We start from the raw sequence: 72,089 nt of genomic DNA, 5'->3' as shown, positions 1-72,089 counted from the left end.
TCAGTGAAAGTTAGTTTACTATAAACCTCAAAATGATGTTTATGGTTTTTGTTGGTGATTTTTACATCTACAAAATTGATCTGTTGTTGGTCTCATGTTCAATGGTGTATTTAATGTTTCTGTGAATGCTACTCAGTTTTAGTGCTAATGTGGCTATTTCCTCACTGGTGCAGTCAAAAAGTATAAATGTATCATCAACATGTCTTTGTAGTAGATGATTTTGCTGTTGATATGACTATTAGCTTCAAAAAATGTCTGTTGTAAGTGATTTATGTAAACATCTGCTAACATTCCACCTAGGCTGCTACCCATTCCCAACCCATCTTTCTGTCTGTATATTTCGTTAATAAAACTGAAGTAATTGAATGACAGCACCAAGGCGAGTACCTAAATGAGCTCACAGATCTCTGCCATGCTTCGTTCTTATGTTTGAGTAGATTTTTTTCTGATTATGTTTATGGTGTCATCTACAGGGATGTCAGTATGAAGGTTTACTATGTCAAGTAGTGCAAATCTGGCTGTCGGTGGAATATAAACATGTTTAATTTTTTCAATGAGTTCACATGTGTTCTTAATGGAGAATTCGTTTTGAAAGTTATAGTAGGTATTAAGCAGAACAAGCAGTTTGTTATTTAACTTATATGAAGGGCTTCTCCTAGAGTTCACAGTTGGCCTGATGGGACAGTTTTTCTTATGGGTCTTAGGATGTGACCGGAGCAGAGGTGCAGTGGGGTTAATGTAAATTCAGTCACATACTTCCCAATTAGTTAGGAGGAAGTAACAACTCTTAAGTGTTTTCTTAATTTTAGCCTGAAATTTAGAGGTCGGATTTAAATCTAATTATGTTTTTACTATTGAATAATTGCATGGTTTTGTCAACATAGACTTTTTCATATATTATCAGTGCACAATTACTTATTGAAGCATTATTCTTAACATGTATGAAACTGGCGACATACCGGTAACCTTTTGGAAAGTACCTTATACAATGCAAAAGAAGATAATTGTGAGAACAATCGCACGAACAACTTAACTGCCCAATTATCAGTTTGGCTTCAGTAAGGTAAAGGCACCAGAGGGGCTGTTATGAGCTGGCGCTTGACTTTAAAGAAATCCAGACATGTTCACAGGATTTATTAACCTGCAAAAAGCTTTCGACATTGTAGAATGGCGCAAAGAGTTCAAATTTCTTAGGAAAAAGGGGTTAGCAATAGTGAACGATGGGTAATGTACAAAATGAGGGAAAAAGTAAGAACGAAACACAAAGAGCGAAGTACTCGGATTGTAACCGGTATAAGGAGTACTGCAATATTCCGCTCCTTTTGTTCACTCTATCAATGACCGCAATAATAATTCAAAATTGAAGGTGAAACGATGTCGATGACACGATTAGCTGATAACATTGCTGTTAAATGAAGTCTCTACAAACACCTGGCATGCGACTTTCAAGTAAAACGTCTATCCTGTACGGGAATGTAAATAGTGAAAGTACGAGCACAGGTTGATGACGCATAGGTCACGACGTATGGAAGTTTGGGTCTGGTCGTGAGCCGTGCACGGAAAGCCTAATGGTAAGACGGCCGCTCGCAATAAGCAGGAAATTCGAGTTCAAGTCCCGATGTGGGACAAATTTTTATTGTCGTCATTTAGTTCTACAGCTGATAGGTGCCCATATACGCACTGCAAATACATTTAATATACAACGTGAATAGTCGATTTGTAGCCACTTTCTCGAATGACTATAGAAATTCTGATGAGTGTTATCGATCCCTCTCGTGTTATTCGACCTTATGTCTTCCAAAGCTCTTTTAAAATGTGTTTCTATTACTGGACTCCCTACCTGTTCTATATCAACTCCTCTTTCTTCTTCTTTCAAGTCATCAGACAAGTCTTCTCCATCACAGAGGCCTTCAGTATACTCTCTCCACCAATCCTATGAATTTAAAAGTGAAAATCAAATTGCCCTCTTAACCTTACCAACATTGCTTTTAATTTCACCTAAGCTTTTCTTGACTTTTCTACATGCTGTCAGTTCTTCACGTCTTCCCCACAGCCATTTCGCCTTAGCTTTCCTGCACTTCCTATTTACTTCATTCCTAACTGACTAGTATTCATGTATTCCTGAATTTCACCGAACGTCCTCGTACTTCCTACTGCCATTCACAATGACACAAAAACACACACACACACAAAAAGAAAAAAGGATTAGCTTCCGAAATTGAGCAATTTGGTCGACCTCTGGTCCTTATGAAATGAGTTAAATGCCTGACATTGATTGATAGAGTTGTTGGATGTCGTCTTGACGGGTATCGGGCCAAATGCTGTCCAATTAGAGCGGTGGATCGTCAAAGTCATTATCTGGTTGGAGCTCCCTACCATAATAAAACGTTTTCATTTATTGAAACATCCGGTGGCCTTTTTGGCGAAGCACGAAGAGAAGTTGTAGAAACTCGCCCTATGAAGGTGGGCATTATCTTGCTGAACTGTAAACTCAGGACAGCTTTCCATAAAAGTCAACGAAACTGGATGTACAATATCGTCAACGTGCCGCTGTGCTGGTAAGGGTGCCGTGATTGACGACCCAAGAAAAGACATGACACCCTAAACCACCACTCCTGGTTGTCGGGCCGTATGGTACGACTCCAGACACATTTTCGCTTGGCAGCTGGGCTCCGTTCGAAGCAGGACTCATCACAGAAGAAATTCTACTGCAATCAATTAGCTTCCAGGCCGAAGACGTGCCTGGACACGGCCCAGTCATCTATTGGATGCCAATCTGATTTTCGCCTGGTGTACGGCTCGACAAATAGGAGTGATGTTTTGGGGTTCTAACTCTTCTCATAGCAGAACTTCTTTGATTGTCGTGTCACGCACATCCAGAACTTAACACTGCCTTCTCACAAATGGCTAGTCGTATGCATCCTAATTACTGTGACGACGTCACTGGTATGGCAGATATAAAACTAACCTCGGAACTTTTTGGACTGACCGCGTAGGCACAGCTCACGAACGGCGTGTGTGGTCGGTGACGTTCATCGATAAGCGGGTACGAGTGATGGGCCACTGACGTGCTGAGCGACACTGTCACCTTGACGGGCAGCACACTGACAGCCTCATCCTTAATCTGGAACAAGATTGACGTAGAAAACGGCAGTCGCACCTAGCTCTGCGTAAATCACAGAATTCGGGGAACATGAAATGCCCAGTCCTTCCACGGCAGCACTTGCACACAGACATTTATTTTCCGATCTGATCTCTGCGAAGGGTTAGTACCTTGGGGATCTACGGGATGTGAGTGTGGGATGATATCCGTACGTCTGGGGGCATTCACTGATTAATATAGTATTATCTGGGAATTTCACTGTCTAACAGTGGCTGGATAGTATAGTTGCTGCTAGATTATGCTTTTTCGTTACAAGAGTGAAGCCATTTGTTAGTACTTTAGTAGTCTCCGTTGATACTGGGCACAATTGCGCGGTATCGATCCTGTAATATGCCAAAGCCCCCAATCAGAGAGCTTAAATTCGATGTAATATCGGCCTCTCAGTATAGTTGGTTTGCAGATTCCGTATGCGCGTATTGACAGCTTCTCTGCTTTACTGTTGCTGGCCTGGATGAGTTTAACTGGTATTGGGAGACGTATTTTCCGACGCACATCGCTTCGCAGAAACCGTATTGGATGCGAATACAGGTCTCGAACTTGTCATTGGCTCTTGTACAACATAGCGCTGGAAAGTTGTTTGGAAATATTAAAAATGCAACAGTTACGACACCAAGGAGTATTATGTCAAGGGTAGGAGGATATTTACAACCACTAAAGCCTCTGTTCTTTAAGGAAATGAACTCCCATGAACGAAACAGCTTTAAAAGTCTAATTACTTTACAAATAACTTAATGTACAATATTTGACTTCAAGAATGTAAGCTACAAAAAATTTAGGAAAGGTTTCAAATTATCCTTAAAGTTTATTGTAAGTCTCTAAGTGCTCTCATTACTGAACATTGAAAGAATATATTCTTGGTAAGTTGCGCTTCATTTTAAGCACAAAATAGTTTTTTACGCATCTAAATGTTTCTGATACCATATCATCTGAACTATGGGTCGGACAATGATATAATTTTGCAGATACATTCCAGATAGATAAAAGTGTGTTTCAAATAGTAGTAGTAGTAGATTTTGAAGTTTTGTTAAGCACGATTTTAAACAGTAGCTCGTTTCTTATACTTGTAATTGTTTATGACTAGTATCTCCTGAAGTATGTGGTGTAGGTATTTTCGTTGATATGTATGTATTCTGTGCGCAAAGTGTTGCAGACAGAGTCGGTAGTAAAAAAGTAATAAATTAAAACGTTATACGTGGTACTCAGCTTTACTGCATGAACAGTGATAATATAGTAAGCGATGAACATTTTTCCTTTCGTCTACTGACGGGAGGGGGGCCGGAGTGGGCGTGAGTTAGCGAGAAAAAAGTTTCTGAAAGTATTCAGATTATGTATAAAGTTTCTTGCAAGTCGCTAAATATTTCATTCTGAAATACTGGATGAAAAATTTCCAGGTATTGGCGCGTAGTCAGTTACGCCGCCTCAGTACAAATACTGAATTTCTAACTGTTATACATTGTGTTAAACTTTTAACATAAGAGTGTACTCTTAAGAATATTAGATTGTGACAGCATTTAAATTTCTGAATTCCATCACTTCTCTCGTGTTACTGACACGGGCACTGTTGCGACATGCTCAGTTGCTAGGAAACCATCAAACTTTGCAGAAATATAAAAATAATCGTCAGTATGCGTCTTCGACGTCGAACAAGACAGTAATGTTTTATGTAAGCAATTCTTCATATTCACACGGTGAAATATAAGCTTACTGAGTGCAAGCTGGTGCGCTAATGATGTGTGTACGGAACCAGTGGACAGAATATAATTGTGCGCAGGGAAGGGTACAGAATGGACCATCGAATGTTGTTGAAACACTGAATGAGAACCTTCTCGTTCACGTGGCCATAGCGAAAAAGGCAAGAAAATCTTCATCTATGAATTAACAAGGACTGATATTGAGATGGATTATTAGTAAATCCAAGGAGGTCACATCAAAAAGCAAATAAATTATCTTTCGACTCCAGACCTATCCAAAAATCATTTCTGAATATCCTTTTACTGCCCACATACCACTACTGACTCAAGCAGAAGTAGATTATGGATCTCGTCATTTATGATTTGAGTTACGAGTCTGGCTTCATACGGTTAGGGGTGTAAACGTATTGTAGAGTGAAGGACGTTACCTAAATGCCAGCATTGCTTGACAGTATACTCGACAAATGTCACGTGCACAAATTCCAGGCGATATTGTATACGAATTGGGTTGTGGGTTTATGAGTATTGAACGCAGTCTGAATAGAAGCAGCTACATCACGGAGGATGAACATAAAATTCTACCCCTCCTCGAATCTCTTGGGGATGCCATATTTCAGAAGGACATTCTCTGACTTCATGTGACCAGCAATATGTGAGCTTGTGGGTGTTCAGTAGTGTCATTCGCATAATATAAGTAAGTACTTAACAATGAAGAGTAACGAGAAAGGACGCTTATTTTGGCATACTGAAATAAGTTAAAATGAGCCACAGTGTTGCGGATATAACTAACGATTAGACAAGTGGCCTGTATTATGTCGCACATTTTGAAAAGTTTTCAGGGCTCTGTGAGCCTTTCTTTCCATTCTTCAATTTAGTACCCGAAAACAAAGCGAATGACTGGCGTCATGGGTAACGCAGTGAACACGTATTAGAGAGGAGAGAAAGTCACCGTTGAACTCGTTTTCTTTAGACTAATTGTGACTGCGAGAGTTCTGTGGTTGACTGCTTTTCCTTCTAGGAAAATATCTGAAGATGTGTATCTCACCATAATTTGTTATTTTTAAGTACTTCCACTGTCTTTTAATTCCTATGTTTTTGGTATTATCTCCATAAATTTTAGCTTGTTCTGTATCTCTTCAGTTTCGTAATTTTATATTATGATAAAGTAAACTGTGTCTGAGTCACATGGTATGTTTAATTCAGCTAACTGGTTTTCGCACATAATAGCAGTAATCTTCAGATCCACACTACTATTACGGAGAAGCGAAAGTTGTCTGCAGGCAATGACGACTCATTCCTCCCGCTACTGTCAAGCTGCGCTTCGCAGAAATAGTTGCGTGGATCTGAAGTTTATCCAAGTAAAATATACCAACTCACCCAGACAGTCTTCCTTCATTGTAATTACATTGGCTATGGCTTCGAATATTTAATGTGTCTTACTTCAGTCCGGACTTACTTTGTAATCCATTGCAATGTTTTTTACTCGTATTTATACGAGGTCATTTTGAGAGATATAAGACACTTTTGACTATGTGGATCCTTTCAGCCATTGTATTTTTCGATAAAGTAATTGACCTACATATTAAAATAGTTTGTGTTAGGAACCTCTACTTAAACGAAACATAGAAGTCTTTTAAACCGTCGAATAAAGACATCTCACACGTTGGTAAAAGTTTTGCGCAACATGTACAAACAAATTAAAAAATGCAAGACGTCATTAACTCCAACGTAAGTGTGCATCAGGGCAAGTTTTCTACTTATCTCAACACACCTTCTTTTTATCAGTAAATGAATACATTTTCGCTGTAGGAATTGTGAGCACTATACATCAGAAACCCAGGAAAAACTTTTCATACCATAAAAAATATTACGTAATCATGTTTTTCGAAACACATGCGCTTCTAAATTTTTCCAACAATAACCTCGAGCGGGCTAACCTCGGCCTTCGAGCTGAAACAGTTCGCATAGTTTTGTAGACTGAAGCAAGGTTCCTGCTCAGTACTAGAAGGCAGTGTTTGTGTTAGGACTGGGCAGGACAGCACGTCATTGGCAATGCTGTTGTGCTCACTGAGTCGTTTATAAACAGAGGTGCAGAGGCGGCTATGATATTCTCAAGTGTACATCAGGTCTTTTAATTAAATCTTACTTATAAAGAGAAATTAATTAACTTGCTTGCCCATTGACTTTCACACAGATGAGACAGGTACTGCATTTAAAACTCTCTATTGATTTTTTGCCTAGTTTGCATGCCTTTCAAAAATTTTTACCTATCTAATACAAACAATCAGTGAAAAAATATGATCAGAGATGAATATGTTTTATTCGTGGCTGCTGTAAGGAGAGAACAGGTCAGGTACAGGATGAGTTGTCGGTCGGAGGTTTCCGTTTCTCCGATTCTCAGAGAACGTCAGGTAAAATCGGAGAAAGCAGCTACAACTCGCTATGAAGACTCCGTCTCTCGTGGCAGCTAAAATACTCACAGTCGTCGTAAGATTTTCTGCAAACACTTTCAGAATGATACGGTTGAACAACAGTGGCAGTATGATATTTTCTGACTATCAGACTGGTCGTTTAGGGAACATCTTTAACACACAAACTGACGGCGAAATATTGCGCGTCGTTCGGATCGTGATAGTAGCAGATTCGCCCAGTATTGTTAATTTGCGAAGAAATCACTATGCGTTGTATTGCTAAACACATTAATCGTTTCATGAAGATCCGGGGATCCAACATCGAATAAAAGTTCGTAAACGATACTTACCTTCTTTCCCACAAATTAATTTTTTTTTTTTTATTCTTGATATTTATGATTACAAATTGTATCTCCTTTGCGCTTCAAAATTACTTCTATATGCAAACTTATCTGACCTCAAAAAAAAAAAAAAAAAAAAAAAAAAAAAAAAAAAAAAAAAAAAAAAAAAAAACAATGTCCAATCAGCATTCCTTATCTCCAACAATTATAAAAACCATAGATGCTCCTTTTTTTTCACAGCAAGGAGCGTTGTCGTTACAGCAAAGAGCGTTGTCGTCACCAATCACGGTAATGAATCATCGCTGGCACTCGCAGCCGGAATATTACAATAAGAATTCATTAGGTAGGGGCAAATTAACTTCTTCCCCAGACGTCATACACGGTACGGGACTACAAGTCCCACCGCCACACCCTCACCCGCCCATGTTAGGCAAAATTTTTCTGCCTGACTCATGTAGTACTATCACCGTCAGAGGGTGGTACGGGACTACAAGTCCCACCGCCACACCTCCAAATTGAATTGCAGTGACGCAGTCACTGCCCTGTGGAAAATTACTGCCTCACCAACACAGTTAGACCGCAATAGACCGGTGATGCTGTATTGTAACATATCACCCCGGACTACAAGTCCTTTAAAAAAAAAAAAAAAAAAAAAAAAAAAAAAAAAAAAAAAAAAAAAAAAAAAAAAAACCTTCTTCCCTAGCTTCCCTGATCAAAATGTACTTATCGGTACAGAGAGAGCTTTAGTAATTGGGCTCAACACAATTAGCTTCATACGAGTTTCGCTATCTCTCAAGCTACACCTGTGCTTCAAATTATTTATTACACCGCACTGAACACTAATCTCCACCAATTGCTGCAGTTCCTCCATGTAATAGCAAAATGTGCAATAGAAAGGACACTTAAAAGTCCTTTAAGCCTCCTTCCCCGTTATTACAGCTCGTATACACGATTACATGCGTTCACAAGCACAGAACATTTACACGGAAGCATCGTAGTGAATTCGCTGGGAAACCACAATGAGTTCTGAAGGATCGAGGAGAACTTGCAAAAAGAATCCAGATGCGTCAATAGAGCAATATGTTACCTAAAATGCATACAGATTCCGAAAATTGCATTCTTACGAGAAGTAATGACACAGCACGATAGCAAAAGATGCTTGAACTATGTACACTACTGGCCATTAAAATTGCTACACCAAGAAGAAATGCAGATGATAAAAGGGTATTCATTGGAGAAATATATTATACTAGCACTGACATGTGATTACATTTTCACGCAATTTGGATGCATAGCTCCTGAGAAATCAGTACCCAGAACAACCACCTCTGGCCATAATAACGGCCGTGACATGCCTGGGCATTGTGTCAAACACAGCTCGGATGTAGTGTTCAGGTACAGCTGCCCATGCAGCTTTAACACGATACCACAGTTCATCAAGAATAGCGACTGGCGTATTGTGACGAGCCGTTGCTCGGCCACCATTGACCAGACGTTTTTAATTGGTGAGAGATCTAGAGAATGTGGTAGCCAGGGCAGCAGTCGAACATTTTCTGTATCCAGAAAGGCCTGTACAGGACCTGCAACATGCGGTCGTGCATTATCCTGCTGAAATGTAGGGTTTTGCAGGGATCGAATGAAGGGTAGAGTCACGGGTTGTAACACATCTGAAATGTAACGTCCACCGTTCAAAGTGCCGTCAGTGGAACAAGAAGTGACCGAGACGTGTAACCAATGGCACCCCATACCATCATGCCGGGTGATACGCAAGTATGGCGATGACGAATACACGCTTCACCACGATATCGCCAAACGCGGATGCGACCATTATGATGCTGTAAACAGAACCTAGATTCATCCGAAAAAATTAAGTTTTGCCATTCGTGCACCCAGGATCGTCGTTGAGTACACCATCACAGGCGCTCCTGTCCGTGGTGCAGCGTCAAGGGTAACCGCAGCCATGGTCTCCGAGCTGATAGTCGATGCTGCTGCGAACGTCGTCGAACTGTTCGTGCAGATGGTTGTTGTCTTGCAAACGTCCCCATCTGCTGACTCAGGGATCGAGACATAGCTGCACGATCCGTTACAGCCATGCGGATAAGATGCCTGTCAACTCGACTGATAGTGATACGAGGCCGTTGGGATCCAGCTCGGCGTTCCGTATTACCCTCCTGAACCCACCGATTCCATATTCTGCAAATAGTCATTGGATCTCGACCAACGCGAGCAGCAATGTTGCAATACGACAAACCGCAATCGTGATAGGCTACAATCAGACCTTATCAAAGTCGGAAACGCGATGGTACGCATTTCTCCTACTTATACGAGGTGTTCACAGCAACGTTTTACCAGGCAATGCCGGTCAACTGCTGTTTGTGTATGAGAAATCGGTTGGAAACTTTCCTCATGTCAGCACGTTGTAGGTGTTGCCTGCAGTGCCAACCTTGTGTGAATGCTCTGAAAAGCTAATCATTTGCATATCACAGCATCTTCTTCCTGTCGGTTAAATTTCACGTCTGTAACACGTCATCTTCGTGGTGTAGCAATTTTAATGGCCAGTAGTGTATTTAGAAATAAATAAGGTTTTTGCGTAAAGTATATATCAATGCGAAAAAAGCAAATATAAAATAATATTTCATCATGTAGATGGAATCTAGAACTAAATCAATAGTATTGCAAGTTTGTTAATAAAGGGAAGCCATCCTGCTGTGTTTGCTTTCCACGACAGTAATTAACATAAAAGCATTTTATTTTAAATCATATGCGTGTTTTGGCCTCAGGAAGTTGTTAGGCTTTTCGTGTATGAAGTTAAAAAGAATGACAGTTTTACTTCGCATATATGAACTGGATTATCTGCTTGTCATTATCGATGTCTCTGCGTGAATTTCCTCGCTATATAATGTCGCTATATAATGTCAATATATATCTTACTATTGCATATGTAGACTACATTAGCGTGTCCATAAAACGAGGAGTATGCATTTATTTGCATATTTCTCGCTCTTTTGTTACATGAAAATACAGATTCATGTTCTGGTTCATTACGATTCACAAACTCTAAGAGGGCGTGAGGCGTGAAGTCTGTCACCAAATTTCATCTGTACTGCAAACTCTCTTAGTGTCATCTATCTTTTACATATCAGCACAGATTTATTCCAGTCAGTCTTTAAACACAATTATGGATCACACTTTCGTTTCACGCTGTCGCCAGAGTCGGCATGGATACCGCTCCATATATCATGTACCATATGCATGTTGGGCGTATCTGTTTTCATAACGTTCTGGTTTAAACATCTCTGAATTACAATACGACGCAGGCAATTAACTGATCCGTACAGTCAATTTTATTTTTTCAAAATTACTGCTGCTTCAGATATTTCATATTAATTTCCAGCCTCGCCACTGGAAACTCACTCTATTACTCATACGGCACATTCTGTGAAGTGACACTGTACATTTCACACCTGCTGGACACAGACCATGAAAACATGCAGAATCACATGTTTTGCATGGCATCACGTGAAATTGATGATTTTAATAGAAATGTAAATGTAAAATGAAATATGCTGTAACACGGTGTGAGGCTGAAAGCTGGCTGTTGTAGGTAGGCTATTTTAAATGATGTTGTCTGCACCAGGGTTGCAGTTCAAACACTTCAACAGTACTTTAATTTGAGTAACCTACTGTTTATGGCCAGCTCATGTCTCATCTATCACGCTTTATGCGCAGATAAAAGGTTAGCTACATACTACACTCAGTTGACGTCGTGTAATATGATTGTTCGAGTGCAGTAACCTAACACTAAAGCAATTAAATTGGAATTGTTAACGTGTGGCAAATAAATAGTTAACAGTCACTGAATAAAGGTCTCCAAGTACTGTCCTTGAAAAAAGTCAGTGCACCATTCGGAAATAATGCAGTTCACTGTCTGATCCTATTGTGACAGCAAGCGTTATTGTAGTTCCAAAATGTTCCTTTTAACAGTAAACTCTTCCGGGCTAAGTTGTCGTGGTCGATCTGTAGAACTTCTTCTCCCTGACGTTTCGTTCTCAACTGCGGAGAACATCTTCCGAGGTGAGTCGACGACTGGCTGCTAGGAGCTGGGGCCGCCGCTTATATAGAGATCGTAGGGGGCGCCACCACACGTCACATGGCGTCGATGTGCAGCTATCTCTGGCTATCGTCTGTTCTCTCGATTGCAGGCAATCGATTGTCACGTGATTGATGCAACGTCGACCGCCATATCTTATCCAATTTTAATCCTTCTTCTTTACGATTAAAATTGTATTGATGTTTGTGGATTTCAATTGCCTCTCTATACATACGTGTATAATAGTGCGACGTCCTCGCTAGCACGCTTGTTTCACCAAATTTTATGTCGTGATCTCCATCCCTAAAAACATGTTCCGCTACTGCCGATTTGTCGATATGTCCCAAGCGACAGTTTCTTTTGTGCTCCGTCAACCGTGTATTGATGCTTCTTTTGGTAGTTCCTATGTAAACCCTGCCGCAACTACACGGAATTTTATATACCCCTGGGGTGGCTAGGGGGTGACGAGCATCTTTTGTTGATCTTAGGCATTCACTAATTTTCTTAGTAGGCCTAAAAATGGTCTCTACCTGAAACTTGGCTAGTACTTTTCCAATGCGATCCGTGATATTATGGATGAACGGAAGAAATACTTTTCCAGCTGATGGTTGTTGCTGTCTCCCATTTTTAGGCATTTTTCTATTTGGGTGAAGTGCTCGATTAATCTCGTTTTTTGTATAACCATTTTTTCGCAAAGGCCATTCGTAAATGATTTAGTTCTTCTTGTAAGTAGCCTGGTTCACAAATATTATTGGCCCTATCCACTAGTGTTTTTATGACCCCCCTCTTTTGCCTAGGGTGGTGGTTTGAGTTCTTATGGAGGTAGCGATCGGTATGTGTACCTTTCCTGTAGACCTCATGGCCTAGGGTCCCATCCGCCCGTTTGATAACTGATACATCCAAGAAGTTAAGTTGTCCATTCTTCTCCTTCTCCATAGTAAATTTAATCTTTGGGTTGATGCTATTTAAGTGTACCAGAAAATCATTCAAGTCTTCTTCCTCACGATTCCATATTACAAAGGTATCATCCACATACCGATACCACTTCGAGGGGCTTTTTTTGGCCGACTGCAATGCTTGATGTTCAAAATATTCCATGAATAAATTCGCAATTGCGGGACTTAGGGGGCTTCCCATGGCTACCCCATCGATCTGTTCATAAAATTCACCATTATACTGAATTATACTGAATTCACCATTATACTGAATTTTATGAACAGATCGATGGGGTAGCCATGGGAAGCCCCCTAAGTCCCGCAATTGCGAATTTATTCATGGAATATTTTGAACATCAAGCATTGCAGTCGGCCAAAAAAAGCCCCTCGAAGTGGTATCGGTATGTGGATGATACCTTTGTAATATGGAATCGTGAGGAAGAAGACTTGAATGATTTTCTGGTACACTTAAATAGCATCAACCCAAAGATTAAATTTACTATGGAGAAGGAGAAGAATGGACAACTTAACTTCTTGGATGTATCAGTTATCAAACGGGCGGATGGGACCCTAGGCCATGAGGTCTACAGGAAAGGTACACATACCGATCGCTACCTCCATAAGAACTCAAACCACCACCCTAGGCAAAAGAGGGGGGTCATAAAAACACTAGTGGATAGGGCCAATAATATTTGTGAACCAGGCTACTTACAAGAAGAACTAAATGATTTACGAATGGCCTTTGCGAAAAATGGTTATACAAAAAACGAGATTAATCGAGCACTTCACCCAAATAGAAAAATGCCTAAAAATGGGAGACAGCAACAACCATCAGCTGGAAAAGTATTTCTTCCGTTCATCCATAATATCACGGATCGCATTGGAAAAGTACTAGCCAAGTTTCAGGTAGAGACCATTTTTAGGCCTACTAAGAAAATTAGTGAATGCCTAAGATCAACAAAAGATGCTCGTCACCCCCTAGCCACCCCAGGGGTATATAAAATTCCGTGTAGTTGCGGCAGGGTTTACATAGGAACTACCAAAAGAAGCATCAATACACGGTTGACGGAGCACAAAAGAAACTGTCGCTTGGGACATATCGACAAATCGGCAGTAGCGGAACATGTTTTTAAGGATGGAGATCACGACATAAAATTTGGTGAAACAAGCGTGCTAGCGAGGACGTCGCACTATTATACACGTATGTATAGAGAGGCAATTGAAATCCACAAACATCAATACAATTTTAATCGTAAAGAAGAAGGATTAAAATTGGATAAGATATGGCGGTCGACGTTGCATCAATCACGTGACAATCGATTGCCTGCAATCGAGAGAACAGACGATAGCCAGAGATAGCTGCACATCGACGCCATGTGACGTGTGGTGGCGCCCCCTACGATCTCTATATAAGCGGCGGCCCCAGCTCCTAGCAGCCAGTCGTCGACTCACCTCGGAAGATGTTCTCCGCAGTTGAGAACGAAACGTCAGGGAGAAGAAGTTCTACAGATCGACCACGGCAACTTAGCCCGGAAGAGTTTACTGATAAAGACGCCGGCCGTGAAAGCCTACATGGAATGTTCCTTTTAAGTTTGCAATAATTAAAACTCCATTTACTTGTTGTTGTTTGGAATAGTTTTACAATTAAAAATGTACACTCCGGTTTAACTGAAGAGTGGAGAGAAATTCTTCTTAATGTGAACTTTTAGATACAACAATAATTGTTGTTAAACTGTGCTGTCTAATTTGAGAAAATATTGATTCTCCTTCAGTCAGATTTAGTTGAAAATACTAATTATTCCGAACCTAAATGGATGTGAATATTACTACCACGTTTCCAAAGTTAGCTGTGTAAATGCTACAATTTTTTATCTGTCTTTCTTCTCTACTATATACAGAAGTTAGTAATTGGGAATATGTTTGCATGTGAATAATTATAACGAAGTTTGAAATTACTGGTATTTGTAATTAGTACGTTTTTTGGGTACATTAACTACATTTATGATTTCTAATCAGGCAAAACAGAGATTAGTTGCCTAAGCATGAATTAATATTCGAGTTTTAGGTACTGTTCTCTTGTCATAGAAATGATACTAATGAAGATATTTGCAAAAAATAAATGAAACATTTGGGGGAACTGAAACATAGCAAGAGGAAAGAATCCACCTGATTTGTTACAACGGATATAAAGTTGCCATATATTACATGCACCCTATGGGAGCAAAAACAGGAGAACATTGAGAAAAACTGACGTCACATATGCTGGATAGTTATAACGTATCGAATACTGTCAGCATGAGAACGACGTTCCAAGTCAGCTATTATACGAAGATTTTTCAGCGCGGCTGATGGAACATTGTTTTATCCATCACAACAGTGGTTTATCTTGTAGCCTGTAGATCAACATACTGGATCGGGGAGAGGGGTGAGGGTTACCAGTCACTGGTTCGGCGGTTCCTTCAAATAACCCATGGAGCTTGTTTTGAGGCGGTTGGTCGCACTGACTGTACTGTTCCACTTCACTGTTTCTTCAGAACTGATCTGATAGCCGTAGTATAACTGGATCAGTCATCGAAATGTTGTGGAAAAAAAAAGAAATTGCAGCTCAAATGGATGCCTGTAAAGATATCTTCAATGTGTAAATCACTGAAGTTATTGTAAGTGACATACGAGTACATTCAAAGCGTGATAATGAGCCCCGAATGCTTTATCTTTGGTACATTAACAACAGTGGCTGAAAACTGATGCCGTAATTTGAAAGATATATTTATTACTTTAAAATAACGTCCGTCGACATGACATTGCAGTTAGAAAACCAAAAAATAATAGCTAAACTGTCGTAAGAAAAAGAAACACGTTGAATATACTAGTCAGACTGTGCCCACAATAAGCCCACAAGTTGTACCTTTAAGAAGTGTCACTTGGAGGTAAACAAGGACGTGTTTTAACAAACACTCTATGTGAGGATACTATGGATAAGTGTTGCAACAATCATGCTACCTGCTGGTAACTCAGGGAGAAACCGCATCGTGCTTAATAAAAATGAACATATGTAAGTCATAAATATTGAATTAGCAGACAGAAGGGTGAGGCAAAGCTATTCCGCACCGTTATGTTCTCCTTGAAAAGATAGTAATTTACGTGAACTATGGAACTTAGGCAATAAAGCTTGAAAAACTGACTTCGCTGAATAACTTTGCGGCGTCCTGTGGACTGTCAACTACTTCAGCAACATTGCGTACTCTTTTACGCTGCGGAATGAACAATTTATGACGGCATGTTTTAGACTCTCCCTGCGTAATTAATGACATTATAGTTTGCGGGTATACAATCGGATGTCAGTGTGAAACGCGCATGCTATTTAGATTATCGACTAAGTTGCCATTATCATGTTTACTGAAGAGACCAGAACCCTGCAGAGTACGGAGCCCTCTAACGAACGATTCCTAACTTTGTGATGCTGATAATGCAAATGCCAAGTTACAGCAGCCAACTTGTACATATTCCTTATATACACTGCCTCGTAAAAAAAAAGAATATGGCATACCCAGAAGGGCAGTAGGAAAAGAAATGAAACTTTATTGGATCAGAAGGTAACTGACGTTATTTCAATGACGAAAAAATCGAGTCAAATTAACGAAGAATTTGGCACTGTGAGCCACTCAATATGACGCTGCACCCGCTCCGGCTTGAATGTCTGTGTTTTGGTGGAATATGGGACCAGTGTTGGCAAGCGGAGCAGTTTCTTTTTTTATGAATAGCGGAATCTCTTACCAAAACTGAAACAGTGTGATGGTTAGACAATTTACATATTCTACGAGTACGAATACAACTCGATTTTTCAGTAAAAAAAAGGAAAACAAGTACCCGAAGTATCAGTATGCGTCATTACTTTTGCCTGAGTCACCATGAAAATTCTTTAAGTGAGTAGATCACGAGGTTGGAAACTTCCCAAACTATTAGCCAATGACCTTGTTATTGAATCAACACGAACCAAAGCAATGGTAAAGCATGCTGGACCAGGTTTCACTTGACTTCTGTTAACGCAAAATCAAATCGACCACGACGAAGTACACTTTGTCCATTCAACACATCAATTAATTTGGTGTCATACATGTTCATGTTATACTTGGTTTCCACATCCAACACTCTAATAATTATAATACACTTCTGGTTTAACGTAAGGAACATTCTATAACGCCAATATACACCAGGACTCCGGCTATGCCACTCTAAATTGTATACTTTGAGATGAAATTCTCGAGCCATTTGTGATGAAATACACTCATATTATGAGATGAAATACTCATATTAAATCTATGCCAAGCTTATTTGAGGTTCCAGTGGCACCTCCTGGGATACAACACACCGATCTTGTGAAAGGCCGAGATGCTTATGCGTAGTGCATATGACACAGGTATATTCGATTAGGGACGGTGTCTTAAAGCTGTTGTATGCTTCCCAAAGAGAATACGGCCCATAACGGTTGTAAACGGCCATTGTTATCATAGATACTGGTACTGAGATTGATTTTACTTTCTGGATGTTACCACACATATTGTATCCGGGACGTATCAGGGGGAACTGCTGACCACAGGGGTCTCGAAGTCAGTGCGTATACACTAGTGCCATGTGTGAACGAGCATTGTCTTTTTGGAAAATGTTACTACGTTGCTGTCGCATTAGAGGTAACACTTGAGGACGCAGAGTGTCAGTGACGTACCGTTGTGTTTTCGGCCTTCCCTCAGTGACTACCAGCCGTTACATCAAGTCATACCCGATTGCTCCAACACCACAACTCCAGCAATAATACTGCTGTGCCTCTACAAAGAACTGGAAGAATGGAACCTATTCCCAGATCGCCGCCATTCTCACCGACGATTGTCATTCGCGGTACTGTAGATCCGTGCTTCATAGCTGAACACAATGCGACGTCATTAATCAGCAGTCCATGCTTCCTGGTCACGGCACCGTTCCAAACGCAACTGTCTGTTGTGAAGTTCATGGCACCTTGATCGTAGGATGGTAATTCCTTAGTCCATCTGCTGCTGATGTGTGTAAATAGTGCAGAATAACATAGAATTTTGCAGGGATATCGTTACTTGTTCTGAGATGGAGAGTGGAAACGTGACGGGGCTACGACGTACTTGGTACACAATACGGCGTTCCTCCCTTATCGCGGCCAGATGTGGTCGAACACAACCTTGACAACGAGCTTAGCAGCGCTCAAGTTCTCATACATTCCGACATCGGGGCGCTGTCACAGCCGAATACCCCAAAAATCTGCATATTGCACTATTCGACCAAATGTCCAAATGGAGACTCACAATAAATCCCCTTACAGTCTCTGCCAGGTGCTGATGACGCTGTCTCACGTGAGTACGCGGTATCTCAATGTGCTTCACAGTGGTCATTCAACACCTGACGATGCTCACCCCCCCCCACCCCCACCCTTAATATAGCTTTCCAGGCGTGGCAACAGTAATGAACACGAACGACGGCCATACTACTTCCTGGAAGATTAAAACTGTGTGCCGGATCGAGACTCGACATGGGGACCTTTGCCTTTCGTGGAGAAGTATCCTACCGACTAAGCTATCAAAGCACGACGGACGACGCGTCCTCACAGCTTTACTTCTGCCATTACTACAGCTCCTACCAATTAAACTTCACAAAAGCTCTCTTGAGCAACTTGCAGGACTAGTACTTCTCGAAGAATGGATATTGTGGAGACGTGTCTTAGCGACAGCCTGTGGGATATTTCTAGAATGAGATTTTCACTGTGCAGGGAGTGTGCGCTGATATGAAACTTCATGTGAAACGCTGAGACACCTGTAATAATTCACATTTACGTCGTGGTGTGTGTGCTTTGTTTTGTCAGGCAGTCTATGTGATTGCCCCGGGTCTTCTTTGGTTTATTCCGCAGCCGCTTTAATACGTGCAGTAAAGTGGCAGTTTACACGAAACAACAATCTCGGGAAACATGAAACACTGTCGTCAAGTGTTTAGGAGAACGACGTAAGTTTTCATAGAAACAATAAAAGAGAATCACATTTTTGATGCTAATGGTTTCATTTTTTCTCAGAGTATTATGCTTTAATATTTATGTCTTTTTCATGGGACTGAATCGATCGTGGAAACATTTACTTCACGTTTAAGTTCATACCTCAAAAACATGGTGTTTGGAGGGTTCCATAGGTATTGAGGCGATGAATGTCGTTGCACGTGTCTTTTCTCTTTGACATGAGAGAACAAAAGACATCGTTAGGCAATAAAACAAATGAATACGGACCATATATTACCTGTCATTGCAATGATGAATAATGATTTTATGTTTCCGATGGTTTTTCCATATTTCATCGACACTAGAGGTTAACGACAGTACAGTTATTTTAAACTTAGCGTAGATTGCACGTACGTCGTCTTAATGAACAAATTTATCTGAGATATGTGTTCACTGTGAACTTTTATGAGTACATTACAACTTCCTTACACAAAGAAATACACTCCTGGAAATGGAAAAAAGAACACATTGACACCGGTGTGTCAGACCCACCATACTTGCTCTGGACACTGCGAGAGGGCTATACAAGCAGTGATCACACGCACGACACAGCGGACACACCAGGAACCGCGGTGTTGGCCGTCGAATGGCGCTAGCTGCGCAGCATTTGTGCACCGCCGCCGTCAGTGTCAGCCAGTTTGCCGTGGCATACGGAGCTCCATCGCAGTCTTTAACACTGGTAGCATGCCGCGACAGCGTGGACGTGAACCGTATGTGCAGTTGACGGACTTTGAGCGAGGGCGTATAGTGGGCATGCGGGAGGCCGGGTGGACGTACCGCCGAATTGCTCAACACGTGGGGCGTGAGGTCTCCACAGTACATCGATGTTGTCGCCAGTGGTCGGCGGAAGGTGCACGTGCCCGTCGACCTGGGACCGGACCGCAGCGACGCACGGATGCACGCCAAGACCGTAGGATCCTACGCAGTGCCGTAGGGGACCGCACCGCCACTTCCCAGCAAATTAGGGACACTGTTGCTCCTGGGGTATCGGCGAGGACCATTCGCAACCGTCTCCATGAAGCTGGGCTATGGTCCCGCGGGCCGTCCCGTTAGGCCGTCTTCCGCTCACGCCCCAACATCGTGCAGCCCGCCTCCAGTGGTGTCGCGACAGGCGTGAATGGAGGGACGAATGGAGACGTGTCGTCTTCAGCGATGAGAGTCGCTTCTGCCTTGGTGCCAATGATGGTCGTATGCGTGTTTGGCGCCGTTAAGGTGAGCGCCACAATCAGGACTGCATACGACCGAGGCACACAGGGCCAACACCCGGCATCATGGTGTGGGGAGCGATCTCCTACACTGGCCGTACACCACTGGTGATCGTCGAGGGGACACTGAATAGTGCACGGTACATCCAAACCGTCATCGAACCCATCGTTCTACCATTCCTAGACCGGCAAGGGAACTTGCTGTTCCTACAGGACAATGCACGTCCGCATGTATCCCGTGCCACCCAACGTGCTCTAGAAGGTGTAAGTCAACTACCCTGGCCAGCAAGATCTCCGGATCTGTCCCCCATTGAGAATGTTTGGGACTGGATGAAGCGTCGTCTCACGCGGTCTGCACGTCCAGCACGAACGCTGGTCCAACTGAGGAGCCAGGTGGAAATGGCATGGCAAGCCGTTCCACAGGACTACATCCAGCATCTTTACGATCGTCTCCATGGGAGAATAGCAGCCTGCATTGCTGCGAAAGGTGGATATACACTGTACTAGTGCCGACATTGTGCATGCTCTGTTGCCTGTGACTATGTGCCTGTGGTTCTGTCAGTGTGAACATGTGATGTATCTGACCCCAGGAATGTGTCAATAAAGTTTCCCCTTCCTGGGACAATGAATTCACGGTGTTCTTATTTCAATATCCAGGAGTGTAGTTTGTAGATTCCTCTCCTTTGAAATAGAAAAGGGCAGGAAGATAAGTACTTCAGATTAGAATTTCTGTTTAAAGTCTCCGTAATTTAGTGGATAACTGTTTGAGTTGCCAACACAGCCAACGATAATACGTAATATGGAACTTAGCTGAATTCACCAGATCTCTGGATTGTGTGCAAGAACTGAAATACGAAATAATTTTATTCACACCATATTAATAGCTTTTCATTTAAAGGAACATCGAAGTTATTCACGAAAATATTCTGGGTGGTTATAGCTAAAGTGCAGCTACTCACATAGGTCCAGCGTTGTCTGTACTTATCTCATGGCAGCGATATGTAGTAGATATTCTAATGCACTAATGCACTACCGCTTTACACTCGAGACAAATAGTTCTAGTTTTGTTCATCACCTGCAAATCTGGCGCTGTGAACGTAAGAAACGCGATAAAAACGTTTCCACATGTAATGGGTTAGGTACGGAATGTCGACAGAAAACGTCAAACAAGTGAGATGGGCCTAATGGTGATTTTACTACAGTAATGGCCATAAAAATTGCTACACCAAGAATAAATGCAGATGATAAACGGGTATTCATTGGACAAATATATTATACTAGAACTGACATGTGATTACATTTTCACGCAGTTTGGATGCATAGATCCTGAGAAATCAGTACCCAGAACAACCACCTCTGGCCGTAATAACGGCCTTGATACGCCTGGACATTGAGTCAAACAGAGCATGGATGGCGTGTACAGGTACAGCTGACAATGCAGCTTCAACAGGATACCACAGTTCATCAAGAGTAGTGACTGGCCCTGATACGCCTGGACATTGAGTCAAACAGAGCATGGATGGCGTGTACAGGTACAGCTGCCAATGCAGCTTCAACAAGATACCACAGTTCATCAAGAGTAGTGACTGGCGTATTGTGACGAGCCAGCTGCTCGACCACCATTGACCAGACGTTTTCATTTGGTGAGAGATCTGGAGAATGTTCTGGCCGGGGCAGCAGTCGAACATTTTCTGTAACCAGAAAGGCCCGTACAGCACCTGCAACATGCGATCGTGCATTATCCTGCTGAAATGTAGGGTTTCGGAGGGATCGAATGAAGGGTAGAGTCACGGGTCGTAACACATCTGAAATGTAACGTCCACTGTTCAAAGTGCCGTCAGTGCGAACAAGAGGTGACCGAGACGTGTAGCCAATGGCACCCCATACCATCATGCCGGGTGATACGCCAGTATGGCGATGACGAATACATGCTTCACCACGATATCGCCAAAAGCGGATGCGACCATTATGATGCTGTAAACAGAACCTAGATTCATCCGAAAAAATTACGTTTTGCCATTCGTGCACCCAGGATCGTCGTTGAGTTCACCATCACAGGCGCTCCTGTCCGTGGTGCAGCGTCAAGGGTAACCGCAGCCATGGTCTCCGAGCTGATAGTCGATGCTGCTGCGAACGTCGTCGAACTGTTCGTGCAGATGGTTGTTGTCTTGCAAACGTCCTCATCTATTGACTCAGGGATCGAGGCTGTACGATCCGTTACAGCCATGTGGATAAGACGCCTGTCATCTCGACTGCTAGTGATACGATGCCGCTTGGATCCAGCACAGCGTTCCGTATTACCCTCGTGAACCCACCGATTCCGTATTCTGCTAACAGTCATTGGATCACGACCAACCCGAACAGCAAAGTCGCGATGCCATAAACCGCAATTGCGACAGGCTACGATCCGACCTTTATTAAAGTCGGAAACGTGATGGTACGCACTTCTCCTCCTTACACGAGGCATCACAACAACGTTTCACCAGGCAACGCTGGTCAACTGCTGTTCGTGTGTGTGATCGGTTGGAAACATTCCTCATGTCATCACGTTGTAGATGTCGCCATCGGTGCCAACCTTGTGTGAATACTCTGAAAGGGCATATCACACCGTCTTCTTCCTGTCGGTTAAATTTCACGTCTGTAGCACATCATCTTCGTGGTGTAGCAATTTTAATGGCCAGTAGTGTATTATCTACCACTTACACAGTTTGTTCAACATGAATACTATAGACGATGAGATACTGTACAGCGCCAGATCTGCAGGTGGTGGCCAAAACTGGAATTATTTTTTTTCCAGCGTAAATCGATTTCACATTACCGCATTACCATATCTAACAAGTTCCGCCACCATACGATAATTACAGCCCATAAGGGACCTCCGTCAGTAGTCGCACTTTAATTATAGCCTTCTGGTATCTTGATGAACTATTTTAAAACCAGAGATATCAATTCTCACCTCACTTCTCACGTTTTTTTGTGCTCAGAATATAAATACTTCTTCCACTGGACTTCGGGACATCCATGTAGATATGTTAAGAGGTAAAATTCTTTTGCAGAGACTTTATAAAATCTTAATAATACAATGGCTGACTTTTATCTTCACAATAAATTTTATGTTGCAATGTACACCTCCAAAGAAGTCATGTCTCCGCAATATCCTTTCTTTCAGGAGTGCTAGCTCTGCAAGGTTCGCAGGAGGGCTTCTGTGAAGTTTGGAAGGTAGGAGACGAGGTACTGGCAGAAGTAAAGCAGTGAGGACGGGGCGTGAGTCGTGCTTGGGTAGTTAAGTTGGTAGAGCAACTGCCCGCGAAAGGCGAAGGTCCCGAGTTCGAGTCTCGGTCCGGCACATAGTTATAATCTGCCAGGAAGTTTCAGTTCTTCAGTGGTTCAACACAGAAACGTGTATCACAAGACCTTTTATTGTGTAGGTGTCAGCATGATTTGTTCTTCTGTATTCCAAGGCAACTGCCTTTTCTCTCTCCTTTCGTTCGCCGACCACATTTACTTCCAGAACAACAACAACAACGGCCAGCGGGTAGTCTGCTTGCGCATTGCAGGGACATTTCCTTCGGAGACGTTTCAAGCGTCGAGATTCGCAAGTACACCGCATGTCTTAGAAACTTTATTGCCGACATAGAACAATATGCCCGTTGACACGCTACCAGAGGCGTCAGCCTCGTTCTCAAGTAGCACTCGCATTGTCTACTGTACCGCTGAAGTAGCAGGGATTATGTTGCATCTGCAAGTCAATCGCTCGCCATGTGCTCCGCGATCTCATTCTACCTGCTCCCTGTTTAAGATATTGGTCGACCACTAGGGGGCAGGCTTCGCTGTTACTCGAGGAGAACAGCACTGGTTGTTCCAACGAGCGACTGAAGTGACTCCACTACACTATGGCCAACAGTTTCCTTGCAAGTTCTCGCGACAGCTACGACGCAGATTATGCTCACTCTCTGGGCTTTACACCGTCCGCATCCATCTCTCGTCGATCCAAGCCAGCGGCTCACTCCTTCCGTGCTCACCGGCTCCGACCAGTTCAAGCCGGCCTATGGACCCTACATACACCACCGCGGCACTGCTCCCGAAGACGATATTCAGCAGTCACACCAAGTCACGGTATAGCTCCCTCAGCGCCTTCGTTTTCTCCAACACGGACCTCGATGCCACTAGATTGGTACTGTTTCTGTGAAATTTAGACGGCGAACTTGTATTTAGTAGTGACTGGCGCGATCAGCATCACAAAAGACTCTTGACCGTCTTGTATCAGAAAAGCATGGTCTCTCTGTTGTCTATCGGAGTCAACATTATTTTGACCTTCGCTTTTATGTGTTGTGGTAATATAGAATACTTATGCGCTACTTGTGATTCATCAATTATTTATTTCTATGCATACTGTACATGACTTAAGTCTAGACATATCCATTGTAGCCAAAGAAACAAGAGACCACTTTCTTGGAAGTGCTTCGTAAACAAAGGCAACGGCTTTGCCGCAGTGGATACACCGCTTCCCGTGAGATCACGAAGTTAAGTGCTGTCGGGCGTGGTAAGCAACTGGAATGGGTGACCATCCAGGCCGCCATGCACTGTTGCTATTTTTCGGGGTGCACTCAGCCTGGTGATGCAAATTGAAGAGCTACTCGACCGAACAGTAGCGGCTTCGGTCAAGAATACCATCATAATGACCGGGAGAGCGGTGTGCTGACCCCACGCCCCTCCTATCCGCATCCTGCACTGAGGATGACACGGCGGTCGGATGGTTCCGGTAAGCCATTTGTGACCTGAAGACGGTGTGCTTCGTTAGCAAATCACTATAGCCGGTTTTGGTTAATCCCAGAGTGTTGATTTCTGCTTAGTTTCCGCCCCGTGCGAATGTAACCTTGTTTTGTCTCCTGTTACGACGCTGCACAAGTATTTGCATTTCCTTACTTTGTTTAGCATGCGCTTATCTAACCGAAAGGGCGTGTTGGTGCTTTTCTGTCAATATGTGTTCCCAGTTCAACAGTTATCATCAGTCGAAATGCAGTCTTCGGTGCGCCAGTAGTTAACTGTCTCAGCGTGAGTCTCATGCCGATGCTATTGTTATGTTGCGTTTAGCATCGACGTTTTTAACAACAATACCTGATGCTGATAGAATTTATCGAAATTAATCGCTGGCGGAAATACGATCCAGGCGAAACTTTGCAGACGAATTGTAAGCCGTCTTTTCGATGCTGATCCCGAAAAATCGCTTTTTGAAAATCATAATAAACAATTGTGGAAACTTTCATGTGGATCTTCCATTGCTTCATACCACTGTTCCTTCACACACATACCGTAAACAAACTAGTTACACTATTTCTGAGCCATCTTTCTTTTAACAAAAGCAAATGATGGATTTTGAACCAATAATAGTGCCACATTTCAATACCGTCTTCTAGCCGTCGTGTCTAGAAGGAGACGTACCATATTTGAAGGCCGAACAATTTGTTCTTATTTCTTTTTGTCATCAGTCTTTTGACTGGTTTAATGCGGCCCACCAGGAATTCCTCTCCCGTGCCAACCTTTCCACCACGAAGCAGCACTTGCAGCTCAAATACTCAGTTATTTGCTCAATGTATTCCAATATCTATCTTCCTCTACAGTTTTTATCCTCCACAGCTCCCTCTAGTATCATGCAAGTTATCGCCCGATATCTTAACAGATGTTCTGTCATCCTATCCCTTTTCTTGTCAGTGTCTTCCATACATTCTTTTCCTCGCCGACTACACAGGGAACCTCCTCATTCATTAGCTCACCAGTTCTCCTAATTTTCAACATTCTTCTGCAGCACCTCATCTCGAATGCATTGGTTCTCTTCTCTTCCAGTTTTACCAGGGTCCATGTTTCACTACCATACAGTACTGTGCTCCAAACGTATATTCTCAAAAATCTGTTTCTCAAATTAAGGCCTATGTTTGACAGCAGTAGACTTTTCTTGACCAGCTATTTATGTTTTCCTTGCTCCATCCATCACGGGGCATTTTGTTACCTAGCTAGCAAAACTCCTTAACTTCGTCTAATTAGTGATTAGAAATCCTGATGTTAAGTTCCTCGCTGTTCTTATTGCCACTCATTGTCATTACTTAAGTGTTTATTCGTTTACTCACAATCTATATTCTGTACCTATTAGACTGTTCATTGCATGCAACAGATCCTGTAAATTTTCACTGAGAATAGCAATGTCATCAGCGAATCTTATCACTCACAGCCTTTCACCGTGAATTTTTAACCCACTCTTGAATCTTGCTTTTATTTCCTTCATAGATTCTCTGATACATGTACTGAACAGCAGGAACGAAGTATTACATCTGTGTGTTAAACCCTTTTTACTCTGAGTCTGAAGAAAGAATTTTACCGTGGTCTGGAAGAACTACGGTATTGTGAATACAGATAACATAGCACAATGACAAGCCTAGAGAGAGTGTATCAGATCGAAAGCCTAGATGTAGCAATAGCAGGATCCAAACAACGATAAGTACAACGAGGGGGGCTTGGTCCGCACATAGTGCTGAGGCGGCGATAGCAAATATGAACAGCGACACATAGTGGCTATCGCTTAGGTCCATGAATTCTGGTGGGCTTTCAGGTTCGTCAGTCTGGGACACCAGATCCCTCCTCCCAGGTAATGGTCGGTTGGGCCTGAAGTGCCCTGGACGACGTTTCGTAAGGTGGACTGGTAGCACACTTTGTGTCCCAGCAGAGGAGACCACCTTCTGAGGAAGAGAACATGGGGCAGTGGGCAAGGCATAGGGAAATGACAATATGGGAGACGACTGTCGAGGAGTGGGATCCTGTGGTGAGGTCTCCATACCTGCATCCACAGGAACTGCTGATGGTGTCCTGGAGTGGAAATTCTGCCAATGTGGTTGAAGGGTTTACGAGGATGGGAACTCCAAATGCGAAAGACGCACGAATGGTTGTCCAAGTAGTAGGTGGGGATAGAACTAGTTGTGCTGACATTCCGAATCCTTGAGATTATCAACGCTCATAAGGCACCACCCACAAGTGTCCACCACTGAAGCCAGCCTTCACGAAAGTTTAGCTCCATATCAACGTGCCTAGACCGCTGGTCCTGCGGGGGGGATACAGAATGTCTGATCCAGGGTTCTGAGAGCTGTGGTGCCAGGAGATTGAGGAGAGTAAGTGGCTGTCGCCAATGAAGGTGCTCTGTTGGGCTGCAGTGATCGATAGGGGTGGTCCTGTAGTTGCTGAGGAACATTGTAAATGCCACTGTGGTGGTGGACACGACCACAGCTTCCAACATTCATTGTTTAAACTGTCGAATCAGCCACTCTGCTTCGACGTTACAGGGTGGGGGAAGAGTGGACTAAACATATGTTAATGGCATTGGCCCTGCAGAGCCGTTTAAAGGCCGTCACCGTGGAGTCGGGACTATTGCCTGACATGAGGGTGTGGAGAAGCCCTTCGATAGCGAAAATCTGGATAAGCGAATTCGGTGTGGCAGCTGCCCTAGCGAACGCCGTGCTAACCACATGGAATAAGCCTATATGAGAATGCGGCACGCAGAGGCCAGAAAGGGACAGCAAAGTCTAGATGAATGTGGTCCCTGGGGCGATGGGGAGTGGGCAGCCTGAATTTGGCACAAGCAAATAAGGTTGTACTTCATGGCTTCCATGTCTTTGTTCAATCCCAAATAGTAAGCATGTGGTTCACGCATAGCACCGTGGCGGCGACAGCAGCGCTCGCTGATTTGTGGAGCGGCTGCCGAGACCATTTCTAAGACAAAACACAAGTCGGATTTGGCCTTAAATTTTGGCTGTTGTTTATACTGATGGATTTCTATTTCTTTCTCCATCCCGATTATTCCGAAAATGCTGTATGTTGGCACCCTAGCGTATCTTATGGACATAGGGAGAAAGTTATGTTAGATGTTACGAAAGCTCTATGTGTAAGTGTACATAATTTTTCATCTCCAGTACATCAAATATCTCTCAATGTCGGGTCGATACAATAGGCACCATCGCAGACGAAACTTTTTGATTGCAGTCGCAAAACAGTTCTATGTTGCTGTAGAGCTCTAGAAAATATGAAAAACCCTGGTACGGTTGCTAACCCCTTGTTTTCTGGAAAAGTAAAAGCAGTACTCCATAATTCAGATGACTACCCCATCACTGTGCACGCCATTCCAAGTGAACGAGTCAATTATTCCTTCAACGAAAGAAGTATCACCGTTGGTTGAAATGCTCTACCCACAGTGTCCCATATGGCACGTGATATGTGTTTCAGAGACTTACCAATCGTTCTTAGCATATTAACTTGTGATTGCATACTTATTAAGTAGCACTTTCGTCTTTACTCGACAAATATTCATATGTCTTCGGTGTTGTACATATCACTACTCACGTGTTTTAGAGTAAATAAACAGGCACGCCACAAAGTGATTAAACAAATATTTAGGGAGAACGGTTTCGCATTCAGGAATATCTCTAACGCAACACGGCGACCTCTTACAAATTCTCTGACAGCAGAAAAAAAGCCAAGTTTCGATACCTTGCTAATTTCATGCAGTGGCAGATATTTTGGCGGCGGGGTAGTTACTTCCACGAACGTAATATCAACGTTAAACAAAAAGAAGGAACACTATGTCCACGATCTCATGCAATGTGCAAGTAAATGCCGGGAAATAAATTATTGTCGCCATTTTTGCTGCTCGCTTCTGTGGTCAACGCAAAAATGGAAATAAAGTATCGAGCGCCAGACACGTCATCTGCAGCGAACAGCTATAGGCAAAATCTGGGCGTGTATCAGTTTCCCACCTGTGTCGGGCGCTGAAATATTCGAGCGCAGTCCTCTTTCGCTTTGCTGTAACGTACCGACCCATACAGCTACGAGCATTATAGTGTGTCTGATTTCTGTTACGTGAATCTTCGGCTTCTGTGTTAATAGAATCGACATTAATTAAACACTTACTTCTTTTGAGTAATTACTAAATTATTTTAAATGCTATGAATGTAAGAATTATACTGTATTATAGCAATCAAACTGTTGTTTACGTATTCAGTTGCAAAGTACAGCGTCAAGAAGTGTTCCTTATTTACATACAGGGTAGCCAGAAACATTTGTTTTGTAAATGAAACCGCCTGATCTTGTTATATGGCATCATCAGTGGGATCTATAAGGATACAGTTTTGTTAGTTTTAGATTATGAAACAGTTCACGTCGCGATTTTTTTGTAAAAAAGTAATTACTTACGTTTTTCTGATCTGCGTTTTCTCACATCTGGTCTGAAAATCGCACTAGCACTTTTAGTACTGATATATAGGCACAACTTTGCGTTCTGACCACCTCCACACCGTTCAGCATGTTTCTCATTCTTTCCTGTGGTGTACTATTTTTTTTTTTTTTTTTTGAACTCTATATAACTATTTCGCCGGACATTGCTTTTCAAAACTTAATTATTGCGACTCAGTTACGTGTTTCCTCCTCTTTGGCATGTTTACCTACTTGTTGCCAACCTAACAAAGCACGAAGTATATGTTCAAAACTAACTTCTATTCATGATATTTATACCGTTTGTGTGTGTCTGAGAGACAGATAGATAGATAGATAGAGGGAGAGAGAGAAAGAGAGCGAGAGAGAGAGAGAGCCGCCGAGTGTTTATTTCTTTTTTTTTGGGGGGGGGGGGGGGAGGGGGTGTTTGGTGGTTTCAATTTTATGGTGTTGTACTAGCTGTTAGCGAGTAGTTGAAAACTTTGGTAACAGCTGATTTGACTTTTCCTTTCAGTATGCTGTGGAGGGGTTCCTGGATAAGTGAGTAAAAGATGTTGGGTGGTATTATTATTACATTGGACACTATTATCATATTAATCCTCTTTGGGAGCGTTATTCTATTATTTTAAGTATAAGTGTAAATAATGAATTACTTGGCATGTGTACTTGGTAATTCAACAGGCTTTTTCTTTCTACTTTGGTTTTCAGTATGTGGTAATTTTCTTGCAGTGTTAGGAGGTGTTTTTTGTTGTTGATCCTAATTATTTTCATATCATCTTCTCTAGAGATTGGTTGGTGGTCATGTTCTCTTAGATGTTCTGCAAATGTGGAGTGTTTTGTCTACATGACCTCAAGGAAGTATTATAGGCCCGATACTGCTCTTAATCTATATAAAATGATAAAGAGACGAACGGACAAGCCCATCTGTTATTGCTTACCGTCTAGTAAACTTATCAAATCAGAAGAAAATGCAATATGATTTAGACATGATATCTGTACAGTGTGGAAATGGGAATTGACTCTAAATACGGAAAGGTGTGAGGTCATCTATATGAGTAGAAAAAGGAATTCCTCAATTTTCGGTAACATAATTAATCACCCAAGTATAAAGGTTGTCAGTACAGCTAAAGACATTGGATTTACAGTTACGAACACCACTAGAACGGACTAGAACATATGTACTGTTGTGGCGAAGTCAAACCAAAGACCGCGGTATATTGGTAGAACACTCAAAAGACGCCTACACTGCGCTTGTCCGACCTCCGCTAGAGTATAGCTGTGCGGTATGGGACGATTAACACACAGAACTGACGGAGAACAAAGTGAATGTCAAAAGAAAGGCAGCTCGTTTTCTATTACGAGAGTGTTATGCATAAGCTATTTGGGGTGACAATCATTAAAACAGAAGCGTTTTTCGTTGCGGCAAGATTTTTTCGCAATATTTCGATCTCCCACGTTCTCTTCTGAACACCAAAATAGTTTACTGAAGCCAACATACACTGGAAGAAATGATCATCAGATAAGAGAAATCACAGCTTGTCCTGAACGATATAAGTATTCATTTCTCCCACACACTGTTCGTGAGTGGAACGGTCGAGAATATTCTGAAACTGGCTGGATGAACTCTCTGCCTGGCACTTAAGCGACAACTGCACAGTAGTCATGTAGATGTAGGTGCAGGTGTAGAGATAGAGAGAGATATTCGGTAACAAAATGAATACTTCGATAGATAGACGAAAAAATTTTACATACATATAGGAATATAGCAAAGCATGATAGAGCAGCGAAATAACCTGGAAGTACAGGGAAGTTGAGGTGAAATGGCTGCAGCAAAAATACGAAAATATCGAAAACAAAATGGCCACTGGACAGAATCAGCATACAGAAAAGTGAAAACAACATTCGGTGAAATTAAAAGCAAGGGTATCAACATAAATGGGGCAACGCAGAGGAGAGACTTGGTTACAGAGAGAGTGAAGGGGAGCAGATAAATGGAAACGGTGTACTGAAGGCCACTACAAGGACGACTCCTCAGATGACGTGACATTCAAAGAACAGTTAGAAGACATAGGTGATCTAGTTTAAGAGCCACAGGGGATCCCGTGTTAGCATCAGAGTTTAATGCAGCTTTGAGAAACATGGAATCACATTAGGCAGGAGAGATAGTTCCCCGAAATTGGGAAGTTGCAGGTTGATGTGTAGAATCTATGAGACTGGAGACATTGGAAATAATGCCCACCACATAATAGCAAGGATAGCAAGAGCAGATAAGTGCACGAATTATAACGAAATCAACTTAAAATCTGACGCATTTAAGTGGCTAGCAAGAATAATATACAGAAGAATGGAAAAGAAAATCAAGAAGCTGTTAAATGACGATGAGATCCATTTTCGGAAAGGTAAATGCGCGAGAGAGGCTCTTCTGGCCTTGCACTTAATACGAGTGAAGCAAGAAATATAAAAGCACTTTCAGCGGATTTGTCGAACTACAAAAAGGGTTAGAAAACGCAAAATGGTCCAAGATATTCGAAACGCTGGGAACAATAGGAGTAAGCTACAGGGAAAGACGGACGATATATGTAATATTCAAGAATTTAGAGGGAACAAATAGAACAGAAGACCAGGAAAGAAGTGCTCGGATTATAAGGGGTGCCTGTCAGAGATAGTCTTTCGCCTCTTCGTTCAATCTATACATCTAAGAAGCAATGACGAAGTAAAGGAAATGCTTAGGAGTGGGATTAAAATTCGGAGTGAAATAATGTCAATGATCAGATTCACTGACGACATTGCTATCGTCAATGAATTTGAACACTTGCTTGTTTGAGTGGAATGAACAGTCTAACATGTACACAGTATGTGTTGAGAGTAAATCGAAGGAAGACGAAAGTAACGAGGTATGGTGTCACCGCCAGACACCACACTTGCTAGGTGGTAGCTTTAAATCGGCCGCGGTCCATTAGTACATGTGGAACCCGCGTGTTGCCACTGTCAGTGATCGCAGACCGAGCGCCACCACACGGCAGGTCTCGAGAGACTTACTAGCACTCGCCCCAGTTGTACGGACGACTTTGCTAGCGACTACACTGACTAAGCCTTTCTCTCATTTGCGGAGAGATAGTTAGAGTAGCCTTCAGCTAAGTCCATGGCTACAACCTAGCAAGGCGCCATTAGCATTATATTGCATTTATCTAGAGAGAGTCTCACTTGGATCATCAAGAACGCTGTATACAAATGATGGATTAAAGTTAAGTATTCCAGAAGCTACGTATCCTGTTTCAGACCTAACGCCCGCCTGTGTGAGTTAGCGCGTGCATATTGGCCGCCTCTTTCAATTAGTGTGCGTAGTGTTGGCAAGTCTGCCGACACTACACGAGGAGTAGCAGAATGGGTCAATGTGTTAGTAGTCTGCTTTAAGCAAGTAAGGAACGAAAAGTTTACGAAAGGTTTGAAATTACGCTTAAAGTTTCTTAGAAGTCACAAAGTGCTCTCATTTTGAAATACAAGATGAAAAAGAAATGGGTAATCTGAGCTGCAGTTTAAACAAAAGCTAATTTATCACGCATTTCTGTGTTTATGGCCGAGTATTCCTATCATCTGATCTATGGCGTACAATGATATAATTTTGCAGGTAAATTCAGTGATGTATTTGGATACCGTGTATAAACTATGTTGTGAATACGGATAGTTCTAAACGAGTAATGAATTAAAGCTTCATGCCTACCTGAAGCTGGCGTTTTGCTAAGTGAAAAGCGGAAATGTAGTAAGTGATGATATTTTTTTTTCCTTTCATCATTTTGTGAGGGGGGCGGCGGTGTGAACTAGAGAAAGTCTGAAGTCACGTGTTTGCTGGAAATCGCTATGTTCGTTCATTCTAAAATAATGGATTAATAAATTCCACGCATCTGCGCGCTTTAACTTAAGCTGCCTCAAGACAAGCACACAGTTTCTAACTGCAATAATTGTCATTTGCGTTCAACTTTTAACACAATATTATACCTCTTCATGAGTAGATTATGACAGCATTAGAATTATAAAATTCGGTCAATAATTATGTGAAATATTGAAAATTATGTCTTTATTACTCATGGAAGACGTTCAACAGGAAGTCTAAAAATGGGATCGGCTACTGTGCCCCAGGTCGAAGTATTGTTGTTTAGTAATATAGATTTCCTATTTCAGACAATCATAGTATCTAAGAAAATTAGTGTAAAGTGTGTGCAGTGAACTACATCCAAATCTAGATTAATACACCCTGAGCCAATGTACTGTACAGTATATGGCGGAAGGTACCCGTTACCAACACTAAAAATTGGGGAGGGGCGAGTAGGGCTCGTAAATTGAGGGTTCAGTACGAAATTACGTATGATTAGACAATGTCGATCGTTTTTACATGTTACCGACATTGGTTCTGGCAAAGTATCCGTCCCAGGGATTCCAAATTTATCAAGGATGTTTTAATTTCAATAATATAAATGTGACAAAGTTATGCGCGAGGCAGACGACCGTCATTATAATAATCAGTAGATCTCCATTCGGGCTGACTGGGTCGCAACGGTAAAAGAAAAACATCAGGCAGAGTATGAATTTATTGTTCATATGACGCTTTTATGTATTTATCCATCTTCATATATCCAGGGGCGATTACTGCACGTAGATATGGCGTTCCAAGTTCTATGTGAAACAAACATTTGTAGACCAGTCTGCGAATGTTTGTTTCACATACAACTTGAAACGCCATATCTGAGTAAACTATTCGCTCTTGGATATCTGATGATGTATAAACTCTAAAACGCGTCGTATGAACGATAAAGTCATTCCTTGCTTGATTGAATTTTACCGTTGCGACCCAGTCAGTGTGAAACGAAATCTACCGATAGTTTTAACCTTTCAAGTCCGACGAAGGATAAACTACAAAAGAAATATTTTCTTCGTATGACGTAATTATAAATTAGCAATTTTCGAATATTTTCCATTGGTTGTATTGTGAAACGTTCCTTTTTGCCAAATATCATGATTCCAGGCCAACGAGAAGTACCTTACAGGTTTTAATGTGTGAATTTAAGAGAAGAGACCATAGACTTCAATATGTGACACAAATTTCGACGTGATGTCGACCCGGAAGTTAGAGAAAGAGTTTTTAAAAGTCAGACAGACAGAAAAACAGACGGATAAAAAATCGGTCGCATAAGGGTTTCGTTTTTACAAACTCTGCCACGGAATCCTAAAAATTTTATTTCCTATTCCATTCGTATATTGAGCAAGCGAAAAATACTGTCAACATGCTTCAGAACGCGTGTTATTATGCTTTTCTTCTGATTTGTACACGAGATACATTGGTGACAGCGAAACCGACAACTAGTCTTTTTCGACTAGTGGTTCTTTACATTTACCCGTCAAGATTTGTCGAGACCTACGTCGTTCTCCTTCCAACAATTTCTACTTAGGTTTCCGGAGTATTTCTGCAATACTTTCACGTGGGCTACACCAAAATATTACTGTTCTAGTAGCCCGTCTCTGAATTCATAAGTGAGTTTCAGTTAGATAAAGTAGTCTCTAAGCCTAGGAATAAATGACCTTAGCAATTTGGTCCCATAGGATCTTATTACAAATTTCAGTATTCTGAATTCGATCTCATGGTTACCTGACAGCCACTGAAACAATTTTCAACAGTTGGTTTCACTGGAAAATTGTATCAGATGTCCTTTAAAGATACACCGCATTTTCCAAAAAATCTTCAAACAAATCTGCCTTCTGTTCGCCTTTCTTATAGCTGCTTTTATGTGCTCTTTCTATTTCCCTTCGTTCACCATTTGTTATAAGCTTTACCTCACATTTAACAGAATTTAGAGTCGCCTAATTGTTCAGTATTGTCAAACGATAATACTTGACTGTATAGAGAAGCGTCGTCAGCGAAAATATCTTTCTCCCCTTGCATTTATTTTATCGTTTCCTTAGCCTTCCTTCCTCCTCACGAAGCAGTGCTGTGCTGTTTCGCAGCCAATGTGATAGCTAACAACTGTATCGACCAAGGATGCGTTCCAAGTGACTGCTAAGCGCGCTCGTTGCACCTTTATGACCGTCTATTAGGCTTAATAACAGCGAGGTAAACACCACCTATCGACGGGCGTTTTGTTTTACCTGTGCTGTTATGATTTACAAATCGCACCAATTCGACAGCGCCAAATTCTCAACTCGCTACACATAATCGAAGTCAAGATACTCCTGCTTAGCAGAGCAGGGTGTTTGGAAATGGGTGTAGCCTTACTGCGTAAATGATCTCGCACACAACTAGAAAACCCAAACCGAAACACAAACTCGGATTCCATCGAACCCCCATAAATTTTCCGCAACTGTGTTAGGAAGTTGCAGTGTTTGTGTAACCATAAATGTTACCTAGAATACTCAGCCTTTTCAAGAGTATTTTTCTTTAAGATGCCAATTTCTGGTTAGTGGCTTCAGAAAAAAGAAAAAAAAGAAATCGCAATCATGCGCTTGCAGCCGGCGAGATATATAACGTTGATTGGTAACGTGACAACATGTTATATGGCCTCCTAATACTGGCTAAAAATAATTTGATGCCGCAGGAACTACACACCATATTAGGGATTCGGGCTGAAAAGTAATGCCTCCAACTTTTTTATGTGAAAACTCTTAAGGCTCTCCAAATAAGACAAACGTTTCTAGAATGAAATTTTTGCTGTGCAGCGGAGTGTGCACTGATATGAAACTTCCTGTCAGATTAGAACTGTGTACCGGACCGACACTCGAATAAGGGACCGTTGCCTTTTGATATCTGAGCAGTTATCGTCTTTACAGCACGCAGCTGTTCAGCACGTCGCCAGGTGCAGGAATTGGTGCAATCAGTCTGAAAATGACCTAATGTATGTGCTGAAAGCAGCGGTCATTTAAATAAATTTTATTTTGCAATCTTGACTGTTTTTTCATAAGTAAATAACTTAAGAACCGTTATAACCAGTCACACTCTCAAGTTATCAGCATTTTTAGAAGAATGTTTGACAGTTTCTCGAAAATTCCATAGAAATTTAAGAAGTGACATATTCTCCAACGGGATACAGTAATTTATGGCATCGGGGACACCTAATAACTACTCTTTCACATTACCAATTTGGGCAGTTTATTACCGTCATCAGAATTCATTTATCCACTAACAGCACATGTATGAAGATTCAAGTTTCGCACTTTGAACGCCATGAAGTGGATAAAATATGTTAATGAATTATACTTCGTGCCGTCACATAGTAACAGAGATTCACAATATTTCTGTGTGTGGTTTCCATAAGACTTGCGGAAGACAGACATGAGGAATTTGGGGTAGAGATGAAAACTAAGGTCATTGGTGAAGCGGGACAGATAACACCTTAGAATGCATTCACTTAGATATTTGGACAACATGGTTGTGGAGTAACAGCGATTGATATACAATTAACTTAGTATTAAGAAAACAGTCTTAATCGCGTTAAGACTGTTTTCTTAATATTAAATGCATTCACTTACGTTTTATAAATCTGTATGCAATGTTTGATGGTAATTCATTAAAAGTAGAGTCACGAGAAGCGGCGCGTTGCGTCACGGTATCGTTTATTCTACGCGAGAGCTTTAGAGAGATTCCCGACAAACCCCAGTGGCAGACATTGCAAAAGAGACAGTTTTCATCATATCGAGGTTTACTATTGAAATTTCTAGAGACCTATTCGGAAAGAGTTGGTCAACGTATTATTTCCTCCCACAGACGTCTCACGAAGTGACCACGACGAAAAATTAGAAGTGATACAGAAGTTTGCTGACAGTAATTCTTCCAATGCGCCATTCCACGTGTGGAACAAGGAAAGCGGCATCAGTTAGTCGAACCAGAAGTATTCTCCACCAGAGTGCTGATGCAGATGTGTGGAGTATTATTTATCTATTATGAATTGCATAACATTCTATCAATGTAATTCTGCTTGCTTGAAAACACTTATCCTGTTAATAAATTCCTTCATAAAATATGCCCATTCCAGCATAAGGCACACTCCACCAAAATTCCGCACTACATCTTTCAACACAGTGTTTCTAGCATTATATCCATCTGCCTCAATGTGCATAGTAAATCTCCAGCAGTTGCATCAGTTTGCTTCCTCCCTCTCAACATTCACAACACACCCATCCCAAATAAAACTCCAGCTATCATCCTAGTATAAACCTTCTTGGACTCAGCGGAAACCCTGGATCCAATCCCATCCTCTTCACCATATCCTACCCCTCAATTCACCTCAGTGTCTTGCACCAAGTGGGATGTCTGCCACGAATCTGTAGAGACTTATACCAGAAGCCAACCAAAAAGTTAGACATAATACAGAATCATATCTCTGTCAAACCTATTCTAACCGCTCTGCCCTCCTTTCATAGGTTCTACTTCTCCATTGCGAATTCCGTCGCTTTACTGCTTGTTCCTTCAATCATGGGACTAGGATAGACTCATGCACTCAATGGAGTTTCTGAGTCATACCAGAAACTTAGCGCCAGAAAAGTTCAGAACTGGCACTAAACGAAAGCTAGACATAACATCACTCTCCACATTAACACCTGCAAGTACTGGAACACTTTTCACCGATTCACAGGCAGCTCCTATACTCTTCATTACTCATTCCCACCCAATGACCAACCTCTGCTTGACGACCTGATGAAAGCTGACCATGTTTCATGTCAACCACTCCATATTCCTTACCATCTATGAATTTACTACCACCAATGTCTTACCATTTTCCACCAGCTTCCATTTCATGTTCCTACACTCTTGAGATAAACACATCCAACACAGCATATGACACTAGGAAGTATTATACACTTTATAAATTATAGAGCACAACAATCAGTCGTCCTTTTTTGCAGGTTTTATTTGGCAAATCCAGATTTCGGCTAGTGCCTAGCTATTATCAATGAACCATTTTCTAGTCTGTTGTTCGGACGTCAGTCGCAGTGCTTTGAATATTCGAAGAACTGTGGCTGGCGCCGGAACACCAGGGAACGGACATACATCAAGACTAGAAACTAGCTCATTGATGGCTAGACACTAGCTGAAATCTCGATTTGCCAAATAAAACCTGCAAAAATAGGACGACTGATTGTTGTGCTCTATAATTTATAAATATAATACTTCCTAGTGTCATATGCTGTGTTGGATATGTTTATCTCAAGAGTGTAGGAACATGAAATGGAAGTTGGTAGAAAATGGTAAGACATTGGTGGTAGTAAATTCATAGATGGTAAGGAATATGGAGTGGTTGACATGAAACATGGTCAGCTTTCATCAAGTCGTCAAGCAGAGGTTGGTCATGGGGTGGGAATGAGTAATGAAGAGTATAGGAGCTGCCTGTGAATCGGTGAAAAGTGTTCCAGTACTTGCAGGTGTTAATGTGGAGTGTGATGTTATGTCTAGCTTTCGTTTAGTGCCAGTCCTGAACTTTTCTGGCGCTAAGTTTCTGGTATGACTCAAACTCCATTGAGTGCATGAGTCTATCCATGAATGACTGATTGCTGCGCTCTATGATTTATAAATCATGTCATAGTCGCTGAGTCCACCCACTTTCCTAATGGAAGGTAACCTGATTAAAGAGTATTGTACAGGATACGTAATACAATACCTGATGATGACTGTAGCATTACAAACACCTAAGGGAGGGTGCCTATTACTTCCTAGCAATCCTTGCATTCTTTTACAACCAATAACTCCACAGGCTTTTAGCCTGAGCTGTAGAAAATCTCCTTCTCATCAAACTTCTTCCTATCGACCCATCAATCTCACTTCAGGGTATAGCAAAGTCTTCAAATCCAACCTCTCTCAGTGCGATCAATAAGTACCTCAAGTAGTTGCTGAACCACAGTGGCTTCCATTCCTACTTCTTCTTTTATGACCAACTCTTGTCCCTTACACATCTCTATCCTATCAACTTAACAACAGGAGTAGACAATTTTTATATCCCTCCAGCTGCAGAGAGCCTTCTCCCATTTATGGCATTCTGTCCTTGAATCCACACTTCAAAGGTAAGCGCTTTCAATTAACTTAATCTGAGCAACTGGTTCCTTTCTGTTTAACCTTCTACCCTTTGTCAATACAGTAACATTTCCCGTCTCTTCCATCCTTTCTCAGTATGCCTCAAAGCTCTGTCCTCTCTCTTCTCCTTTTATCCTCTGCACTGCCAATATCCCAAAATCACTCCTCAAGTCCTCCTCCTCCAGTATGCTGATGATTCTGCATTTCTAACCCTCCACCTACCACACCAGAAACCGCACCATACCTCCTTCTTAACCAGTTGTATTCGTAGGTTAACAGAGTCCCCCGAAGATAAAACCCTTCAAAACATAGGTACGACGAATCTTTAGTACCTTCAGTATTTGTGCCTTTAACTTTACCCTGAACTACCATCTATCCACTTAACTAATACAGTAAAATGTATTGGAGTTATTCTCCACCAGCAGCTGGCATGAAGATCTCATTTACGTACAACCCAATAAAAAAATGGTTCAAATGGCTCTAAGCACTATGGGATTTAACATCTGAGGCCATCAGTCCCCTAGACTTAGAACTACTTAAACGTAAGCAACCTAAGAACATCAAACACATCCATGCCCAAGGCAAGATTCGAACCTGCGACCTTAGTAGCAGCGCGGTTCCAGACTGAAGCGCTAATCATCTGAAAAACCTCCACTACACTCCCGAGCCAATCGTTCATCCACACTACCCTAAAGGTGTGAGCCCCTCCACGCTAGCACAAGCATGGTGACCAACTCAAAAGGTCTACTGTCACCTCTGCATTGTTAGTGTTTAGAATCGAGGAGATCGCAGGAGCGAGGAACTGCGATGTTATCCGTACGTCTGGGTAGGGTTACCCATTAATAAGGGCGCATCTGGGTGATAGAAGGGGTCAAAAAAGCTCGACAGAGTCAAGCTTGAAAGTAGAGCGGATTTAAGGGCAGACGGGAAAAAGTGCCAAGGCAAGTGCCAAGGGAAAAAGACCTCTGCGACAGTGTCAGGTTGGGTAGTAAGGGCAGTAGCAGTTTCTTACTATTTGCGACAGATCGTGCAAGGTATGGTTATGTTAGCGGTGGGGTATCATGCATCAGTACCATAGAGGCAATGCCAGACTGTCATGGAATGATCAGTCCTGTCGAGGAGGTGAGTGCTGCTGCTGCTGGGCCGACGATGTCTCCTGGGCCAGCTGCTGCTGCTGCTGCTGCTGCTGCTGCTGCTGCTCCTGTAACATAGATATGTCGTTTTAGGTTTGTCAGTTCGATGGTCCTCGAAGGAACTGGCTGTGTGATATGTGTTGGGAGTTTGCTTGTGTGTCGTGTGTGGCTTCCCTGCGATTGCCAGTTCTCATGGCAGAGGCTCAGCTAATCAGTGGTTGAAGTGCAGGGGCTCGCCTCATTGTGTCGTTTGCGTAGTTACAAAGTTACCGTAGATGGCTAGTCCCTAAGGAGTGTCTTTGGGCGCTTGTGTTTCCATCTATGGTTGTGATCGTAGTTGCCCAGGTGTAGGATTTGAGGATTGTTCGAGTGACTTGATTTCTTGTACAGTCGTGTGGCGAGTTTTTTGAAGAACTCCTGGAGAGTCTCCAGTCGATATTCTCGGTGAAGGTCCGCTGTCCGTGCGTATCGGGGAGCATTGCTTACGATACGTAATACCTTGTTCTGTATTTTCTGGAGGCGGTCCAGATGTGTGGACGCTGCATATCCCCAGACAGGAGCTGCGTATGTCACCAGCGGTCTAATCAGTGTCATGTATAATGTCCTAGACACACTCCTATTCAGTGTACTGTTCCTGATGAGCAAAGGATAAAGTTGTTTGAGCCTCGCGTTTGCCCTCTTGGTCATGTATTGTATGTGGTCCCCCCCATGTGAGCTTCTGGTCTAGCCAAACACCGAGGTATCTGACTTTCGCAGCGAAGCGTATTGGGGTTGCGTGTAGTGTTATTGGTTTGCAATTTTGGTGTTTGCGTAGTAATTTCGGCCAGAGAGTGAAAAGAACTGCCTCGCACTCATCGACGTTTACTTTAATACGCCACTTCTCCAACCAAGGCTCGACAGTTCTGAGTGCTGTCTGTAGACTGTTATTAATGTTTGACGGTTTTCAATCTTGCGCAAGGATGGCCGTGTCATCCCCGTAGATGGCAACCCTCGTGTTTTGTGTCGTTGGAATATCATTAATGTAGAGATTAAACAAGAGGGGCCCTAGGATGCTTCCTTGGGGTACCCCTGCTTGGATAATATGTTGTGTCGATTGTTTACCCTGAATGTCAGTGTTGAAACTTCTATTTGTGAGGTATGAATGTGTGAGACTTACGAGTCCGTCGGGGAACCCAGCGTCCGTGAGTTTGCGGATGAGGCCATTGTGCCATAGACGATCGAAAGCTTTCTCGATGTCAAGGAACACTGACCGAGTTGCATTGTTCGTGTTGTAGCCGTGTGTTATGTATTCTACGACTCTCAGTAGTTGTTGTGTTGTCGAATGGTGGTTCCTGAAACCGAATTGCTCCGGGCGCAGAGTGTCATTGTCAAAGCAAAACCGAGTGAATCGTTTTAGATACATCTTCTCAACGACCTTACTGAGCGCGCTCAGCAGGCTGATGGGTCGGTAATTTTGTGGGGGGAGTGGTCTTTCCCTGGCTTCCTGAACATCAGGACTTTGGCCGCCTTCCAACAAGCAGCGAAGTGTTGGTGTTTGAGGATGGCATTCGTAAGGTAGGTGAGATATTCTATGGCTTTCACCGTGAGCTCCTGGAGAACGGGGTTCTGAATGCCATCGAGACCAGGGGCTTTCCTAGGTGTGCAGCGCATAATAGCCCATGTGATTTCGTTTGTTGTTGTACGTCTGATTTCTGTGCGAGCTAGCTGGGCTACAAGCTGTGTAACCATCTGGTCAGTTTCAAGTGTGAACGCTGGGTCAGAAGGAGCCATGTTCGGTGTGAAAGACGCTGCTAGTGTGGTGACCATGAGTTCCGCCTTCTCCTCCGCGAGTTTTTGATCCCACTGTGCGTTCTTATATGTACGTATTTTTTCCCCGTATGATTCCCTGGAGCCTGTTAACGTACCGTTTGTACAACGGGTGCCGGGTCCTCTGCCAATATCTCCTGAGACGGCTTCTCAATGAGATAGTGTTCAGAAACTCCTGAGGCAGCGCCGCTGAATGATGTTTTGGTGGTCGAATTGGTATGGCGTCAGCCAGCATCGATTTGTTCCATTTGTGTAATCTCGTGAGTTTCAGGAATACCACTATCAAGCGTTTCCTTGAACAGCGTCCATCCCTTACGCTAATATATATATATATATATATATATATATATATATATATATATATATATATATACTCTTCACAAGTCCTTGAGCATTAGGCAGCCCATCTTGCTTTCTGCATCCATTTTACTTCGCCTTCTCACCCACATTGCTTATCTCCACATATCCTACACTATCCATAAACCAGATTCAAACAGTTCCAATGTTTTCCCTCTGAAGACAAATCCTAGCACACTGCCGCATCTATACCAACACATCCCACTGTCCCTAAGCCTATACATACTCCACACTCTACTCCAATGCAACTACAAATGCCTTCCCATCGCAGGCAATGAAAGACGCCTGGGTATCTTCCATTCTATCAGCTGCAACTGCCTCCCTGCTTAATGCACTCCACATCAGGGTTCCTCCTACCTTCTTTATTCTCCATCTTTCCCCATCCCTTCCCCTCGTTCTATTAGGCCTTTCTCATATACCAAACTGCTCTCCATGTTGAAAGGTATGTGCTAAGGCCTGATCAGGGCAGATCCAGAAAATAAAGTCGGTAGTTGCCAATCGCAAGGTGGGATGAGTATAATATCTTTGACTAGGAGGATCTTTGATGGTTAAGAGAGCTGGGCATGCGCAGTAAAAGACTCGGGATTCGCAGCGAGGTGCCCGGCGGAAGTAGACGTGTGCAGACAGCTTTAAGGTAGGACTAGCGCTGCGCAATTTACACTGAGCGAAGTATAGCACGTAAATGCGAGAAGATATATAATGATATCAAAATGGTTTTTGTTAGGCCGGCCGAAGTGGCCGCGCGGTTCTGGCGCTGCAGTCTGGAACCGCGAGACCGCTACGGTCGCAGGTTCGAATCCTAATTCGGGCATGGATGTGTGTGATGTCCTTAGGTTAGTTAGGTGTAACTAGTTCTAAGTTGTAGGGGACTAATGACCTCAGCAGTTGAGTCCCATAGTGCTCAGAGCCATTTGAACCATTTTTTTTGTTAGATAATGTTCAGAGTTAGGATTTGTTTGTCCAAGGTCTGACGCAGTAAGCGTCTTGTAAAATTTTTTGTGAGAGTGATTCGTGCTACAAAAATTTTGGAAAAGGTAATTCTGTGTATGATTTAAAATTTTAACAATATATATATTGAGATCAACACTGTGTTTAAATCTCATAGCCTGAATCATAATCCACATCCTTTGCTTGTATTGAATATGAAAATGAGTAGTAAAGTTACCCACCAATGAAAGAACGTAAAGAAAATGAGGCCTCTATGCAATATATATGTGCAGTCCATGGTTTGAAATCGATTTTGGTATAACTAAAGTTATCAGAGCAAAGTTATTTCAGATAACTAATCTATGCCATTGGCATAACTGGCATTATTCAAGGCAAGATATAATTTTATTAATTAAACATCAGGGCCACAAGTTATATTTTCAGTACCATCTTAATACCATTGCACAAACGGCATAAGTTACTTAAACTTGATGTTGTTGTTGTTGTGGTCTTCAGTCCTGAGACTGGTTTGATGCAGCTCTCCATGCTACTCTATCCTGTGCAAGCTTCTTCATCTCCCAGTACCTACCACAACCTACATCCTACATCCTTTGAATCTGCTTAGTGTATTCATCTCTTGGTCTCCCTCTACGATTTTTACCCTCCACGCTGACCTCTAATACTAAATTGGTGATCCCTTGATGCCTCAGAACATGTCCTACCAACCGATCCCTTCTTCTGGTCAAGTTGTGCCACAAACTTCTCTTCTCCCCAATCCTATTCAATACTTCCTCATTAGTTATGTGATCTACCCATCTAATCTTCAGCATTCTTCTGTAGCACCACATTTCGAAAGCTTCTATTCTCTTCTTGTCCAAACTGGTTATCGTCCATGTTTCACTTCCATACATGGCTACACTCCATACAAATACTTTCAGAAATGACTTCCTGACACTTAAATCTACACTCGATGTTAACAAATTTCTCTTCTTCAGAAACGCTTTCCTTGCCATTGCCAGTCTACATTTTATATCCTCTCTACTTCGACCATCGTTTCATTACTGGCAAAATGAAGGAGTGCAAGAAACAAGTTCGCAGATGCAGTCAGATGTAGGTTTTTTGAATAGTTAATTTGGAACAATTTTATCTTTGATACTTTTACTAATTAAAAAGGAAACAATTTTGGTTAGATACTTTCCCTAGGAGACTTCCTCTTTGTTTTCGAGCATTCCTTCCGCAACCACTGTTTCAGCTGTGTGCTGCATTGCTAATTGCGTAATGTTGCGTTTGCTGCTACGCTTGTGAATATTTATATTTAGATCTGCTTCTGCTTATACTGATTTTGTGTGTCTGTTCTAAATATTTCAGTTTTTGTGTACAAAATATCGTCTTGTGAATTAAGACTATTTTGAATTTATTGTCCGCCATATTGTCTCCCTCAAGATGTCCAAAGCAAATCGGCAGGGTGATAAAGTACAATTACGCAGTTCCTCAAAATCACGTAAGCAACAATAACCGGACAATGACCTAGTTTTGTCATCCACTCCTCCTACTTCACAAACTGATCAGGAATTTGACAACAATGCTGCGGCAAGTAACGACGCCATACAGTCACAAAATTCTGCATCGGTTCCTCTTCTGCCTTCGGATTGTCAGAACGTAGTAAGTCAATTAGAAACAGTTTCCCATGACTCGTTCATATTAATTCAACCTTCACAAAGCCATATGTTTGATTCCGGTAACCAATTTCTCTTGCTATATTCTTCCACAGATAAAACAATTTCTCTATCTCAGAAATCTCAAACAGATTTTAGCAGCCCTCCCCAGCGGTATGAGTTGCAACACCCAAATTCCGATGCGACATCCCCACCTCTAGTTGAAGATAAATTAGATTGTTTCCTTCGACTACTGAGCAAACGTGACGCAAAGCGCGATGAGCACAATGCAGACCGTGACAAAAGATTAACAGAACGATTAGACGCTTTGTGTGCTGACAACATTAAGCGGTACGAACAGAACGCAAATCGTGATGAATACCTTAGCGGTAACATTGAGAAATTAACCCAATCTACCGACACATTTAAGGAAGTAACTCACAATAAATTACAGGATATTGAAACGCACAAGCGCAACGTTTCTGACCTTGGGGACGGAATCAATGCAGAACTTCCACCTGAGTCTATTGGAAAGTTGCAACAAACTTCCGCTGCCCATTCAGAGCACATACAGGCCTTAGAATCATGTACCGAATCCCTGACATCTGACGTCACTCAACTTAAAACAAAGGTCAGTGAACAGAGTGAGCAATTCCACTCACAAGTAGAAAACATAGCGGAAGGAGTAGCCGCTTTAGAGACTCATGTAAAAAATGAAATAGATCAGACAACTCCAGTTCCCTTTTCAGAGACAACTGAATACCAAGCTCTGGCTAAATTTAAAAGTAAACAAATCAGTATTAATGAACAACAAAAACGAGAACTCGGGTTTGTATGTCCAAGGTTTGATGCAGTAAGCGTTAAGTAACATTTTTTGTAAGAGTGATTTGTGCTACAAAAATGTTGGAAATGGTAGTTTTGTGTAAGATTTAAAATTTTGACAATATACACTCCTGGAAATGGAAAAAAGAACACATTGACACCGGTGTGTCAGACCCACCATACTTGCTCCGGACACTGCGAGAGGGCTGTACAAGCAATGATCACACGCACGGCACAGCGGACACACCAGGAACCGCGGTGTTGGCCGTCGAATGGCGCTAGCTGCGCAGCATTTGTGCACCGCCGCCGTCAGTGTCAGCCAGTTTGCCGTGGCATACGGAGCTCCATCGCAGTCTTTAACACTGGTAGCATGCCGCGACAGCGTGGACGTGAACCGTATGTGCAGTTGACGGACTTTGAGCGAGGGCGTATAGTGGGCATGCGGGAGGCCGGGTGGACGTACCGCCGAATTGCTCAACACGTGGGGCGTGAGGTCTCCACAGTACATCGATGTTGTCGCCAGTGGTCGGCGGAAGGTGCACGTGCCCGTCGACCTGGGACCGGACCGCAGCGACGCACGGATGCACGCCAAGACCGTAGGATCCTACGCAGTGCCGTAGGGGACCGCACCGCCACTTCCCAGCAAATTAGGGACACTGTTGCTCCTGGGGTATCGGCGAGGATCATTCGCAACCGTCTCCATGAAGCTGGGCTACGGTCCCACACACCGTTAGGCCGTCTTCCGCTCACGCCCCAACATCGTGCAGCCCGCCTCCAGTGGTGTCGCGACAGGCGTGAATGGAGGGACGAATGGAGACGTGTCGTCTTCAGCGATGAGAGTCGCTTCTGCCTTGGTGCCAATGATGGTCGTATGCGTGTTTGGCGCCGTGCAGGTGAGCGCCACAATCAGGACTGCATACGACCGAGGCACACAGGGCCAACACCCGGCATCATGGTGTGGGGAGCCATCTCCTACACTGGCCGTACACCACTGGTGATCGTCGAGGGGACACTGAATAGTGCACGGTACATCCAAACCGTATCGAACCCATCGTTCTACCATTCCTAGACCGGCAAGGGAACTTGCTGTTCCAACAGGACAATGCACGTCCGCATGTATCCCGTGCCACCCAACGTGCTCTAGAAGGTGTAAGTCAACTACCCTGGCCAGCAAGATCTCCGGATCTGTCCCCCATTGAGCATGTTTGGGACTGGATGAAGCGTCGTCTCACGCGGTCTGCACGTCCAGCACGAACGCTGGTCCAACTGAGGCGCCAGGTGGAAATGGCATGGCAAGCCGTTCCACAGGACTACATCCAGCATCTCTACGATCGTCTCCATGGGAGAATAGCAGCCTGCATTGCTGTGAAAGGTGGATATACACTGTACTAGTGCCGACATTGTGCATGCTCTGTTGCCTGTGTCTATGTGCCTGTGGTTCTGTCAGTGTGATCATGTGATGTATCTGACCCCAGGAATGTGTCAATAAAGTTTCCCCTTCCTGGGACAATGAATTCACGGTGTTCTTATTTCAATTTCCAGGAGTGTATATACAGGGTGAGTCACCTAACGTTACCGCTGGATATATTTCGTAAACCACATCAAATACTGACGAACCGATTCCACAGAGCGAACGTGAGGAGAGGGGCTAGTGTAATTGTTTAATACAAACCATATAAAATGCACGGAAGTATGTTTTTTTAACACAAACCTACGTTATTTTAAATGGAACCACGTTAGTTTTGTTAGCATGTCTGAACATATAAACAAATACGTAATCAGTGCCGTTTGTTGCATTGTAAAATGTTGATTATATCCGGAGATATTGTAACCTAATGTTGACGCTTGAAACCTCCGATGTTCAGTTGCGTGTTGTAACAAACACGGGCCACGGTCGGCGAGCAGCATCTGCAGGGACATGTTTACGATGACCACCGTGTTTACGAGTGTGGCTGTAGTGCACTGTTGTGGTTTGATCTAGCTGTCGCAGTGTCCGCATGTAGCGCTTGCTGCTATTGTTATTCTGCATTCGCCTCCGCACGCAGACCAACAGTTCAAATGGCTCTGAGCACTATGGGACTTAACATCTGTGGTCATCAGTCCCCTAGAACTTAGAACTAATTAAACCTAACTAACCTAAGGACATCACACACATCCATGCCCGAGGCAGGATTCGAACCAGCGACCGTTGCGGTCACGCGGTTCCAGACTGAAGCGCCTAGAACGGCACGGCCACACCGGCCGGCAGCAGACCAACTGTAGTACGCCGTGTTACCAGACGTCTGTGATAGTGCAGTGTTGTAGGAACTGCGACTAGGTGTATTCGAACTCTGAAAAGGCGGAGATGATACTCATCTATGGCGAGTGTCGACGAAATGCAGCTGAAGCCTGCAGGGTGTATGCAGAACGGTACCCGGACAGAGAGCATCCAACGTGCCGCACATTGCAAAACATCTACCGCCAACTGTATGCAATAGGTATGGTCGTAGCACGCAAACGGGTCCGTAACAGGCCCATCACAGGAGAAGCGGGTGCAGTTGGTGTGTTAGCTGCTGTTGCCATGAACCAACACGTGAGTACACGGGACATTGCGAGCGCCGGTGGACTGAGTCAAAGTAGTGTCATGCGCATACTGCATCGTCACCGCTTTCACTCGTTTCATGTGTCGCTACATCAGCAATTACATGATGATGACTTTAATCATCGAGTGCAATTCTGTCAATGGGCATTAACAGAGATGCGTTGCAGTTCTACCTGTTTACCGATGAAGCGGGTTTCACAAACCACGGGGCAGTGAATCCACGGAACATACATTACTGGTCCGTGGACAATCCTCGCTGGCTCAGACAGGTAGAGCGACAGCGACCGTGGACTGTAAATGTATGGTGCGGAATCAATGGCGACCACCTCATTGGTCCTCACTTCATTGCAGGGGCCCAAACAGCTGCAACATACATCGCGTTCCTACAAAATGATCTGCCAACGTTGCTCGAAAATGTCCCACTGGAAACGCGTCGACGTATGTGGTATCAGCATGATGGTGCACCTGCACATTCCGCAATTAACACTAGGCTGACCCTTGACAGGATGTTCGACGGGCGTTTCATAGGACGTGGAGGACGCATAAATTGGCCAGCCCGTTCTCCTGATCTTACACCTCTGGACTCCTTTCTGTGGGGTACGTTAAAGGAGAATGTGTACCGTGATGTGCCTACAACCCCAGAGGATATGAAACAACGTATTGTGGAAGCCTGCGGCGACATTACACCAGATGTACTGCGGCGTGTACAACAGTCATTACGCCGGAGATTGCAATTGTGTGCAGCAAATGGGACACACTATATTTCACTCCGTAATTGAAAACGGAAACCACGTGTGTACGTGTACCTCACCCCTCATGGTAATGTACATGTGCGTCAGTGAAAAAGACCGATAAAAAGGTGTTAGCATGTGGACGTAATGTGCTGTTCCAGTCTCTTCTGTACCTAAGATCCATCACCGTTCCCTTTGGATCCCTACGTAATTCGGTGCTCTCCGATGCACACGATCGAACAGCGGAGGAGTGGTACTCAAGCGTCAACTTTAGGTTACAATATCTCCGGATGTAATTAACATTTTACAATGCAACAAACGGCACTGATTACGTAATTGTTTATATGTTAAGATGTGCTAACAAAACTTGCGGGGTTCCATTTAAAAAAACGTAGGTTTTTTTTAAAAAAACATACTTACGTGCATTTTTTTATGATTTGTATTAACCAATTACACTAGCCCCTCTCCTCACGTTCGGTCTGTGGAATCGATTCGTCAGTATTTGATGTGGTTTACGAAATATATCCAGCGGTAATGTTAGGTGACTCACCCTGTATGTATATATTGAGATCAACATCGTGTTTAAATCTAACAGCCTGAATCATAGTCCACATCCTTTGCTTGTATTGAATATGAAAATCAGTAGTAAAGTAAAGTTACCAACCAATGAAAGAACATAAAGAAAGTGAGGCCTCTGTGCAATATATGTGTGCAGTTCATGGTTTGAAATCGATTTTGGTAAAACTAAAGTTATCAGAGAAAAGTTATTTCAAATAACTAATTTATGCCATTTGCACAACTGGCATTCAGGTCAAGATATAATTTCATTAATTAAACATCAGGGCCACTGTGAAATTTTCAGCACCATCTTAATGCCATTGCACAATCGGAATTAGTCTCTTAAACGTGATTGCTGAGTCAAATATATGAGCGAGAAACAAATTCGCAGGTGCTGTCAGATGCAGGTTTGTTAAATAATTAATTTGGAACAATTTTATCTTTGATGCTTTCAATAATGAAAAAGGAAAAAAATTTGGTTAGATACTTTCAGTGTGCCTCTTCCCACTATCCACTCCAGCATGTACTGTATCTCTGCAGGTAACATCCAGAGGCCCCTGTATTTACATCCATACATTTTAACCCTAGAAACTATCCAACATTTCCGCTCCCCGGAACAATTTTTCCCTAGAGAAAGTCCTTATTCTTTTTAGTGGAAGTGCAGTGATCCTTTCTACTGGACGTCCCCATCGTTATCAACATGTTTTAAATATATCTTTTTTCCCATTTATTTTTACCTTTCCGTTATTCAGATTGTAATAAAAAAAATCAGGAGTATAAATTTTATGTAGTGTCATCAAACTTAAGTCTTGTTATAGATTTTAAAATGGTTTGTAAATTTCTATCTTTGTATCATGTTTTTAACGTCTTAACGTACATTATAAATTTCTTGGCAAACCAGCGGCATCTTATAACATTGAAAGCCCACCACCCATCCATAGGAGGGCAAGCGGAATGAAATAAAAGAACACAAACGAATGAAAAGAAATATGTTTTCAGAACCCTTTCACAAGCGCATTTTTTGTAGCAACTCAGCGAAGATAATTATTTTGCTGTCCTATTAAAATTGTGACCTACTGACTATATTTGATTTTTGATTAATTTATTTTTGTGATATACTACCAAAATCCATGGTGGTACATTTACTACATGGCTCCTTTGAAAGGTAGTAAAACTATGGTGGTAAATGGCATTATCATTTCCCTTTTGTGAGCCATTATGTGTAGGTAAAAAAATAATGAACACTGTTTTCTGTTTTTATTTTAGGTTTATTTTACTTTATTTAAAATAATTGTTACTGATATTAAAGTTTACTTACCAGAAAGTGAGATCAATCCTTGAAACTTTATCACACAATAAAGGTATGATTTGATGCAGGTCACAATAATATATATTGGAGAAGCGAAGCAATGTGTTCCAACAACAATAGTGATCTCAAAACAAACAGAAACTGATTGTTGTGACAATTTTCGTATACCTGGTGCAGTATACCACCACAAGATGTCAAGCATAGCCGGCGGTGGTAAGACGTATTTACAAAAGCTTTGAAATACCCCTAAGTTGGTGGGAAATATACTTCCCAAGGACCACAAATGACAGATTAATTTTGTGATAAGTATACTTCCCAAGCCCCTTCCAGAAACTACTTTGGTGATAACCACACTTCCCAATAACCATTAAATCACAGTTGTTTTGTGATCTATATACTTCCCACAGTCCTGAAGGCTATATTTCACAATGAACAGATGGTACAGCGCACTGCCACTAGATGCCAGGAATACGCTGTGAAGGAATACATTTAGTGGGAAGTAGATCGCCCACGGCCCGTGGAAGGGTTACAAAGTTCAGAGTGAATAAGTTGAAATTGTGTAGATCGGTTGTTAGTAGATTAATCACTTCTGAAGGAGTCAACAAATTACCAAAACCAGAAACGTGAAATTGTAATTGTTAGGCGATCTTGACGTATTTAATTTTTATAGAGACTTGGAAAATTTTGCAGCAGTATTACAAGTGCAACGCTGTTATGAGAAGCGTAGCATATTACAGTGACTCAGCAAGCGGTGACTGAAGCATCAGTCTATACTTCCCATCTGATAGCGTTTCAGTGATCATCGCAGCGTTAGCGACCCGCAATATCGCCAGTGCTCTGGGTCAATATATTCGACATGCAGCCCACGATACCATTCGGCAAGCTTAGTACTCAGAACACGCAGCACACAGTTCAAATGTTTATTTTAAGCTAAGCTTCTACCGCCGGCTATTGGCACGGACCCCGGCGTGTTTGGTTATCCGCCACCTGCGCCGAAAGGGTCGTTACAGTTTGCATCGGACGATCACTTCGCATAACCGATGGAGAAGCCCCGAATACAAATCCAGCGACCTCGGCCCATCTTAAAACTGTACTTTGATTGCTCCGAAGGAAAACTGTTACACGTGGCGGAGTCTAATGAAGAACATGAAGTGATATGATAATATACTCATGACAACACGCAGCGACATCCACATAAATTTATCTAGGAAAATGAAAAATTCTAAAATTGGCATGTTTTATGAACTGATTTATGCCGTAGGAACTTGACAGTAACAACACGGAAGTTCTTGTATTTTAAACGTTTAACTGTTATCCTCTCAACACATTTTAGCGCTCAGTTTGTTTATCTCTCTTTTAACACAGAAAGTGCTGTTTCTCCTTGAGCTTAATGCTTCTGCGTCCTTACATAAAATTTTGATGAACACACTTAACGAGGTGAATGGCCATGTTCCTCTGAATCCGTTAAGCTCGTCCTGCTATGTAAAAGAATCAGTTCTCTGCATATCCTGACAGGTTTCTTGACTTAAAAGTATACAGTAATGCACTAATGCACTATTGTGGGAATTGAATGTCTGGCAGTTATATTGCAGGCATATTCACTTTGCGCTGGGTGGCGAAACTGTCCCTTTCTGGAGCTCGATAAGGGGTGTACGAGGAAGCTATAGAGAAACTATGGGCTCCATATTTTACAGTTCTGCAACGTTACGCATGTGCGATAATTGAGTAACCGCCAGCGGATCAAGGAAACGGTACAATTTTCCGCCAACTGTCTGACAATCAAACGAAAGTTCCGTAGTGCTCGCTGAGCTCACGGAGTTTCCCTTTGCACTCGGCGGTTGGTCGGTTGGTGACATGTCTAAATGAATATCATCGATTTCAGTTATTAGTCGTAGTACATCTAGCAAAACGCAACACTTTTGGCCATATGATGACACACGACATATTCTCTAATGTCAATGGCTGCAATGAACGAACGTCGGTTGACTTTTGGAATAATATAGCCTAAACATTCTTGAGAGTTATTTGCCGAATCCTGGGTTGCTGCCCAAAGGTGGGTGTGATCACCAACACAGTACGCTGTGTAGTGGCCTTTTAGTGAATGGTTATTCATTTCATATTTAAGGTGTTATTCAAACTGCCCTTATTTCTGAAGGCATGTTTATCGACATATTGTCATTATTCTTGAGTTTCTCTTTATCATCCTTACGACAGTTTCAAAAAATGGTTCAAATGGCTGTAAGCATTATGGGACTTAACATCTGAGGTCATCAGTCCCCTAGACGTAGGACTACTTAAACCTAACTAACCTAAGGACATCAACACATTGTATCCGTCAATAATTTGTAGTTGTAACTATATTTTATTATTGTTTGTAATTTACATTGTATTCCCATATACCGTCTTGACGGCATAGCGTGGACTGATGGTGATGGCAAACAGAACTATCCACGTCAACTAGACTTCCCTAGCACGGTAGTTTCTCTCAACCTTTCTTAATCATTGTCTTCAATATCTAGTAAAGGAAGTTGAGGAATCACTGCGACATGCTCTTTGCTTTCATACTGCTGAGGAAGATTTGGTGATTAACAGAGAAAAATGCTTTTCCGAAGTAACAACAACTGCTGCTTTCTTTCAAGCGTACATTGTAGTCATGTGCATTTCTATAGCCGGCCGTTGAGACTGAGCGGTTCTAGGCGCTTCAGTCCGGAACCGCGCGACTGCTACGGTCGCAGGTTCGAATCCTGCCTCGGGCATGGATGTGTGTGATGTCCTTAGGTTAGTTAGCTTTAAGTAGTTCTAAGTTCTAGGGGACTGCTGACCTCAGATGTTAAGTCCCATAGTGATCAGAGCCATTTGAACCATCTTGCATTTCTATAAAACTGTATTATCGTGGACTACATACGTTTGATACAGTTATCGTGTTCGTCATTGTTTGAAGCAAATTTATTGGAATGCAGGTGGATATTTTGTAGCCTCTGTTGAACAAAATAAATATTTTTAGTTATTCTGCCTCTTTCAAAAAGGGGTTCATTGCGCAACAGTTAAGTGCTTTGAACAGACTAAGATATCATATAATACGAAAACTTTGAATGTCAGAGAAGGCTAAGTCAGAACTGGACCCGTACCCTGCGACTATTCATTTCGTTTCACAGCTCTGTGTGAGATCCATGAGACAACAGCAAATAGGTAATTTGGAATTCGTAAAGGAAACTCGTACATTAGTTAAAGACTACTACTACGATATAAGTAATTCTAATTTACAGTACCACAATCGTCTGTTGTTCAGGTCCTTCGTGTTAGCCACACTGGGTTACATTTTTTCACACTCGAAAACGATAGGCAAAAGAATGAAGTAACATGTGTTCCACGTTTCCAGCTCCAATTATGAACTCATGGAGCGTGTTTAGATTAGTACAGAAAAAAGAACTCAGCAAAATCGCCTTTGCAGCTGTCTCTTCGATGCTAGAAGCCTAAGAATTTAGTACGAATAAGAAGAAATACTGCCCACACTGCAATGAATGTAGACTGCAGTTATTTTGTTAGCTGCCGGCCGGAGTGGCCGAGCGGTTAAAGGCGCTACAGTCTGGAACCGCACGACCGCTACGGTCGCAGGTTCGAATCCTGCCTCGGGCATGGATGTGTGTGATGTCCTTAGGTTATTTATGTGTAAGTAGTTCTAAGTTCTAGGGGACTTATGACCACAGCAGTTGAGTCCCATAGTGCTCAGAGCCATTTTTTTTTTTTTTGTTAGCTGCAACAGCATCGAAAGATAATATAATGATCCGTTGAATATTTTCCTAAAACAACTTTTTTAGTTTGTTGTAACAAAACTAAAGTAAGTAAAGCTGTCCTCACATCGAGGCTAATTTAAACACCTCCTTGCTTCAATACGCATGACAGTGTTGGTGGTGATATTGTAGCATTTATGGAACACAACGCCATGTCTGTAGCACGGGTTGTTACATTAGATACGGTAGATATATAATTGAATATATGCGACACAACAGAATGGTTTCAAAGAGACAATCAGATGAAATAGTGAATTAATACGAATATTTATGGTGATTATAACACCCACTGTTCTAACTGCTACTTCTCCCCTATCTACAGATAAATAAGGACTAATCTGAAGATCTTCTATCGCCTTGTCTAGGAAAGCTTCGCAGATTGTAGCTACATCAGATGTTTCAGCCAGAAAATATTTTAGAATAAGGGACAAGGGAGATGATATATAGAATTTAACACCATGAAATGCCAGGTAGCCTTACAAAATTGGGAAATACCTATCCACAGATCTCGTTTCTCTGGCGTGTCACTAATCCCCACAAGAATTAGGATATAGGAGAGAATTTATCAACGAGGAATTAATATACTCGTCTAGCCCACAGATATTTGTAATTAAACGTGGGAAGCCACCTTGAGAGGAAGTAGGGAGAAGTTGTTGACTATGGCAATAAGAAGATTTGAATGCAAAGGTTGGCATGTGCAGAAACCTTTACCCAAGTAGCATGGGCGTATCATGCGCGGTCAGGGCGAAGAGCAGACAGCAATAGCTCACAGTTTTGAAAATGATGGTGATCGCGTGCATCCTCTCGCAGTGGGAGCAGATCTTTCTGACATCACTTTAAGCACGACTGGCCCCAAAGTACATCCACATCTACATTATACTCCGCAAGCGACCTAATGGCGTTGGCGGAGGGTACCTTTTGTATCACTAACTGCGCCCTCCAGCCCCGTTGCACTCGCGAATAGCGCGTGGAAAGAATGATTGTCGGTAAGTCTCTGTACTGGCTGTAATTTCGCGAATTTTCTCCTTATGGTCATTATGCAAGACCTATGTGGGAGGATGTAATACGCTGTCTGACTTTTCACGAAAAGTGCTCTCTCGAAATTTTAATAGTAAATCTCTCCGTGATGCAGAACGCCTCTCTTGTGACGTCTGCCGATGGAGTTTGTTGAGAATCTCCGTAACGCTTTCGTGCCAACTAAACGACCCTATGAAGAAACGTGGCGCTCTTCGTCGGATCTCCTCTATCTCTTCTATCAGCCCTATCTGGTAAGGATCTCAGACAGATGATCAATACCCAAGAATGGGTTGAATAAGCGCCTTATAAGCCATTTAGCTACTTTTCCTTTTCTTCGTACGAATCAGAGTCTGGCATCTGCTTTTCCCACTATTTGTTTCATGTGGTCATTCCACTTAAGGCCGCTCCGGTACAGTTTCCAGCGGTTTGTCATCAACAGCGTTGCTATACAGTAGCGGATTTCTTTTCCTACGTATGCGCAATATGTCACATTTATTTACGATCAAGGTCAACTTCCAGAGCTGCACCATTCGTCAATCCTCTGAAGGTCATTCTGTAAATCGGTACTACCTTCTGGCGTTGCTATTTTGTTATAGACCGCATCATTTTCTAACAGCCTTAGAGAGCATCCGACGATTTCTACCGGCTCATATTTATATTCACTGAAAACAGTATCGCCGGCCGGGGTGCCCGAGCGGCTCTAGGTGCTACGGTCTAGAACTGCGCGGCCGCTACGGTCGCAGGTTCGAATCCTGCCTTGGGCATGGATGTGTATGATGTCCTTAGGTTAGTTAGGTTTAAGTATTTCTAAGTTCTAGGAGATTGATGACCTCAGAAGTTAAGTTCCATTGTGTTCAGAGCCATTTGAACCATTTTAAACAGTATCGGTCCTCTTTCTTGGAGTACATCGCAGAACAACTGTCGATTTTGTTCCGTTAAGAGCGACGTGTTATGTCTGCAAGGAAGTCTGCGAGCTCGAATGTTTTTCACTAAACGCCAGGGTGGATGGTGACAAATGCATTCCGATACCACGATAACAACCTGAGCGCCATTGCGTACTACACTGTGGATCTAATGGAGGAACAGAGCGAGCTGAGTTTCGCAGGATCTCTGTTTGCAGAATCTACATTGATTTTTTTTAAGTTCTATGGGACCAAACTGCATAGGTCATCAGTCCCTAAGCTTAACGCTATTTAACCTAGCTTAAACTAACTTACGCTAAAGACAACACACACACACACACGATCGAGGGAGAACTCTAACCGCCGACGAGGGGAGCCGCGCATTGATTTTTATAGAGGAGATTTTCCTTCTCCAAGAAGGTCATAATTCTTGAGCATAAAGCACGTTCCATAATCCAACAACAGATTGACGTTAACGATATAGGTCTATAACTGTGTGCATTTGTCCTACGGGCCTTCTTAAAAACGGGAACGACCTGCGCTTTCTTCCAGTCGCTAGGTACCCTTCGTTGCTCCGATATACGACAATTTACTGCTAGAAAGAGAGCAAGTTCTTTCGCATAACCTTCGTAGAATCTTATACGTAGCTCATCTGGTTCAAATAGTTCAAATGGCTCTGAGCACTATGGGACTCAACTGCTGTGGTCATTAGTCCCCTAGAACTTAGAACTACTTAAACCTAACTAACCTGAGATCACACACACCCATGCCCGAGGCAGGATTCGAACCTGCGACCGCAGCAGCAGCGCGGCTCCGGACTGGAGCGCCTAGAACCGCACGGCCACCGCGGCCGGCTAGCTCATCTGGTTCTGACATCTTTCCACCACTATTCCATAATTCCAAGCTCGGTTTTCTCAATATCTCCCATTTTTACGTTGGTACGGCGATTGAAAGGAGAGCCCGTGTTACAATCTTCCGTGGTGAAACAATTTTGGAAGACCTAATTCAGTATTTCGTCCTAGTCTCTTTCATCTTCCCTTTCGGTGCCAGTATGGTCACTGAGTGAATGAAGAGATGATTTTGACCCACTGACTGATTTTACATTCTACCAAAATCTCTTAGGAAATGCCACTGCCGACGGGAAATATCATCGTCATAAAGGCGTGTACAAAGTAATGGACCTAGGTAAAATAGCGGACAGTCTTTCAGGGACATTACAAGAAGAGTACGCAAGAGAGAGGCCGTATAGACCCGCACACAGACCAAAAATAACACTAAATGCTAGCAGTGACGACAGAGAAAATTAAACATCATGGATTGATACATAGACAGATAGTGAAGCAGACGCACACAAAACCGAGACGTAGCTACAAAACTACGTAAACAATATTCTGAGAGACAGAACTACATACAAACGCAGATATATAGCAATGCCTCCCTGATGATACCATACCGGGATCTACCTCCTTGACAAACCTAGTAAATGAAACAAAAAATTTCTATTGTAAATAGCCCTGAAGCATATTTCACAACAGTCCGTAAACAGTTCCCGGTTATTGTTGCTAATGGTGTAATTAGTTTAGCAAACTAACCTAAGTGCAGAGTCGGCCTTTACGCTATTACAAGGCTTTCCTTTCCGATCACTGACGGCGTCGGGCAACCGTCATGTCAAGGCTTTCTTATGCTTCTATTTTATTCTTAATTACTAACATTTTTTTAAAATTTTATTCATGGCTGTCAATCAGAAGCTGTGAAGCCCGTTTCGAGAACATAAATAATCAGTAGTCATCAGCTACACAAATCATTTGTACAAATAAGTACTTGGCTAGTTTCGCCAAATTAATTTGTCATATTCAGAAAATCCTCAAGTAAAATTTTAACGAAGGACTCTGTCGTCCAGAGTTTGCTGAAAGATTGCTCTCCGATGTATGATTAATTGTATGATCTTCTGAAGATTACAAATTAATGAGTCGGAACTAGTCAAGGAGTTAATTTACTTTAAACAAATGTGCTGCTGACGACTGATTATTTCTATTCTTAAAAGCCAATATTTTTACTAAAAACCCTCCGTTCCTTAATCAATTTGCAGTTTTTACACGGTCAAGTCACATAAATGTGAGCACCGCCTCTGTTTGACGTCAACGTGCAACAACCAGTCACAGGCGTCATGTGGCGACACTGGCAGTGTACGTCATATGGGCCGGCCGGAGTGGCCGTGCGGTTCTAGGCGCTACAGTCTGGAGCCGAGAGACCGCTACGGTCGCAGGTTCGAATCCTGCCTAGGGCATGGATGTGTGTGATGTCCTTAGGTTAGTTAGGTTTAAGTAGTTCTAAGTTCTAGGCGACTGATGACCTCAGAAGTTAAGTAGCATAATGCTCAGAGCCATTTGAACCATTTGAACGGCAAATGGGTGATAGGGGGGGGGGGGAGGGGGAAGGTGCGGGCGGTGGGGAGGGGGCGGAGAACAGTGTGCAGTCGTTATCGCAATACGGAAACAGAACGATTCATCTGACGCCCAAAGGGTCATGATCATAGGTTTTCGGGCTCAGAAGGGGAAGCATTTCCGAAACGTCTAAGTTTGAATACTACTTACGTGTCGCTGTGGTTGAAGTATACCACGCCTGGAAAAATGGCGTATCCAAAAGCTATGCCGAGGCAACTGCGGTGTATCACGGGCCATATATGACAAGGGCGAACAACGGCTGCAGAGATGTGTGCGGGTGAATAGACTTGCACCTGCTAAGCCCAGTGTCTTCTCAAGGACCGCTCAGCGAACGTGACTGCTTTTGAGCCTCCACAGCAGGCGCCTGGTTCGCTCACCATTACTGACAGCTGTTCATCGGAGACGAAGACTGGAATTTGCACTCCGGTATTGCTACAGGACATCTACTATGAGGCGTAGTGGCGACAGGTAGCATGTTTAGAATAATCACGTTTTATGCTCTATCGGATAGATTGCCAGCGTCCTGAAACAATCTAAAACGTACAGGCTGGCGGAAGGGATATTACGGTCTGGGTAATGTTTCCGTGGCGTTCCCTGGGTGATCTCGTCATTATGGAAGGCACAATTCACTCTTTATAGCATATACCAGCAGGACAATGCAACGTGTCACACAACTCGCAGTGTACGTGCGTGGTTGGCGCGATGTGTACAGCAGTCTCCCCTGACCATAAAAATCCCCGGTTTTAGACCTAATCGACAACGTGTTGGACGACGCCGTTCGACCTGATCGCGCCATTGATCCTCGATTGAGAAACCATGGCACTGAAGTCGGCATGTCTCGATATCTCTGACGATACCTTCCAGAACCTCACTGACCCTTTACACAAGCGGTCCTCTCTGTTAATGGTGGTAATTCAGGCTTTTGACAGGTGGTCACATTTATGTGGCTGGACAATACAGTTCGTTTAATTAACTCATTATTACTACTTTTATTTTTCTTTACTGGAAATATTATCTGCTCAAAATAGGCAATAAATGGTAATAAATTTTATGGTACTAGAAGAAGGTGGGGAGTGATACTTTGTGAAGGCATAGTACAACCGTACTACGCTATCAGTACGGAGATCATCGTACACCGGTTGTGCAGTGCGTGATTTTGTAAACACATATGTTTCGGGACGCAGGATTCCGTTATCTACTTCTTAAGCTGAATATACCATCAGGTACATCAAGCTGCATGCTTTTTATTTTTTACTGTAATTAATGGCATACTAAATTGAAGAATCTGATAATGTAATCGTGTCCCAAAACATGTATTTTTATTTAACACACACATTGGGCACCTTGTGTGTGACAATCTACACACTGATATAGAGATGTAGAGCGTTCAAATTTTAGGAAACGACAAAATTTGGAATACATCTAACAAATAACTGAGGATATAGGGTGTAAATTCTACTCTGAGATGAGTAGGTCGTCACAGGAGAGGAGGTCGCGATGCATGATGTACACACCTTACGGCAAAGGACTGAGAATTGATCCTTGTTGGAGACGGTTACAGGCAATGTGAGGGCTGTCCTTCTACCCCGAAATTTGACGAAATCTTATCTTTCCGATTGATACATCCTGGTTTATAAAAGGCTTTTTTTCTGGACACCAAAAGTTCTTATTTCTGAATACAAATACCTGTGTTTACAATTTCACATGCTCCTTTTATATCTAGAAACACTGTTGTGGCCTTTTCATTATTACAGAAGGCTACCAATTTATCTACTGAAAAAAGGTTGATAACGTTAATCTTGATTCTTCCCGTTGGAAAGCTAAACTGGAATAAACCCAAGAGACGTCGTGATTTCAATCACAAAACTTTGTTTAAAAAATTGTCCAAGTATTTTCCCAATAAAAGAGGAAAGCAGAATAGACCGGTACGAATTTGACTAGCACTTATGTTTATCTCTCTTCACAACTGAAGCAATTATATGTGACCTCCAATCTTCGACGAAATCTGTAGAACACCGAAGTTGACTTTAAGTGCGGAAAATGAGTAGTAACACATGAGACGGCATATTGCCTACCATTGCGAGGGGGAGTATTATCGATGCTTGGAGAGGTGTCCTTGGCGGAGGGAATTAGCTCCTACAGTTCTACTAAGCCCCTGTTGTTATCGGACGATCGGTTGCTGGAACAGCTTAGTACGTAAAAGAAACGATTGAGATACAATCTTTGGAAAATATCTTCTGAACAAACAGTTGTTTGGAAAACAGAACAGTGTGTCATCCGTCCAACATACGAAGCTGATGTGCCGGATGCAGGTCACAAATATTGCGGTATTTGGTGATAGATGAGCACTAGTGACGTCACAGCCAGCAATATGTTGTAGTGTAACAAGTAAATAGGACGCAAGAAAAGAAAAGATTTTTATTATACATTCATCTGATTTTTTTATTATTTATTTTTCCTTCGTCACAAGGAGGTAGCTTCAATGCAAATACGGCAGCTTAGATAACGGTGTACGTGTGTGCGCGTCCAAATGCTAATGACGCTCTATCTGCCAAAAATCTGAGAAAGCCCTTTCAGGTATTTTTATAAATATTTCATAAATGACACGCTATGCAAAGAAATTGTAGGTATTTGTTACTTTATTTAATAATTTTAATGAAATTGTACTTTCTTTCTTTACCATTGGCACAGCCAGAGCCGTCCATTTAAAAGTAATTCCAGGAGAGGACCAGCAGTAGTACAGTCCACATATTTGAACCAAATTCGAAATTTTCTCCGTCAAAAACTTTTTCTAATAAAAATTTTCATTTCGTTTTTAAAGTTACACTACAAAGGCTAGGTAAGAACGAGGTCAACGACAGCTTGGTAGCCAGATACGACTTACGAATAACGGGGAAACAGTTCTCCTAAAAGTCGTGGAATTGTAATCAATGGACAACACATTATTTTTCGTGAGATACATTGAATTATTCCGCTATCGATTGCATATAAAGTGTCATTTCTGATTATGAGGTAAAGCGCCTTAGCACCTGGCAGATATCAGAGTTAAACCACTCATTCGTCAGATGTTTGGCAGTGTCAGCAATCGCCACTCTGTACAGAAGTCAAAAAATGGTTCAAATGGCCCTGGGACTTCACTGCTGTAGTCATCAGTTCCCTAGAACTTACAACTACTTAAACCTAACTAACCTAAGGACATCACACACATCCATGCCCAAGGCAGGATTCGATCCTGCGACCGTAGCGGTCGTGCGGTTTGTAAGTAGGCTGCTTAGGTTTTTTTATTGGTAACGCCACGTAGCACTCTGTATGAAAATCACTGGCTGTGCTGTGTGCAGTCTGTGGCTGGTTTGCATTGTTGTTTGCTATTGTAGTGTTGGGCAGCTGGACGTGAACAACGCGTAGCGCAGTGTTGCCAATTTAGCGACTTTGTCGCTAGAAATGGCGACTTTTGCCTCCGTCTTAGCGACAAAAAAAACCTTTTTGGCGACAAAAATTATTTAGCGACTTATCTGGCGACTTTTGGACTACTAACGACTTTTGAAGTACAAATCAAAACTATTTTGGCCAGTATTTTCATTAACAAAACTGAGATTTTAACTATATAATGGGTACTACACTGACTTTGTTCGAGATTTAGGAAGTCAAATTAAGCTCTTAGCAGATCATGTAGCATTGTTCAGCATTTAGTAAGCCTGAATGTAGGAATTGCCTACAGAATAAGAAAACCTTGACTATAGAACAATTTATTATTCATTACATACTAGCCTGTTATCATCGATAGCGTATCGATCTATAGTTCTTCAACTTTTGAACTCCTTTTATTTTTCGAATTGACAAAAAACATACGTAATATTAAGTACACTCCTGGAAATGGAAAAAAGAACACATTGACACCGGTGTGTCAGACCCACCATACTTGCTCCGGACACTGCGAGAGGGCTGTACAAGCAATGATCACACGCACGGCACAGCGGACACACCAGGAACCGCGGTGTTGGTCGTCGAATGGCGCTAGCTGCGCAGCATTTGTGCACCGCCGCCGTCAGTGTCAGCCAGTTTGCCGTGGCATACGGAGCTCCATCGCAGTCTTTAACACTGGTAGCATGCCGCGACAGCGTGGACGTGAACCGTATGTGCAGTTGACGGACTTTGAGCGAGGGCGTATAGTGGGCATGCGGGAGGCCGGGTGGACGTACCGCCGAATTGCTCAACACGTGGGGCGTGATGTCTCCACAGTACATCGATGTTGTCGCCAGTGGTCGGCGGAAGGTGCACGTGCCCGTCGACCTGGGACGGGACCGCAGCGACGCACGGATGCACGCCAAGACCGTAGGATCCTACGCAGTGCCGTAGGGGACCGCACCGCCACTTCCCAATAAATTAGGGACACTGTTGCTCCTGGGGTATCGGCGAGGTCCATTCGCAACCGTCTCCATGAAGCTGGGCTACGGTCCCGCACACCGTTAGGCCGTCTTCCGCTCACGCCCCAACATCGTGCAGCCCGCCTCCAGTGGTGTCGCGACAGGCGTGAATGGAGGGACGAATGGAGATGTGTCGTCTTCAGCGATGAGAGTCGCTTCTGCCTTGGTGCCAATGATGGTCGTATGCGTGTATGGCGCCGTGCAGGTGAGCGCCACAATCAGGACTGCATACGACCGAGGCACACAGGGCCAACACCCGGCATCATGGAGTGGGGAGCGATCTCCTACACTGGCCGTACACCACTGGTAATCGTCGAGGGGACACTGAATAGTGCACGGTACATCCAAACCGTCATCGAACCCATCGTTCTACCATTCCTAGACCGGCAAGGGAACTTGCTGTTCCAACAGGACAATGCACGTCCGCATGTATCCCGTGCCACCCAACGTGCTCTAGAAGGTGTAAGTCAACTACCCTGGCCAGCAAGAGCTCCGGATCTGTCCCCCATTGAGCATGTTTGGGACTGGATGAAGCGTCGTCTCACGCGGTCTGCACGTCCAGCACGAACGCTGGTCCAACTGAGGCGCCAGGTGGAAATGGCATGGCAAGCCGTTCAACAGGACTACATCCAGCATCTCTACGATCGTCTCCATGGGAGAATAGCAGCCTGCATTGCTGCGAAAGGTGGATATACACTGTACTAGTGCCGACATTGTGCATGCTCTGTTGCCTGTGTCTATGTGGCTATGGTTCTGTCAGTGTGATCATGTGATGTATCTGACCCCAGGAATGTGTCAATAAAGTTTCCCCTTCCTGGGACAATGAATTCATGGTGTTCTTATTTCAATTTCCAGGAGTGTATAATGAAATACATTTCTGTCCAGCAACCTCTAATTTTTCGAAATTTTAACTAGCAGTGAAATTATTACCACATGCACAGTGGTAACGCAAGAACAATTCGGTGGGGGTACCTCAGACATTATTAAGTTTTAAACAATGAACAATAGGACTGATATCGAGTTACCGAGTGAGTAGATTGTTTCATGACTTCTAGTTCGCCTGAGTTTTGATGTATTTTCAGTGATTATAAATTGATGAAACTTATGTTGTGGTGGCTTACATAATGGATTTACTGCAGAAGAGGAAGCAGCACGCTCAAAAATATCGGGATGCGTTGGAAGCAGAACCTGAATTCAATTGGTGGCTGAAACCAGAGTTGGAGACTTATCCAAGGCAAGATGTCAAGTATGTGCAACAGAGTTTGTGATATTCGAAAACTATTAAGCATAAACAAAAAATTGATTTAAAAAAAAACACAAACCACCTTACCTTACAGTTGGAATAGCAAGCAGAGCGGAAGGCGCCTTTTCTTTATTTATTGCTGAACATTGTTCTATTTTAGCTGTAGATCATTTAGGAATACTGTGCAAGAATGTGTTTTCCGCTGATGAGGGCGCTAAAAACATGCAATTACATCGTACGAAGTGCACTAACATTATAACTGAAGTTTTGGCTCCATATTTTACACAATCATTGGTTGAAGCTATAGGTAACCAAAAATACAGTGTACTAATAGATGATTCCACAGATGTATCAATATCTAAAATGCTAGGTATCGTTTACGGTACTATATTGTAAATAACCAAACCATTAGATCAGCATTTCTCAAACTCGCTGTAGTAGAAACTGGAGATGCAAGAAATCTGGCTGTTGTTCTTGTGAATTCTTTGAAAGATGTCAAACTTCCAATCGCTAATATGGTAGGAATTGGCACAGATAATGCTTCTGCAATGGTTGGAATAAACAATAGGCTTTTTGAACAACTCAAGAGAGAATATGGTTTGAAGCATTTGGTATTGATCCGTTGCATTTCTCACTCTCTTCAGCTTGCAGTTTCGCTCGCCTCAGTGAATACCATATCTAGAAATATAGAGTTTCTTGTATGGGAAACCTACAATTGGTTCTCCATTTCACCCAAAAGACAAGAGGAATATGAAAAGGTGTATGAGACAATAAATTGTGGAAAACAGCCACTAAAAATTTTGAAGGTCTGTGCAACACGTTGGCTTTCAATTGAACCAGCAATACGAAGAATTCTGGAGCACTGGGAAGAACTAAAGCTACATTTTTCACTTGCCATGGTTCAAGACAATTGTTACACTGCCGATATTTTGTATAAGAAGTATTATGACAACTCAAATCATCTTTACATGTGTTACCTTAAACATGCTTTAAAAGACGTACAAATAGCAATAAAAGCTTTTGAAGGAGAAGACAGTGACCCCACTAAATTGCTACATACACTTGTATTTCTCATGCAGTCGCTCGGACGAAACATAGTTTTCCAACTGTTGATTTGTTGACAAAACCAGTTCCAAGCGAATGTATGAACGCAAATCCTAACCTTGGCTTTATGTTTGAACAGAAATTGTCTGAATCAAGTTTGTCTGAAGAAAACAAAGTTTATTTGAAGAAAAGATGCATTCAGTTTAGTCTGAAACTCACAAAACAAATTTAATAAAGACTGCCAAGTAACGTTACGATCCTGAAAAACAATGTCAATGCTGAATGTTGAAGAAACACTGAAAGTGAATAAAAATAATGCTGTAGCGGACGTAGCCAAAGAATTAGGTTTTAGTGGCGATTTCATAGACGGTATGCTGCAAGAATCGCATAATATCAACTTCATTAGGTGGAATAACACTTCTAATACTGTTCGATTTTGGAGTGAGGTTTTGCAGTATAAAAACGCCGCAGGTGAGAATCCTTTTTCTTTGATTTCACAACTAGCAATGACTGTTCTATGCCTACCGCATTCAAATACAGAAGTGGAAAGAGTATTCAGTTCTATGAACATTATAAAAACTAAACAACGTAGCAGATTATCGTTAAAGACAATTAATGCTTTGATGATATTGAGAGACCAGTTGAAGAAACAAAATAAAGATTGTGCATCTTTTGACATACCATCAGACGTATTGGAGCTTATTGGTGCGAACAAAAGTTACTCTTTTGCGACAAAACCAGTCGAACTGCAACATCATCTTTTGAGCGATGTTCAACCCTGTACATCAACTACAGTTCTGTCAAGCATGAAACAGAAGAGTTATTCGATCTTCTGAGTGACGACTATGTATAGTTCACATACTGGTATGCATATATTTTGTAACCTAATTCGAGTTCTTGCTTTCTTTTGTTACAAATATGGTTGTATATTTCTAGTATATTTGACTACTGTGATTGAAACAACAGTTTATGTGTTGTGTCAATTATGATAACATGTTTAATTAAACGTTAGTGTATTTTATATGTATGTTGTTGCAAGCGATGCATCATTTAATTAAGACAATATAGCAATTATGTATGAGACAATTTTTATTAATATTTTATTACCCCCCCCCCCCCCCTCCCTGCTGTCTTATTGCACCATTCAAATTTTCAATACAACTGTAGTAAAATCAGTTTTAGCGACTTTCTAGCGACTTTTGATATTTAATCTAGCGACTCAGGTTTTTTAGAGTTGGCAACACTGGCGTAGCGTTGCGCAGTTGGAGATGACCCGCCAGCAGTGGTGGATGTGGGGAGTGAGATGGCGGAATTTTGAGAGTGGATGATCTGGACGTGTGTCCATCAGAGACAGTAAATTTGTAAGACTGGATGTCATGAACTGATTATATATATATATATATATATATATATATATATATATATATATATGCTAACTATGCCTATCAGTAGTTAGCTCATTCAGTAGTTAGAATCTTTTATTTTGCTGGCTGTAGTGGCGCTCGCTGTATTGCAGTAGTTCGAGTAGCGAAGATTTTTGTGAGGTAAATGATTCTTGAAAGGTATAGGTTATTGTTAGCCAGGACCATTCTTTTGTAGGGATTTTTGAAAGTCGGATTGCGTTGCGCTAAAAATATTGTGTGTCAGTTTAGTGTTGTTCAGAATAGGTAAAGAGTGAAATGTCTGAGTAAGTTCAGTTTTGTTCAGCTGTTTGAAAATCAAATAGCGTAAGAGTTTTATCAGCACAGTAATTCATAAATTTTTCTAAGGGGACGTTACACCCTATAAATCGCACACATCTAAAGGCTGTATACTTAAGGATACCAGTTACGAATAACTGAAATTGGAATGATCACATAGGAAACGAAACGCTGAGATTTATTGGCAGAGAACTTAGAAAATATACAGGTCTGCTAAAGAGACTACTTACATAACGGGTGTCCGCCTTCTTCTGGAGTATTGCTGCACTCTGTGGGATCAGCATCAGATAGGACTGACGAAGGACCCGAAAAACTTCTAACGAGAGTTTGTTTTGCGTTACCGCGAGATAGGGAAGAGAGTGCTACGGATATGACACATAAGTGGGACACCATTTTCGTTGCGGCAGGACTTTCTCGTGAAATTCCACCACCAACTTTCTCATATTCTGTTAACACCCACCTACATCGCTAGACATTATCATTGTAATATAATAAGAGAAATCAGAACTCGCACAGAAAGATTTCAATGTTCGCCCCCCCCCCCTTCCACCTATTGTAGAGTGGAACGGTAGAGAAGTAGCTTGAAGGTAGTTCAATGAACCCTCATCAAGGCACTTAACTGTAAACTGCAAACTGATCATGTAGATGTAGATGGGGACAGGAACAATTACGTGGATCATGCTAGATGAAGGGGATGTTAGGCAGACATGTAATAAAACTAACGGAGCCATATTAGTAATCTTGCAGGAAAGTGTGGAAACAATTCATTAAAACGATGTCCACTAGTGAATCTGGAAAATGAACTAATGGAATCATTCGCATGAAACTGAGTAAATCGCCTGTCTCCATAAAATTCTTTCTGGATTAAAAAGATCTGTTGGAACCCACATGTTACCCAGAAAAGCTGCGCTTACCAAAACAAAAGCCGCCATCACAGTATGAAGGCAGTGTCTGCCCCAGTTGAAATCTGAACTCAGGATCAGAATCTCTGCGTCTATCGAGATCTGAGGTCGGACGCGAAGTGTCAAACACTTTGGTTACATTCTCTGTTGAGCGTCTCCCAGCCAATCGAAACGTGTAACTATTGGTAAGCCAGCGAGACATTGAGATCGACTGTTCGAAACCCGTCCTAAGTAAATCCTGAAAATATGAAACTGGTAGATCCCATGCAGGGAAAGGGTGGGAGAATGAAGAGAGAGAGAGAGAGAGAGAGAGAGAGAGAGAGTGAGAGAGAGAGGAGAGAGAGAGTGAGGGGTAATTAACGGCCTGTTTGACTCCAGTACGTCGCGACATCACTGTATTCAAAAAACTTTCCCATTGCAGTGTCTAGTCACTTTGACAAACAGGAGAGTTGCGTCCCTGGGCTTGCCAGCTGACTTCACGGTGCCAAATGGACGCATCCTCCTAGTCTTGAGGTCTTGAGAAGTGACATGAGGGCCACAAGGTCTGCATTACTCACTAAAGACTAACTAAAGCATTGCCAAAGCCAGCGTCTCTGAAAGTAAATGGAGAAAACTTACGAGTCGGAGCCGCTGTGTCGTGGCAAATCTATGCACAAAGAATTCTGAAGTTCGTAGCCAATAAGATTTCCAGCACACAAGAGGATGCCATATGTTGAGTTGGTATGCAACAATGTGTTTCCTCACAGCATGCAAGTGGTGTCTGTCCTTCTAAACTTCCCCTCCCACAGACTGTTAGTGCAACTGCCATCTGTGAAGGGACACAAATGGACTACCCACTCAACGACCAGGTTGTTGATTCTCCTGACTCACATTTTCTTATTCCATATCGAGCCTGCCCCAGTCCTGAGGCACACTGGCTGTATAGGACGAGGAATTCCGCTTTATGCTAGACACCTTTCCGGTTTCGTTTTTCCCAGATATGTTTCAGCACTTTTTGTGCTATCTTCAGCGGGTTATTTTATCTTCTTACTTACAGGGAGCTATTGGGTATTTATGTTGGTAGCTAGTCTGCTACACAATCAACAACTTGTCATGGCTTTGATGTTGTGATGTTTTCTCATATGATTTCGCGAGGTGAAGAGGCTGATTTCTCTGACTTACGGTCGTTGTCAAGTCAGAAAATAAAATAACCCACTGAAGGTAGCCAAAAAGTGTTGAAACGTGTTAGCTACAAATTGAAAGCTCATTTACTATTGCAATGATAAAAACGATGCTTATGCTTGGCCTCTACTGGGAGGTGTATCTGAATTGCAACTGAAGGGTGGTGTGAGGAAGATACTACCTATTGATCTTAAATTACTACTTTCCTTCGTGAGTTCCATATCCATTATTTTTTTCAAAGAGGCAGAAATAGAAGAAACCAGCCAGGCCACTGGCATGCATGTTTCGTTACTGCGGAGACCAGGGAGAAAAATTTCACCTCGGGCTATGTTCGCTACGGTCGCAGGTTCGAATCCTGCGTCGGGCATGGATGTGTGTGATGTCCTTAGGTTGGTTAGCTTTAAGTAGTTCTAAGTTCTAGGGTACTGATGACCTCAGATGTTAAGTCCCATAGTGCTCAGAGCAATTTGAATTTGAGCTATGTTGCAGGACCGCCCAGGCACATTTCCTGTGCTGCCAACAATGCAGAATTTTCCCAGAAAGGAAAAGGGATCGGTGGGAATGACAGTATGGACCCATTTCATTACATTTTCTTTTTACTTCACACCGATTCTCTGGAATTACATTCGTTTGTGCCTATCGCAAGCAGTCTTCATTCAGTCGTGGGTCTTTCGTGTGTATGAAGTGGCTACTACGCCAAAGAAAATATAAACACCCAAATGCACAATGCTCATTCATTCTGTAAGCTTTACAGTTTTGATTTATTAGATTTCGCTCACACTCTTCCATTCACTCTTCTGATACCTCACTCATACTATGAGTCACACACTTTAGTTTCTGGAGGAGTCAAAAACTGAAATTATTCCAGAAATCGCTAAGAGAAAAACACATATTATCACCTATCAGCCAGAAAATTATGACCACTGATCAACTATCGCTTTAAATCCGTCCAGGCGATAGCAGCGTCACCTGCCGAGGTTTGACTGCTAGCCAGACGCACGCGGTGAGCGTGCTGTCCGTGTGTAGAATGGGGAAGGCACGGGGGCTATCTGAGTTTCACAGAGGACGGCTTGTGATGCCCCAGAGGATCGGCACGAGCGTTTCGGAAACTGCAAGACCAGTCGGGTGTTCGAGAAGTGCTGTAGTGAGTGTCTTCAACACGTGATGAATCCAAGGTGAAGCCATATTCAGACGTCGTCGTGTTGGACCAGCCACCCATCATTAGGATGTCAAAAATGGTTCAAATGGCTCTGAGCACTATGGGACTTAACATCTGAGGTCATCCGTCCCCTAGAACTTAGAACTACTTAAACCTAACTAACCTAAGGACATCACGCATATCCATGCCCGAGGCAGGATTCGAGCCTGCGACCGCAGCGGTCGTGCGGTTCCAGACTGAAGCGCCTAGAACCGCTCGGCCACATCGGCCGGCTACGATGTCAGACAATGTGGGTTGGGCAGACTAGTAAAAGAGGACAGGAGGCGAACTCTGGTGGTACTATCAACAGACTTTAATACTGGGAACAGTATAAGTGCGTCTGAAAACACAGTGCACCCAACACTCCTAACGAAGGGATCCACTGCCGACGACCCGTACATGTGCTAATGTTAACACCACACCATCGGCAACTACGACTGGACTGGGCACGTGAACATAGGGACTTGACGTTGAGGCAGTGGCAGATCGTTGCATGGCTTGATGAATCCCAATGCCTTCTTCATCATGCCGATGAGATGCCGCGAATCCGTCGTCTTCCCGGAAACAGCACCTTTACACCTGTAATGTGGGACAGAGACAAGCCGGCGGCGGATCCCTTATACTCTGGGGAACATTCACTTGGGCTTCGATGAGTCCAGTAGAACTTGTACAAGGTACCGTGATGGCTCAGTGAAGTTGAAGTTGAAACGTGAAGGGGCACGTACAACACAAAAGCGTACAGACGTACCTCGTCTGTTGACTGACACAGACTGCCGACATTTGAATGTGTAATAGGCTGACATGTATCCACACCATCACACAGGAATTACAAACTGCGTCAGGATACACTGCAAGTACCATGACAGTTAGGCGGGAGGGGAGAAAACTTGGATTTCATGGACGAGCGGCTGCTCATAAACCACACATCACTCCAGTAAATACCAAACGACGCCTCGCTTGGTGTAAGTAGCGTAAACATTGTACGATCGAACAGTGCAAAAACGCTGTGTGGAGTTAGAAATCACGATACACAGTGTGGCGATCCGATGGCAGGGTGTGGGTATGGGGAATGCCCGGTGAACGTCATCTGCCAGCGCGTGTAGTGCCAACAGTAAAGTTCGGAGGCAGTGGTGTTATGATGTGGTTGTGTCTTCCATGGAGAATGTTTTCTTTTTTGCGCGGCA

This window comes from Schistocerca serialis, chromosome 2 (genome assembly GCF_023864345.2).
Source record: "Schistocerca serialis cubense isolate TAMUIC-IGC-003099 chromosome 2, iqSchSeri2.2, whole genome shotgun sequence".
Lineage (NCBI taxonomy): Eukaryota > Metazoa > Arthropoda > Insecta > Orthoptera > Acrididae > Schistocerca > Schistocerca serialis.
Note: the sequence above shows the minus strand (reverse complement) of the source record.